The 67,064-nt window shown below is 41.7% G+C and overlaps 2 long non-coding RNA genes across 2 annotated transcripts in view, besides 1 other annotated feature; both read right to left on the reverse strand.

Moving 5' to 3' along the window:
- Window positions 1-19,559: 19,559 nt before the first annotated feature.
- Window positions 19,560-60,703, reverse strand: LINC00487 (long intergenic non-protein coding RNA 487). Its single transcript, NR_038369.1, has 6 exons — window positions 60,471-60,703; window positions 27,015-27,107; window positions 23,088-23,196; window positions 21,547-22,652; window positions 21,041-21,135; window positions 19,560-20,054 (listed from the first exon to the last, which is right to left on the reverse strand). It is a non-coding gene; the product is annotated as a long intergenic non-protein coding RNA 487 (long non-coding RNA).
- Window positions 60,704-63,214: 2,511 nt separating this feature from the next.
- Window positions 63,215-67,064, reverse strand: part of LOC105373404 (uncharacterized) — a 24,112-nt gene continuing 20,262 nt past the window's right edge. Inside the window, exon 4 of the long non-coding RNA XR_922745.3 lies at window positions 63,215-63,775. This is a non-coding gene — a long non-coding RNA (uncharacterized LOC105373404). The remainder of the gene's footprint in view (window positions 63,776-67,064) is intronic.
- Window positions 63,559-64,758: an enhancer, noted in NCBI's record as "CDK7 strongly-dependent group 2 enhancer chr2:6913298-6914497 (GRCh37/hg19 assembly coordinates)". NCBI's record gives its function as "activates an origin of replication core promoter dependent on BRD2, BRD4, P300/CBP, MED14 and CDK7 cofactors, with strong dependence on CDK7, by STARR-seq in HCT116 cells {active_cell/tissue: HCT116}" and the evidence as "EXISTENCE:reporter gene assay evidence [ECO:0000049][PMID:35650434]".

Here is a 67,064-nt window from a genome sequence, read left to right on the forward strand (position 1 = left end):
CATGTGCCATGGTGGTTTGCTGCACCTGTCAGCCCATCATCTAGGTTTTAAGCCCTGCATGCATTAGGTATTTGTCCTAATGCTCTACCATCCCTTGCCCCCCACCCCACAACAGGCTCCAGTGTGTGGTGTTCCCCTCCCTGTGTCCATGTGTTTTCATTGTTCAACTCCCACTTATGAGTACGAACATGCAGTGTTTGGTTTTCTGTTCCTGTGTTAGTTTGCTGAGAACGATGGCTTCCAGTTTCATCCATGTCCCTGCAAAGGATATAAACTCATTCTTTTTTATGGCTGCATAGTATTCCATGGTGTATATGTGTCACATTTCCTTTATCCAGTCTATCATTGATGGGCATTTGGGTCGGTTCCAAGTTTTTGCTATTGTAAATAGTGCTGCAATTGATGTTTTCATATATCTGTGAATATACTACAAACCATGAGATTTTATACTTTAAATGAGTTAATTGTATAGTATATGAATTTTATATAAATTAAAACCTTGTAAAACGTTGATAGAATTTCAGATTTTACTGTCAACCTACAAATTAGCAAGTTAAACTGGCATTTTTCCAAGAGCTTACTGTGTGGCCAAAAGGTGGTTGACTCTCCAGAGATTTTGCACTTCTTCAAAAATATAATGGCCATGTTGATCTCTTAAAGCATAGTGAGGAATAGCCATTTAGCAGGTGTGCACTGAGAAGTGGCTTGTGTCCAGTACCATTCTGGATGGAATACTTTTATAGTTAGGATATTTGTTCCCTGTAAAACTCCTGTGGAAATTTCATTCCCAGTGTGGCGATTTGGGAAGGTGAGGCCTAGTGGGAGGTGATTGAGTCATGGGAGTGAACCCTTCATGAATAGATTAATGTTTCCTCTTGGGTGGGAGTGGGCTCTCACTATTAGTTCTTACAAGAGTTGGTTGTTAAACGGAGCCTGCCACTCCCCCATCTCTCTTGCTTCCCCTCTCACCATGTGGTCTCTGCACACACTGGCTCTCCCTTCACATTGATCTGTGAGTGGAAGCAGCCTGAGGCTTTCACCAGGTGCTCAGTCTTCCAGTCTGCAGAGCTGTGAGCCAAATAAACCTTTTTTCTTTATAAATGACACTGCCTCAGGTATTCCTTGATAGCAACACTAAACAGACTAAGACAAGCATAGAAGTTGAAAATAGTGTTATCTAGCAATCGCTAAAAATTTTCTCAATGCCCCTTGTACTTTAAAAAGTATAAAATAAATTATTAGTAAATTACATTTTGTGATAACACACAGGGAAAAGAAAACATAACTGAAAATTTCTATGCATTTTAGTAATATTAATCATAATTTCCATATAATCATGAAAGAGCTTTCAGGAAGACATGAGGCTGGATAAGGCAAGTAAATTGGGTAAAGCAAACACTTGCTGTATATATGCTGTAGTAAAAAAATGTATCTAAAAACTCATGTGTGAATAAACTAATACTTAAAAACAGATGGTAAATTTAAATAGTATACTACCGTAAATCCAGAAATATCACTGGGTGGGTAGTGTGGAAAAAATGTTTTGGTCTAAGTATACAATATATTCTTACAGCAGGAATGACTGTGGGAATGTTTTAATAAAAATATTTTAAATATGTATGGGGGTATTTCTGAGCCTTTGCAATTCTAGCATGATCTGTGGAAAAAAAGTTTCAAGTTCCAATGAGAAGAATTGACTACTGGCTTTTTCACCAAAGATGCCCCTCCAGGGTTTAATATACAGCAATTTTTGAAATGCTGAATGAAATGCCTGAAATGAAATGTCAGATTCTTTATATACTTATCTCGAGCCTTCACTTTGTATTCATTAATGTTTGCCTCTCAAACAACTCTCTCACGTCTCACTCACAGAAATGTAAGAGCTATCATTGTCATATCATTTAAAAACATTAGGAAATAAGTGAAAAAAATGAAAAACCATAGAATTTAAAGATGAATGTGCATTCTAGGTAACCATGGATAAATTTCTTGTCCTTAGAGCTTAATTTACAGATTTACAAAATAAGGATAATACTCTGCTTCTACATTACAGAGCTGTTATTATGAAAATGAAATCAAATAAAAAAGTTAGGTAAGAAAGTAATGCAGTACATAATAAATCTGATCTCTTGGGAAACAACACTTGCCTTGGTTTTTTTTGTTTCTTTATTTGTTAATTCATATTAAAAAAAAAAAAGAGTAGTGGTTCCAAAGTACATAGAGGAAAGCCAGGGCTAACTTTGGAGTCTTCATGATACAAATGAATTAAGTAAATAATGTTTGCATGTGAAATGCTTTCTTTGAAGCCAGAAAGTAATATTTCATCATTGTTCATTTTAACTGTTCTTTATGGTATACAAATCACATTAAAGTTTATGTGCAAACTTCACACACTGCAGTGGAGGGGGCACGCAATTAATGCACATTTGCTCTTTGGGGCTGCAACGTAAGAATGGAGGGAAAGTACAAAATGATCAGTTCATTACATTTGGGTTGAGAAGGACAGAAAGAAAAAGAAGAACTGACTCTATTAAGTGGATGCTATAATAAACCAACCCTACATTTTCAGTTGCTCAACACAACCAACATTTCTTTCTTACTCATACTAAGCCCAGTGTGGATTGGCAAGCAGGTCACCTTTGACACAGTCATTCGTAGATCCAGGTACCTTCCATTTTCCAAAACCACCATTCTGAGAGGCTTCAGAGTCTTCTGGTGGCAGACAAAGAAAAAGAGAGAGGAGGGTCACAAGAAGGTTTTATGAACAAGAATGGAGGAACACATGTCTTCCATGCATTCCTGTGGTCACACCTAACTACAAAAGAAGCTGCCAAAGTAGCCTGGCCTTTACACCACAAAGAGGAGGCAGAGGCTTTTCATAACCTTACAGCAGTCTGCCATACTTGCTATAGCATGATTTCATAATGTGACCAAAAAGTTCAGGGATAGCACTGGTTTTGCTGGCCATAGAAGTCGCTTGACTCAGGATAAAGATGGTCGCATAGCTGAGTTTCTATTCCCCTCTCGTTGTATTTTTTCTCAAAGTCCATTTGATGACAAGACGGTTAATAACAATTCTAGATGTACGTTCCCTTACCCCAAGACACACACACACACACACACACAGGTTCAAATAAAGGCGCTGAGCATAAGTGCCATTGGACTGAACTAAACTGCCTCCCTGCCCCTGAAACATTTTCGGTGGACACAGGAATAAGATGTGATGATTGGTCTTGGTCCTGTGCTCTCCATGAGACAATTCCAAAATACATGAAGACTGAGAGTCATTCCCCAGAGAAAATTCATAATATTGTCACTGGAAATAGGATAAATTGAGACCATACAGGAAAAAGAGATGGGCACTAGACCTAAACAGCCACTGTCCTTTGCCCTACTCTTTTGATTGATAGTTGTGAAGATGAAAACAAGGAAGAAAGGAATGGATGGCAGCAATTTACGAGAGTAGGGCCCAGGCTCATGGTTACTGGAAAGGCTGCTTGGGAACGAAGGCAGTATCAGGACTCTGTTATCTCACGGAACCTTTGCAGAGCCTTGTGGTGCTGCATTATTAAAATGATTTAGTTGTTCTCTGTGCATTTCCCCCTTATTCCTGCTACCAAATTCCTAACTCTGTCTCATGTTCTGATCTATCAAGAGAGAACATCTCCTTGGTCCAACAGTAAGCACAGTCCTCCATGAGTAAAGACCACTATCCCCTGGTCCCTGGTCCATTCAGTTCACACTGATGACCACAGTGAGCTACTTTCAGCTCCTTCCTGAGCAGACGGCCCAGAGGCAGCGACTCCAGGAAAAGGCCTTGGAAGGTGGTTTCCCAGCTGGGGCTTAGCTTGTCCAGCATCCCTCTTGTCTGGGAGTTATTCTGCTGGAGAGAGTCTTTTCTATATTTAGCGAAGTTAGGGTGAATGCCTATCAAGTTTGCAAGCATTGTTTTCTTAGGAAACAATGCTCACCTTGGCCAGGGAGTTATTTATTCAAGCAAAATTATTTGATGATAGTGGAGATTTGACTGAATATGACTTTCTCAATCTGTATGGTATAAAGTAAGACTTTCTCAGCTATGAGCAAGTAAATAGTTGTGCAGGATTTTATAACTGAAAAGAATCTTCCTGCCTCATGTAAAATCAATGTCTGAAGAAGTCAAAGGACACATTCTGCAAAACACAATTCACTTAGTGCCAGAACATGTTGGAACTCAGAACTCAGAGCTCTAATGCAGATCTTTTTTGCTTCTATGTCATGGGTAATTTGTCTGGTTGACCAGTTGTTTTAGGGAAAATTCCTCTTTCAGCCATTGTTCTTTCAGTCTGGGTATCAGAAATAGGGGGAGGGTGAAGGGAGCATGATCTGAAGTGGAGAAAAGCAGCCCTTGTGTCTGCCTATCAGTAGCTCTCTCTTTCTGCTCACCCAAAGATGTTCTTCATCCACTTGAGCACTCAGGAGGTTAATGTTACATCCATTTATACCCACAGGAAGCTGGAGGCAATAAAGCCTTAAATTTAGGCAAGAAAAATAAAAACTAATGATTGGCAGAGGAAGGATTCTTATGGTCAAACAAACAAAAACCATCAAGAAACCAAAACAAAATGAAAATTTGAGGATTTTCATTTTGTAGAATCATCATGCTGAAAAAAACTTGAGCGATATTGTTGTCCAAAGATTTTGGTATAATGAGGTCACTTTCTCACAACTACTTTTAATTTCTCTCTCTCTCTCTCTCTCTCTCACACACACACACACACACACACACACAGAGAGAGAGAGAGAGAGGGAGAGTTCATTTTAAAGTCATAGTATTTCTTATTGTTTTCTGCTTTTTTACAATTTTCTGCTAAAGGTCGCTATGCATTTACATTTAGAGATGGCTTCAATTTCAATTTAGCATAACAAGATATTTGATCCTTACATTGCTCAAATTACTGGGCACAAAATGTTTAAAAAGAAATGCCATAAATTGCATATTCAGGGAGAACATTTAGCAGCATTACGTAGAAAGAACAATGTTTCTTTCCAACCTAGAAATCTAATTTTGAGTTAATTTCACAATCAGTTAGTAACTTTTCAAATCTGGACTTAAGGTATGAAATTTAACCCTTTGTCTAGGCAAGAAGGGACCCCCCACCAATTCACAAATGAAGAAGAAAGGGTATTTTTTGAAGTACGCACAGTGGTGGTTCAGTTGTGATAGCAGATAAAGAACCTTATCATAGGGTAATAAATAAGCAGAGACGCATTTTTAAGAAATTTTCAGCATATAAAATTTACAGATTATTGTATATAAATTTGAGGCTGAAACTTATTTGTACTTAATTATTTTAACAGTAGGTACCTGGTGAGGCCAAACATGAGGGGGTTTTGTTTATTATTTTTTTTTTTATTTTGAGGTTTAGCAAACTTCCAGTTAGTTGCTTCCAACTTTTTTTTTCCATTTATAGCAGCAGGAACAAAAAATATCCTTCATGAAGCCGAACTTTTCTGTAGTGGTAACAACCATTTTTGTTTGCCTCCTTTGAAGGCAAACACATCGATTTTCCTCCTCCTCACCAAATTCTGGGATTCTGACTCCGTGGGAAGGCAAAATAGTTCCACATCTCTACCATTAGCCTCTCTTTATAAAATGTCAGCAAGTTCCTGGGGATAATATTTAAAAATTGCAAAGGGGGCAGAGAACTCTGAAAGGAAGGGGCTTGAGATCCTAACCCTTTCCTCTAAAGGTAGGAATGATTACAATATTTCTGATGGACTGAAGTGGCTTCAAAGAAATTCAATAGTCAATAAAGGACACCAGAGGCAAATTTACCCTAAAGAAGGCAGCCTCCACTGGCACCCTAGGGTGACCGCTCAGGGTTGGTGACAGCTGGTTCTGGACATAGCATATGGCCAATCGCAGAGCCCACATCTGCCCCTTATTGGTATTCCACTACCCAGTGGTCCTGATGTGGGGATGTGGCTTGAGGGAGGGTGGATGTCTAAGGGTAGACTCAAAGAGCTGCCCAATGGGAGTCAGACCAACTCGAGTAGGAGGAGCTTTCTCCTTCCCAAGAAAATACCACTAAATCAATGGGCATGGGACTCCATGGCCCATCCTGCCATAGGCAGGAATCTTCAGGCTCCCTGCCCACCTGGGGTCAAGGTGGTGTCTCCCGTAGCTTCTGTCTTCCTTCAGGCAAGGACTGCCCAAGCATTCAGCTTGACTGAGTTTGGCAGCAACAAGATTGAGACCATCTAATATGGTTTGGCTGTGTCCCCACCCAAATCTCATCTTGAATTGTAGTTCCCATAATCCCCACGTGTAGTGGGAGGGACCTAGTGGGAGGTAATTTAATCATGGGGGCAGTTTTCCTCAAGGTATTCTCATTAGGTTGAGTAAGTTCTCATGAGAGCTAATGGTTCTATAAGGGGCTTCCCCCTTCATTCGGCTCTCAGTCTTCTCCTCCTGCCACCATGTGAAGGACATGTTTGCTTCCCCTTCCAGCATGATTGTAAGTTTTCTGAGGCCTCCCCAGCCCTGTGGAACTGTGAGTCAATTAAAGCTCTTTTGTTTCTAAATTACCCAGTCTCAGGCAGCTCTTCATAGGAGTGTGAGAAAGAACTAATACACCATCCCTGAGCAGGAGTTCAGAGCTCAGTGTCCCCTATTGCTTTGGTTTTTCTTTTTCTTTTGGAGGTGCTAATACCCAGGCCTGAACTTCAAGATTGAATTAGAACTTGTCTTTACACAGGAAGGAGAAAACCCAGAGAAAAGTAGAAAAGCAAGGTTCTCCATTTGCAGATTACAAAATAAGTCAGGTATCCTGGAGGCTAAGAGAAAAATTACCCCATTCTGTATCCTAAACCAATGAATTGGAGTATACGACAGCTACGTGAACCTTGTAATTCTGTAAAGTAAGGTCAGCCATTCATATCTAATCTTGTTATTGCATTTCTAAATTTCAAATTTAAGGAGTCCACTATTCCCACAATTAGAGACAGAGATTTGAACTGTGTGATCCTGCGTTATTATTTTAATTCAGATTCTGAGCCTTGGCCAAAACCATCCGAGCTGTTTCCCTTATAGGATGTGGATCCACAGACTTACTTCATCCCTAAGATACCTCATGCTATACTCACATTAGAATCACTCCACCTAAACAATGCTAATCCTGAAATGCAATGTTACCAACACACACAAAAAAAGGAAGAATAAAATTAATGGCATAAAAATTCTGATTATTAGACAGAGGACTAAACAAAAGTGTTTGTCTGAAGTTTGCATTTTAAACATAAACAGATCCTCCAAATTCCTCTCTGAGTTTCTTTCAGCATGCAACACATTCTCTTGAAGCTTTAAGTTTATTCTTCAAAAAAGTAGTCCAAAGAATAGCACATTGAATCTCAAAAGAACACTTTAAAATCCTTTCTTCATGGGCATGAGATTTTGTTCTTAAGGGGCTAAGATAATGGATGGTAAAGGTAAGTTTGTATTAAGCCCCCAAAGAGCATTGTTGAATTCAATTATTAGTTTAGTTTTTTAGAGTTTATATTCATTGTTGAGATCAGTTTAGAATAGGATATAATACATTCTAAATGTGAAAAGCCTGAGGTTTCAAAAAGTGGCACTGTAATTTTTTAATCTTTATTTTTTGTTATGTTAAATTTTATACATCTTTCCACAAATGACTTTAAGATGATTTGCCACATTGAACTGAAAAACTCATGTCATATCTATATCAAGAAGAGTATTCAATGAACCCTCTTCCTGCTTACTCCAAATTCTAAACTAACAGGATCTCTTGACATAGTTTGAAGATTAATTCAAATGAATGTGCCTACATAGAGTGATTACTATGCACCAGGGACTTTGGGGGCAGAAAACTGACTAAGACTTCATTCCTGATATCAACATGCTCATAAACTTGTGGATAAATACAAAGTACATTAAAATAGGCTCTAATGAAATATCTGAGATGTAGGTAATGCTTATTGGAAATAAAGCAGAGAGAAATTCCTTTGGGTTGGAGTGGGAGAATATGATCAAGGAATAATTAAGAAAAGCAAGAGTCAGGCCTTAATAAAATTATCCTCTAAGCTAGTTGCAGTTTTACCGTGTATGCAGACAGAAAGTGGTGAATGATTTACAAAGGGGGAAGACAGTGGACATGTGTGTGCACATGCAAACACCAAGGAGAGAGCACATGGTACAAGGAGCCCGACAGAAGGAGAAAATAATAGCAATCCTTCACTTCGGAAGTTCCAAATCCATCAGCCCACTGAATCCTCACAATAGAACCAATAATGGAGACTCTGAGAGTTTAAAAGAATTAATGTATTGCCAAACTAGTTCCCACATTGAATAAGCGATAGGACTGAACTTACACCCAGGCTCGGGATTCTGAGCTGAGGTTTTCCCCATGCTGTGCGGCAAAACGGGAAGTGGGGAGGGAGAACTAAGGAATTGTGAAGGTTTATTAAGAATATTAAAGTAGGAACAAGATGATATTTGGCTTTCCAAATAAGAAATAAATATGCCATGTTGTTTATTTTCATGAATTTCTTCAAAACTTAGAATTGCAGGAAGTCATGGTTGTGGATTGGTTGATTAATTAGCTGAAGAGATTCAATTCCTCCCTAGGCAAGATGGCGGCCAGTTGATGTGATGTCTTATGGCCGGAATATTCTCTTTAACAAGGCAGAGATATGTGGACACTTGCATAGAGGAATATTGGTGGGCTGACTTTTCCTGCTATTCCAATTCTCATTTTTACTTTTCAGACAGTATATCAAAAACTGGGGACATTTTTCAACAATGGAATTTTGGCAGTGCCACAGATGTGTTCATAGTTGCTGTTTTAATTGAATTGCTTTATAATTTATGACAAAATAGTATACCCACAGGTTTTAGTACCTAAGTTTCAGGTTGTTACATTTTAATATATGCTGAAAGTGAAATAATCTTATTTCTTCCATTATCATTTGAAAATGCTTATAAACTTCCAGATTGAAATACTACATCTCAATTCTTATTCAGAGCAGCAGCTTCTAAACCAGTCTGGACATCGGAATCACCAGCAGGCTTAACTTTCCTTCTCTCTTGCACAACATCTATAGAGGAGCATCCCCACGCCCAGGTGTAAAGCTTCCCAGGTGGTTCTCATGATCAGCAAAGCATGAGAAATACCAAATTAGAACACCCTAACCATAGAAGCAGACCTATTTACATGCATCAGAAATAATTACTTAAAGGATAATTAATGCTTTCATAATCATTAAAGGATGAGATTGGATTCTTGTTATTCAAAAGTGTATATGTTCCAGGGAAGAATGGGATGTCAAAGCCATCAACCTCTCGAGTTAAATATATGCAATGGAAGTCTAAATCCAAAGAGCTAAGCTTAGATCCTTGCTCCTGCAAGTGTCTACTGCAAACCAGCAGCACCGGCATCAACTGGGAGCTTGTTAGAAATGCAGGTCCACTCAGACCTATTGAATCAGAATCGGCATGATAACAAACTCCCCAGGCCATCTGCATGGGTAGAGAATTTTAAGAAGTCTGATGACAGCAATTCTTTACCTCGACTACACATTAGCATCACCTGAGGTATTCCTCAAAGTGCTAATTCCAGTTTCCCACCCAGAGCAATCCTATCAGACTTTACAGGTGGAGCCCCATCCCACTGGTCTTTTTCAACAAATAGCTATTTTTGTCCTGTAATTTATGTTTATGTTACAAAGGAGAAGGATTTTCCCTACATTATGTAGGCAAGCCAGCAAAGACCTTCTTCCACAAATTCGAAAACGGAGTTCATTGTGCCTCTTTAGTACCTGTGTGTGGGGACAAGCCCCGCGTGCACTGGTAGAGGATGGACTTCTGGCTCTGACACCTTGTGTATACTTGGGCCAGCTCCTTCATTTCTTCTTGTGTATAAGAACAGACTGTGGCTTTGCCCGTAATGAAAGTAAGACAAATTGCCTCCTATAAGCCTGCACGCAGCTATGAGCAGTACCTGTCACTGTGGAAGGTAATTCAGTTGGAGTCTGTCTCTTCAATTTCACCCAGGGATAAGACATTTTTTTTCATTTTTTTTACATGTGGAGTAATTAAGCTAATACTTAAGTATAATTCTGTCTCTAATTGTAGACCATTAGTGATTTTTTGTTATTTAGAGAGACAGAAAAGAACCAAGTAAATATTTCATTTACACCTAAATTTTTCCTAATATTTAGGTACATGTATGAGTACAGCCTTAAAAATTAAAATTTGCCTTAAATAGGGTTTTATGAGTTCCAGAGCCTTATAAAAGTCAAGTTCAGTTAACGTGTTCAAACCCATAGAAGAGAATGTTCAATGTATCAATTCAAATTTTCCAGGTGCAGATGGGGTGGTAAGAGGGCAGTTTCAGTGGCACCAAACACAGACATCACTGAATCAGTGTCAGATATTAATCTCTATACTTTTCTCCTTCTAAACTCTCATTCAAAGACTGCTAATTCTGAGAAGAGGATTTCCTTTTGTTTTGGAAGAGTTCTCGTAGTATTATCTGCTGAATGACCCTAGCACTCCCCTTCTCCACTTGAGATTATAAGGAAACCAAAAGATAAACAAAAAATTGTCATCTCATTTTAAAATAACATAACCTCATCATATCTATTTACACTCATCCAATGAGCTACAATGTCCAGAATATATTTACATACATCACCATATTATAATAGCTTCTGCATCATTTTTTAAAAGTTTATACATAGGGAAACCAAAATAATTTTAATATTTCACATACACACATTGATTTGGAGATTGCTTACCCTTGAATCACTGCTCTCAAATTATTGAAGATTCAAAGTTATCCTCAAGTTCTAAAAGTGACTTGGGAGAGCCTACTAAGCAGATGGTCCTGCAGAATGGTCAGGCATAGAACAACTAAAACATAACACAGCCTCCTTACTCAATAAGCAGAGAGTTCACTTGCTGAGGAAAAAAAAAAAAAACCATTAACTGTGAAACAGCAAAATGGAATGACATGTATAGTAGCACAGAGAATAAGTCAAATAATGAAAGTTTTAGGACATGAAATGGTGGACACAAGGAAAGGGAACCCTTCAGTGGGAAATGGGGTCCAAATCTTTACTTCTTTGCTTTACCCCATGGTGAATCCTGGGTCTGGCTGCACTCAGATGGGACAGGAGGGCCTTGCTTAACATCTCCAAAGACCCCTCCAGGGCTAAAATCAACCATTTGGGGTGAGCAGATTTCATATTCTATGTGGGGCCTGGGCTGCTTACTGCAGATGAAAAGGATTTGGATGCTAAAGTAACCCAGAAGAAGAGGCTTGAGAAGCATTTGGTAATTCGTAATGCAACAGAAATTTCAATCGTGGCATCTTCACTCCAACACTTCTCTGAATCATAATAGTCCTCTTCAGTTAACGTAGCTTGAAGTCGATTAACTGCAGATCCTAATTCTGAGTGCTCTTGGTTCAAAGTGCACTTGTGTGCTGCATAAATTCCCTCACCACCATTTACTGGTATCACAGTACTTATCACATGGCGTTCCAATTATCTGTGAGCACATCTGAATGCAGACCTAAACTACAAGGGTAGGGGCTATTTTTATTTTTCTATTTTTGTTGTTGCTGTTTAATTAGTCTTCGCAATTCCCTCTGAATTTAGTCCAGGGCCTCATGTCTCATAGACCCTAAATAAATGATTGCCGAGTCTGACCCACTGCTAAACAGAATCAGGGAGAAGCAAGGCGCAGAGCAATGTTCATCCAGGAACTCCCGTAAGACCCCTGCCAACTGGGCTGTCTCTCTCTCTCACTATTTTTTCCCCAACCTCAGGGGAATGAGCAGTGGAGGAGGAGTCCAAGAAATAGATACACAGGGAGAGTTGTGCGTTGTTCATTTAGACCAGTGGTTGCAAAATGACGGCCTGAAAGACAAGTCCAGCCCAGAGCAGCTTTGGGTTTGGCCACACCCCAGCAGTGTTGTGCAGGTAACCACAAGCTCCACCCAGCCCTATTGTGCTGCCTTGCCACCACACTGATGGTAGGTTACCAGCCCTGCCTCTGAAACCATTTGAGTTTATAACCCTAGATCTAGAAAGATATCAATACCAAGGGAAAAAAAATAGATTAAACATCTGTCTGCTAATGGTTTGGACTGACAATTTATTTATTTGGAGGCTTTTAAAACACGTTTAAGCAAATACAATATGGTTCTGAAACAAAAATCAGGTGGTTTCTCTGTGGCTCTTACCGCATCCAACTGCCAAGATATGAAATTTGGTTACCAGATTGTAAGAAGTGATTTTGAGTCTCCATGATTCTGAGACTTCTAAAAAATAATTGGGGAAACAGTCATTGGTCCTCTTTCACATGTTCCTTGTTTTTCACACCTTATTTTCTCTTGGATTAAAATGAATTTTTAAAATAAGCATTGGCAAAGATGGGAATACATCTTCTCCACATAAACACAATATAGACACTCCATTCAGATTCTTTCTTTGAAAATTAACCATTTATATTGTGACCTGTGCAAAGTTTTTGAACCTCTATTGAATCTTGGTTTCTGCATTTGTCAAGTAGGTGTAATGTCAAGATGCCTCATGCAGTTATCTTGAGAATTAGAGAACTAACACTTAGAGTGTTTGCTATGTTTCAAGCCCTTGTGTAAGTGTTATAAATGCATTAGCTCATTTAAGTTTCCAATAACTTTAGGGATTAGGTACTATCATTATCACTCCATTTCATAGATGCGGAGACTCAGGTGCAGGGAACTTGGGAAAATTGCCCAGCTTATGCCTACTGAGTGGTTGACTCAAGGATCAAATTGAGGCAGTGAGAGTCCAAACCCCACACTCTCAGCTTCTCTGTTCTCTCTCCACGAGGAAACGTGCCTTGTACCTATGAAGCATTCACCAGAGATCGGTGCTTCCTTCTCTCCAACTTCTCCCTGATATCGTCATCTGATAGTTCATTAGAAATTGGACGGAAGATTCTACATTTCTAAAACAATGTAAAAATATCATATGTGATGTTCCACAAAGGCAAGATATCCAAAAATATTACAGAATCATTTTTAAATTTTATTTCAAATGTTGGGCCCAGCTACAATTATTTCTGTACCCTTTTATCCAAGATCAGAATTTCATTCATCAATATCGCCAATGCAGCAAAACTGGTGTTTTAGCTACATAGGTCAAGAGAATTCATTTACTTCTTAGTAGACTGCCTCATTTATTTCATATTTTTGAATCCTGAAATACTCTGATGATATAACTACAAATAACAGAAAATTTTGTCTTACATGCCCAAACTTATTTTTATGTTTATTATTTTTATATTTTTTAGAGACAACATACTGCTCCATTGCCCATGCTGGAGTGCAGTGGTACAATCAGAGTTGACTTCAGCCTTGAACTCCTGACACAGGTGGTCTTCCTACCTCAGCCTGCTGAGTAGCTGGGACTACACTTGCTCCATGTGTCACTATTTTTGTTGTTGTTGTAGAGACGAGGTCTTGCTATGTTGGCCAGTCTGCTCTCAAACTTCTGGCATCAAGCGATCCTCCCACCTCGGCCTCCCAAAGTACTGGAATTGCAGGTGTGAGCTACCATGCCCAGTCCTTATTTTTAAAATAAAAACTTTTTCTGCAGAAAATTTAGTGGTCTGTATTATAAATGATCTTTTCACAGATTGGGACATTATTGCTAATTGTTTAACCCATTCTTGAGAGATGAAGCTAGTCATGTATGCTGAGTTATGCAACAACACAGAATGTTGCCAAGCCTGCCAAGAAGTGCACAACCATTCTTATCTTAAGTAGACATGCAGCTTTTCAGTCTTTTGTCATTTGCTTTGGGGGGGTTTGTAAAAAATATTTGGGGAAATAGTCATTGATCCTCTTTCACATGTTCTTTGGTTTTCTCTTAAAATTATGTCATAAGCTATCGATTCTTGCTTTGTTAATGTGCTCGCTTCTCTCAGACATGCATGCCCATCCAGGCCTTCTTATGACAGCGATACTGAGAAATCTAATGAGCAGCTCAGAATTCGGTGTTGATTGTAACAGTAAATAAGTATAGAGTAGGGCCTAAGGGGTTCTTTTATAGGTGAGTTGCATACACTTTCGTGCATAAATTCAGATAGCTCATATTCTCATATTCAAGTAGTTCACATTCTCATGAGTTGCACACGCTTTCATGCACAGATTCAGATTGCTTATATTTTCACAAGGTTATTTGGCTTGCTTTAAGGTTCTTCCTAGTGTTATAGACAGGTAAGACTGCCAGGTGAGTGACTGCTAGATAAAAGAAGATTTACTATATTGTCTTGACTATCAGTGTGCTCAAAAGGGAATAATCATTTTGCAGTAGCTCCATTTACTTGTTATACAGGCTAAATGCTCTATTGTAATTATCCTTCAAAACATGTGCCTACATCTGATGACTGGTCTAGACAAGTGACATTGATGGGTGTAATTCTGTCAGTCACAATCATCTTTCTGAAAATGATGGAAGACATGAACCACGGACTCCAAAAGGACTCCTGAGCTTTCAGTGGTCCTGATCCTTTGACTGAAAGCTCTTAGTTTCAGCAAGCTCTTTGCTTGGAAAGAGAGCTGGCTCAGTGTCAGAGACAAGCTAAAAATGGCTGGGCCTTAACAGGTAATTTCAGTGAGTTATAATGAAAAGCCGCCAGCGCCTGAGTGTCTGTTGACATAACTGAGATGACAAGATGACAAACACCGAACTGAGGAGCTTGTTGTCATGTTAGGAATGGATTCAATTAAAAATACTTTATCAAATTAAAAGGATTACAGAGGATCCGGTGTTCCCGAAAGCCTGCTAAGGACATTAATCACAGGAATGACTGAGACCTGGTCCCTGCATGAAGACACTCTTGGAACATGGCCACCGTGGCTCTTTAGGCGCTGAATCCCTGGGATATTTGAAAAATTAGGCCATGATTTTACTGCCAAGTCATCAAAAATTGCCCTTAGGCAATTGATGCTTAAGCAAAGAACATTCCCCTTCTTAACATTTTTAGATAATGGGTAAGAATTTGCTTTATGAAACTATTGTTAGGAAATCTGATTTATTTTTTCTTGATTGCTCTTAAAACTCCACCCTATTGCCTGGTTACCTTCTCTGTCCTCCAAGGAGGAGGCTGGCCAGCAGAGCTGGGACATTTTTCCTGGCAATGACGTTTTAATGTTCAGGCTATTTGTCATCTCCTAGAATTTCGTCCTTCACTCTGCCCACTTTTCTTTTCAGCTCCTTAAAGAGATATGACAAGAATCTTAAAAGAGGTCAAAGTTAGAACAGATTCTGAGTTAGTGATATTGTTTCCAGTAGAGGGAAGTCCTTGAAAAGGGTGAGTCAAATAGCACATATACCTCTTCATAATATAATGTCTACAACGGAGGCCTGGAAATCCTACTAGGTGGGTTGTCATGGACACGTGTAATATATTGCTTATGGGTCAAGATTTCAGAAAAAAACAAATTTGGTATCAGGTTGAAGAGCTCATATACTTCGAAAACTTTATGAAAAAGCAGGCAACTATAAAGATGTTTCTATAACCAAGAAAAACGTGAATCAGGGAGAGTAGCCAATGTGTTTCTTGGTATGAAATTAGATTATTTGGCTAAGTGTGCTAGTGTGATGATGATCTGAAAATTTGAATGTTATCATTTGATACATAATTCATTTGTTCCTTTTTCCATTTATTCAACACTCACTGAGCATCTAATGGGTCCCAAGCATGTATTAGATACTGAAGAATCACCAGCAAGTAAGCCTCTTCTCCACCCTCAAGGAGCTTAGAATCAAAATGGTGAGGTGCAGAAGGTATTCTTTCCACATAGTGGTTGGGCAGAAAAATGTTCAAGAGTTACAACATCACCAAAGAGGAAGCCACCAGTTCTGCTGGGTGAAGACCCATAGAAAGCTCTGCACGCTCAGCTGTCAGGCAAGGCCAAGTGTTCATCAACCTGCAAGGACTCTGCATATTTATCAGATGTGTGGACAAAAGTTGCAGAATGTCTGCTGGAAAAGTAGGTACTGACAGGATTGCTGTCAAGTTTACCAGATTTTAAAGGGCACAACTTGATGTATTGTGGTGGAGAACTGCAGAATGTTTCAAAGCACAGGAAGGAAAGGTTCAGGTTTCAATTGTAAAGGTCAGTGTGATGGCAGGGGAAAGCATGGATTGAGGAAGGGTAAGGAGTGGGCGTGGGGCTAGCAGTCCTCCATCAGGGTGGAGAAGGAAGATATGATTGAGACTCTGGCCAATGGAGTGAAGAAGGGGCCAGGGATTTCTAAATGAGAAGTGACATACTTAACAACTAACGACACATGGGGGAAGTGGAAAGAGGGACACCTAGGAGATCTGGGTGTAAATCTGAGTGTAAAAAAAATATTAATTGATACAAGAATGGGGGAATAAATGGGACTGAAACACTTACAGTATCCAGTGCTCACTGGTGTCAGACTTCATGCTAACCCCTTTGCATGAATTATTTTATCTATACAATAACCCTAAGGAAGAAGGCACTATTAAGGTTTGCATTTTAAGAGAAGAAAATTAAGGCTTAGAAAAGTTATGCAATTCTCCCAAATCATATAATTATTAAATGACAGAAAGAGCAATAAATAAATCCCTGCCTCACTCAGACCTGTGGTTCTACAAAGTCGTAAAGGCTGGGCATTCTGGATTGATCCTTCCTTTCTTCTGCCTCTCCTCAATGGAATTCAGTTCCATTCTCCTCAATAGAATCCAAAGTTTTAAAGGAAAAGATCTGGATCCTATCTATTTCAAATGTCCTCTGTTACCCTTTAAGTGCCTCGTACATAGTAGGTATGAAATGAAAGTTTGTGATTTGGGATATAATAAACTTTAGGCATAAAGCTGGTGACACCAGTGCTATAGAATGTCATGTCATTATGTGTGGATATCTTTCCCTTGAGTTTTTTATTCATTCCTGATTGTTCTGTCCTAGAGCAAAGCATTATGCAAACAATGACAGTAGTTACTGGGGAGCTTGAACATGCCATGAACATGCCAAGGGACTGGAAGGAGGACTTGTGGGTTCTTATGCCTCTGTCTCTCAGACTCAACCCCAGCCCTAAAACCCAGATGCTGGGTCTGGACCTAGGATATCCCACTGCCATTGGGAACTCTTCTCTGTGAGCTTCTGTCAATGTGGGGCTAAGAGGAGGGGTGGCGGAGGAGCAGGGACCTGCTCTTTTCTTTCTGCTTCATGCCCTTCTCCGCATCACCCCGGGAAGCCTTCTTCCCCAGGCAGCACGAGGGCTCATTTCAATTTTTGCTTTTCCAACACCCCAAAAATCAGCCGCAATGCACCACCTACTGGGTCGGTCAGTGTTCCCTCCCAGCAGTTGGGGGCCCACCTGCACGTGACATCTAGCCCAGGCTTCCTTCAACCTCTGCAGCCCTAAAGGTGCCAGCTGCTCCCTGCAGTGGTTAATATGCTCTGTGTTGACTCCATATCCCCTTCTGCCTTTGTTGTCCTTCAATACCTGTTCAGCCACTTCCTTCTATTACAATTCTCTCTGTTAAAATAGCTGGCATCATTCCCGTTTTCCTGAGAATACCATGACTGAGAGAGACCAGAAGGTATATTTCTCCCCTTATGGCTGATGGAAACTTTGCAGGCCTCTAGCAGAAAATTCTCATAATCTGGAGGCAACTCTCTGACCTGATGTAGTAGCTGCCCTTGCACTTGGTAAGGCGAGACTCAGGAGGCCTGAGTAAGCCCGAGCATCAACAAGGCTGTAACTATAAAGAAAGGAAGGCGCCGCCACTGGGGTCAGAAAGGGCTGCCTCTGTGGCTACACCCTCCTGGGGAATTTAACTGACCTAGTGTGCTGAACATCACACAAGAATAAAAGAACAACTGAATTTGTTAACTTGCCCTTCTTCTTCCATAGTATACTCTTTTTTTTTTTTTTTAGATAGGATCTTGCTCTGTCACCCAGGCTGAAGCGCAGTGGCTGATCTCAGCTCACTGCAAGCCATCCTCCCACCTCAGTCTCCCCAGTAGCTGGGACTATAGTCATGCCACTGTGTTCAGCTAATTTTTTATATTTTTTGCAGAGACAAGGTTTTGTCATGTTGCACAGGCTGGTCTTAAACTCCTGGGCTCAAGTGATCCTCTTGCCTTGGCCTCCCAAAGTGCATGGTAGATTATTTTATGCATTAGCTATTCAACTCCCTCCTAAGTGATCTAATAGAAATGGTGCCTTAAAATTATTTCTGAGTCAAGCACTCCTACTCTAGAGAGATTGTGTAAGAATAGATTTTATTATTGGTTTTCTTAAACATAATTATTTTCTATGATCTGTTCAATATCTCCCTCTAAAAGACAGAAACCTCCCTGGTCCACAACATCAGGGCGCATCCTCGCAGTGTTTAATGAGTATCTGCTTTGTTTCAGCTAATCAGTACCTTTTACTGTGTTTGGCACCAGCTGACAAATGGCAAGCCAGAAAAAACTACTGTTTAAATGCCAGCAGAATCCCCCAATGGGTTGTTAGCTTAAAAAAAGAAAATTACCTTTGGTCCTTCTCCATATCGTTGAGCATTTGAGTCGTTTCATCAGAATCTCTAAAGGCACCATCCTAAGTGTTATTAAAGAAGAGTAAGTGGAAGAGAGGGAAGGAGATGGAAATCACTCAGGTTTGGCTGTATTGGTGCACAAAGATGGCTAAAGGGAATCACGTGACTTGCATCACCATCACTAGCTGAGTAAGTCAGGCTACAGCCCGATTATTGCATACATGTCAAAGGGCAATCTATCTGTCCTCTTATCATGCTTATGAACCAATTCAGAGAGACGAACTAATTTGCCCAATATTACACACCTAGTTGGAAACAGGGCTAGGCCTAGAATTCAGATCTGTGACATTCAAAATAAGGACACCTTCTACTCACTTATAGTTCATCCCTCACATTAAATTTAGGGGGTTTTTTGGTATTAATTAGAACAAGAAACAGCAATTTTTTTCAGCAAAGGAACCAATAGAATATACTTTAAGCTTTGCAGCCATACTGTCTGCATTAGTCCATTTTTGCACTGCTATAAAGAAATACCTGAGACTGGATAATTTAGTTTTAAAAAAAGAAGTTAATTGGTTCACAGTTCTGCAGGAATGTACAGGAATCATGTCAGCATCTGCTTCTGAGAAGCCTCATGAAATTTACAATCATGGTGGAAGGTGAAGGGGAAGCAGGCAGGTCTTACATGGCCGAGAAGGAGCAAGAGAGAAGGGGGAGGTGCCACACACTTTTACACAATCAGATCTTGTGACAACTCACTCACTTACTATCATGAATACAGCAGCAGAGAAATGGAGCTAAACCATTCTTGAGAAACCGCCCCCATTTCACCTCCCACCAGATCCCACCTCCAGCACAGGGGGATTACATTTCAACATGAGATTTGGGTGGGGACACAGATCCACATCATATCACTGTCTATAGGTAGTCAAATGTGCCATGGTATCATGAAAGCAGCCATACCTAAATAAATGAGCATGGGTGTGTTTCAGTGAAATTTTATTTAGTTACAAAAACAGATCGTAGTCAGATTTTGCGCACAGAGTGTTATTTGCTGACCCCTGAGTTAGGTCACAATAGCAAAGAGACCTCAATAGCTCACTTAAGCCAGTCAAAGTTCATGTCTCTCATACTTAAAGAATCTCAGTATAGAGTTCAGAGCTGATCGAACAATTTGGCGGTGTCAGGAACCCTGGAAAAATTCTTCTTCTTGCTGGCAAGTCTTAATGTAAGACCCTCAACTCATTTTCCCAGCTATCTGCTCTAGCTCCATTTATCAGCTTTGAATTTCAGCCAGTAAGAATGGGAATGCAAGGAAATGGGGGACAGACCAATTTTCTTTAACAGCGAAGTCAGAAGTTGTTCACATTGCTTTTCTCCACACATGGCTGGTCACTCATCAATCACAGGGCCACCTCTAGCTAAAAGAAAAGTTGGAGATGTGCAGATTTTGGAAAGCCAAGAGCACTTCTATGTTCTATTGCCAGAGGAAGAAAGATAAAAAAAAAAGATGAAATAGATAAGCAGTGATTGTTCCCTCAGCAGATATTTTATTTACTAAGGAATATCTTAGAGAATGTGCCAAATATAGCTGCTTTTTTTAGTCAAATAAAAACCAATATGCTAGCATTGCCTTTAAAATAGCTGCTTCAATACCGCTTTACCCGCTTTAAAAGGAAGTGTTGCTTTCCAGTAGAATAAGTGTAGGCTGTAGAGCAAAATCAATCTGGTTTTGTTCCACTATTCATTAAATATTAGGGAACCCTCAGTTTTCTTAACTGTAAAATGGGCCATAAGTAAATCAGGATTAAAAGAGAAGATTTATGTAGAAGTCCTGGTTCACAGAAGGACATCAGTTAATCAAAAAATGTCAGTTCCCCTCCATCTTTATTATAAAACAGGGAATTAAGTGGCATGTCAGTATATGACAAGCTAAACATGATCTAACTCTCACGTTGTGCCATATTTTATGCTGTATGACTCAGTTTTTAATGGGCTAATTCATCAGTACATAGCCAGCTGTACCACCCTCAAAGGTAACATAATACAGAAAAAAGAACTGCCTTGGACTTCTGGGAGCATGGGTTTATTTTCTGACTTTCTGACTCACCTGCCTGAGGAATTGAAAACTAGAATTACGTACTTGGCATTCTGCAGGTCATTTTGAGGTTTCAGATTCCAATGTCTCACCAAGAAGCATTTCAATTCCATTTTTAATAAACTGAAAAGTGAGACTTTCTTAATATCTTTTTATAAGTGTCTGCACATATAATGACTCTCATCACAGCCCTTGGAATTTTTATTTGTAAAATGAATCAAGGGCACTTTCCTATCATGACTTCTTGTTGTACATGCCTGAATCAGGTGCACAAATTGAGAAGCTTCACTTGGTCAAAATTTTAATGTCGTATCAGCAAGCGTCAATCTTAGAGAAGCAATTAAAGAAATTCATCCCAAACTCACTTGATGGCCCTGCCTGGACAGAGATCTTGGGTCTCCACTCCAGCTAATCAACATTCCACTGAGACAGCATTTTCATTTCTCCAGAACATGAATCTCTGAAAGAAAAAAGCCATTGATATAACTCATACCCTGGCCCAACCCTTATCCCCCTTCTTGCAGCTGAGACAGCTAGTTATTGATTTTCAGGCTTCCTACAGTCAGCAGCTAGAGCTAGTTTGTCAGGAAAGGTGAAAGAGGTAGGCAGGGCATACGATTTATTTTGGAATTGATGCCCTGTGAGCAAAGTCTAAGTGGGAGTCAGACAGGTTAATGTGAGCAGAAAAGCATTCTGGAAGGAGGTGGCAATGTTAACGGAAATGAGAAGGCACAGGACTGATGGCATGTGCAGAGAGCTGCAGCATGCTCTTGCAGGGCAGAGTCCCAGGGAGGTGGCAAGAGGAGCAGGAGAGGAACACAGTGTCAGACAAGCAACCTATCCCAGAGCTTCATTTTTTAGGCAATCAGACCAACAGAGGGAAACGAATGTGGTCAGGTCCGGCTTCCAAATGCAGCATTGTGCAGCTGCGTGAAGGTCAGTCTGAGTGGGCAGAGGCTGGGCTTAGGTCAGGAGGTCAGTGCACAGTTGTTTTGAGAGATGATGGAGATCTCAGCTGGGTCCCAGGCATCACTGTGGAGAGGATAGGGCAGATTCAATCATTATTCCAGAGGTCACAGCAGTGGGGCCTACCTGATTACACAGTGGTGAGGAAACAGATAAATAAACAGGAGGGGCCAGAGGAAGAGGGAAGAGGGAATTCATCTGAGAGAGATGTGCCTGGAGAGCAGAATGGCACAAGGATGGGCTCTAGGGAAGGCCACAGGTGAAGGGATGAATCATCCCAGAAGAAAAGAAACCCCTTCTTCTCACAGGGAACAGAGAGCATTGCCAGGTGAGGGGACTTTTCAGGTTCAACACAACAATCCCCTTGTCTGTCTAGCCTTTATACACTCATCCTGTGGGGTGCTGTGTCCCAGTTTCTATAAAGCAAGCCTGCCCTTCATGCTTTGCCCCCTTCCTACAAGCCCACCTTCCCTTTCACTTCTCTACCTTGTTATGATGCGGCAGGAGGCCCGCACCAGGAGCCAACCAGATGTAACCGCCCAATCTTGGACTTCCCAGCCTATAGAGCCATGAGCCAAAATAAATGTATTTTCTTTATAAATTACTCAGGCTCAGGTACTCTGTAATAACAACAGAAAAGAAACTGAGATAGATGCCCACCGAGAAAGCAGTCTATGATTTGAGATAGTATCATAAGTGCTATGTTCTGAATATGACCCCCAAATTCATATGTTGAAACTTAATCTTCAAAATGAGAGTATTAGGAAGTCAGGCATTTAGGAGGTGATTAAGTCATGTATGTGGAGCCCTCAATGGGAATTAGTGAGTTCATAAAAAGGCTGAAGGGAACTAGCATTGGTCCTTTTCATTTTTTCCTCCATGTGAGGTTCCAGCATTTCTACTCTCTGGAGGGAAGAGCAACAAGATGCCATCTTGAAAGAAGAGAGATCAGGTCCTCAGCAGACACTGAACTTGCCAACACCTTGATCTTGAACTTCCTGGCCTCCAGAACTGGAAGAAAATAAATTCATGTTTGTTATAAATTACTCATTTTTTAATAACAGCACAAATGGACTAACATTACAAAATAATAAGGGCCCTAAGAAAGCATAGTCACCTCCTTGACAGTGGACAACAAGAGAGTACATCCTGAATCGTCCTCAAGTTTGTGTCCCAGATATGTAGCCAATTTTCTCTTACCTATTTTCCCATATAAATAGGGAAACAAACCCTATCACCTAAATATCCAACAAACCCTATTACCAAAAATATTTCAACAAACCCCATTACCAAAAATATTCCAACAAACTCCATTACCTAAAATATTCTGAGTTTTCCTATGTCTTGCAACATTCCAGTCATGATATTGGCTTTCTTAATTACAATTCCCCTTGTCTCCCAGCTATGGTAGATTCACTAACTTTCCTAGAGTGAGAAACACCTCACCTGGTTTCTCACTCTCAAATTGTTCTCCATTGGAGTCCTCACATGTCTCTTCAATGTGACCTGGATACTTGATCCTCTGCCAGGAAACAGCTCTTACTCTAGACTGCTCCTGCATCAGAAAAAATAGTGTTCAAATAAGATTTACAGATCTCTAAGACACCAGTTATTTTACCTCCAAACATCTGTAACACCCAGGGTCACTGTGTTGGCTTAATAGGAAGCCATCTACCTACTAAAATTTGGAGAAGCAAGAGATCCCCACAATTATAATTTACATCCATCTTCTTCTTTAATGTCTAGAATTTTTTTGGCAGCTAGTTATTCTGAGTTAAGAACTTTGTGCAGCGGAAAGAACAATATAATCAGAGTCTGGGGAACTTGGGTCCAGAGCTTAAATTCACCACATTATTAACCATATGACTTGGAAATAGTATTTAACTTTGTTGAACTTCAGATTCCCAGTGTGTAAACTGGAAGTTTGACCCTTGCTTCCACAGACTACTTATGGGTTAGAGGGACTAGTAAAACTAGCGCTACATGTCATCTGTTACACAAGGCAGGCTTTCACACACCATCTCCAGAACCTTCCCTAAAGCTGATGGTGGTTACCTTAAGCACATACTGTTATACTTGAATACAATTTTCATAGGTGGATATATATGTTACAGAACAGTTGGAATATTATATTATAACTATTTTTTTAAACTTCACTGTCTGCTTTTGAAGGTGACAACATAATTTATATTAGTGGGAGTATGTCTCATTTATGAAAATACTTTCATGGCCTTTAGGTTATGTAAAGATCTTAAGTAACCAAACCCAAACCAAGTGTACAAGGAACTTAAAGGAAATGAGAGAGAGAGAGAGAGAGAGAGAGAAAGAGGGAGAGAGAGACAACACTGAGGAATTACTTTACAGAGCAAGTTTTCCCTGGGGTGGGGAGGACACATCACTGTAGAGATTTTATTTTGGTCTTAAATGTTTTTTTTTTTTTTTCTTTCTTCCCCTGGTAGATGCAAAAATGGGGTATGAGGGACCTGGGACTAGGGAATGAGTAAAACCAGGAGAAGAGGGCTCTGTTCCAAGGAGAAAGAAATCCAATCAATGGGGTATAGGGTCAAAGCAGAAGTAGCCATTGGGGAACTCCCAGAAAAAAGGCATGGTCAACAGTTAACAAGGTTTTTTGGATTTTGTTTTTAATGGTCAACAGATATTAAGTTCGGGTGTGGGAGGGGGGTTGTTTCTAATTCTTTTACTAAAGAGCTTTGTTAACTATTACAGTTCCTCAGTTTTGTCAAGCAGAATGAGGGAGTGACTTGTGTCCATGCTAGAGATGGGGTAGTGGGAAAACACATCTTTCCTTCCTGCCAGACACCCTTGAGGACCCTGGAAAAGACCACAGCAATTAGAGACAAGCAAGAGTGAGGCATCAGTGAAGCCTGGAGCTTACGTCTGGAGGGAAACCCAACAAAATGTATCTGTGGAAGGTGTAACCCGCAGGTTCCCAAAACCTCAGTATTCTCAGCAAATCAAGGGAAGAGAGCCCAATAAAAGCAGAGAATTTCTGCAGCTGCATGCACAGTTCAGATGTTCTACTGAACATGAGTCTATCATGAGATGCTGATGTCCAGCAAACCCAGAGGCACTTTTCAAATCCTCACAGGTGGAAGTCCTGTTGCATAGACAAGGTAATAAGATGCAGGATGTAGTGAAAAACAAAAGTTGGCTTTAGCCTGTGTGTACTGAGTAAGTAGATTAAATTAAGGACTCAATTTCATCAATTATAAGCACTTGTGAAGTTGCTGTGAGAGACAGAGATGATATTTGTAAGGTGGTTGGACATATTTAGTAAACAGTGCCATTGCCAGGTGTCTGCAGAAATGCATGCCCCATACCAACTGCAGCTAATGGCAACTCAACGAGGCAAAAATGGAGAGTTTACTTTCAGATACCCTATGTTTGAAACACAGCCTTCTTCAGGACAGTGGTTGCCACGCCTACATTGAGTTGAGAGCCTTAGACTCCATAAGCATTCAATATTAAATAGCAAAGCTCTTTCCACACTACCTAGCAATTTATTTCTGGGTTAATATAAGGTGATAGTTTCAACCTATAAATCCCATTAAGTTTGAATCCCAGTTACCTCAAGATAATGCATAAGAAACGAGGTTGTCATGGCAATTTAGATCCGAGATTCACACCCAATCCTAGACACTAGATCTGGGGCTCAGGAGACAGTATGTTTTCCATGCTTTATTTCTAATACTGGAATTATCTTCTTCCAGCATCCAAAACCCTACTGATGTAGTGTCTGTGAGGCAGAGATTGTCTTTTCAGATTGGCCAAATAGTGTTCTCGGATGGTAATCAGAAATACAATATAAAACTTTTTATATTGAGAAATTCATATTGGAAAATTCTATGTATCTAAAACCTTTTAGTAATGACTGTCTTTTAATCTAATATATAGTTTGAGGTAAATATAGGGATAATTTTCAAGCACATTTTCCTGGACAAATGTGTGATACCAAACTCTGAGCTGTTCTAAATAAAACCCTTTCATTAGCTAGTTCAAGGCTATATTTTCAACATTCAGCAAATAAAATATACCTCTCACATTTGAGAACTCTGTCACCAAATTTAACTTAGACACATTTTTCAGATTCCTCTTTCTGACATGATTACTTATACCATTGAAAGGTACACATATGTCCTAAACTATTTGAATTGTGACTTCTGTACAAATAAGAAGACCACTTTATCATGAGACCTTTCAGAAAGGTTAGAGGTTCTAAATTGTTTACCCTGTTGGCCAAGAATGTGAGAGCACAAGAATTATATGCTTTTACATGCCATTCTAGTGATTTCCAGTACCCTTTTTTGACAGTTTTGCTTTTTTCATGCATTTATTGTTTTCAAAGAGCAAAGGTCTTTAAATTCAGGGACAGAGCTCTCAGCTTTTAGATTGGCAGACCTCAGGGTTTGTCTACTCACATGGGGGCAGAAGCACCATAATTGCTGGTTGGTCCTGACATTTTCTTGATCTTTCTGTTTTCAAACACCACTTACCACTTTATCTAAGAAAATGCTTCTTCATAAGGAATATATTATTAATATTTCCAAGGGTATAAAATGACTTTCAGTCCTATTGACATGTTCTCATATATATTGTCTGCACTTAAAACAAAAATCATTAGGCTCTGGGAGCATTTTTATAAAGACCAAGCTGAGAAAGAGAAACATTAAAAATGTGTTTGCATGATGACTAACATCATTTAGAAAGTGTTCTTGAAAAGAACAATTAACTATATTCAAAATAACAGTATTTGAAGGTACTTCTATTCTCTCTGTTGTACAGATGAAAAGAGTGGAATTTAGGAGTGTTCTGAGGATTTCCAAATTCACAAAGGCAATATATCACAAGCCATAATTAAACATTCTTTGGTTGTGTTCATTTATTTATTAAATGAAACTAATACATGCCAGATAGTTCAGCCTCTTTGCAAAGAGACAAGATTCATTGTCCCACTCTTTAAGTTCATAATTTCTTAGGCAGACAAATGTGTTACCCAGTAAGTTGCCATACTATGCAATAAATGCTACAAAAGAGCAAAATTCATATTCTGGAAGAGGCTAGAGAAAGCTTCCAGGGGAACTTATTATCTCATCCGGGGTGGGGGGTGTTGGGGCTTTTGGTGTCTCTGTATTATCCTTACCTGGGGTTTCTTCCTTCTGAAGACTTTTTAAATTTCTATTCACACATAGTAAATATAGGATGGTTTTGTTTTTTCTTAAACCCATCAACTCTTCTGGAACCCAACAGACTTTACCCATCTACTCTCTATAAATTAAATGTCTCTTATTTTTCAACAAATATATAAAACCCGATTTGTTCAAAGGCATGCAGGTCTTTCCCAGTGCCCCCTACCTGTAGGCCAGCCAGCCTTTGCTCAGGATTTCTGGGGAGCAGGGTTCTCAGAGCTTCCTTCCAACTTGGGACATGGTTGCCAGGCTCCTCTGCCTGTGGAGAAACATCAGTCCTTTCAGAGTGAACTTTATTTCTGGAGATGGACAAAGTGTCGGGGCAAAGAAAGTTGAATGAAAGAAGTGACTGAGCGCAAAACTGCCATGTGTGGCCTAAAATGAGGTGGCCCTCCACAGTAGTGAGCTCAGTGTACTCCTAGGTTTTTGGAAAATATGTCTTTTGGAATTCTGCAAGATAAACATCAATGGTGTTAGGCAGATTGCCGAAATGAGAACCTCACCTCTTTGAAGACTAATTAATTTCTAGAGGTCAAGAAAATGCCACCACCTCCTCACTTGGCCTGCACACTTGATATCAGCAACTTGATTTCCCCACTAAAAACCAACATTTTATAAATTAATTTACCAAAAATATCAGCAACATACTCCCAGAGAGAGAAGAGAGGATGAAGAGAGAAAGAGACAGACACAGAGACAGAGAGAATCACTCCAAATATTCAGATTTCCTACCTGGACACATCTCAGTAGGGTATGTATGTCTTTGCTGTTGCTGAATGTAGGAAGAAGAAATCTAACCCTTTCTTGGTGTGTCTATTTATTTTTCTCTCTCCCTACACTCAAGTTAGAGTAGTCTTCCTAAAATACAGGGAGGCACTGACATCTTCAAAACTCTACAGTTGTCTCATCTGCTTCCCAAGAAAGTACTAAGTCTTCAATGTGGCCACTGGGTCCTCACCATCAAGCCCCACACTGGCCAGCCTGCCACCCATTTTAAACAAAAACCTACCACCCTTTAGTAAGCATAACATATTATTTCAGACCTTTGCCTATGCAGGATGTTTTTGCTTAGAATGTCCTCTCATAAATTTTCTTGCACCTAATACCTCTTATATTTTAATGCCCAGTCACATGCCCCCCTTACCCTGTCCATGACTTTCCCTTTGTCTGAATTACTAGCTCAATACGTCTGCAGCACAGTTTTCTTCTCACTATTTAACATGTTTTTTCCAAGCAACCTTGCACTTTACTTAAATGTTTTCATGCCTGATTTTCCCTACAGCATCAGAGCACGTCTTATCTCTGAGCTCTAGCTCAAACAGTGCTTAGCAGTAATGAAAGTTAATTGAATTAAATTAGATGTGTCATGTTGTATTGTTTGAACTCAGATTCAGAACTGTCTATAGTTGGCACTTAATAGAATTTTTGTTGTTGAAGAACAAAATAAAGTATTTAAAAAGCCAACACATGCGTAAAATGAGAGTAAAGGAAATGATGAGCATCTCATTATTGAAAGGAAATAGCTGGTGGTGGTTGAATTTATTTTCTTCCAAGTTTTGTGCATATTATTTTTCATTATAGTAATAATTTCCCAAGTACTTTTCTCCTATTATACATATTAGTTTAATGAAATGATTCTGGTCATGTTAAATTCTTTTTAAACATTAATATTTTTATTAAATTATTTTTATGGCATCTTACCTCATCCCGAAAGCTTGTGAGACATTTAGCTACAAAAGTGGCAATTTCTACAAACCTGATCTCTTTCCTTATTTGTCAACCTCTTGAAAGGACTAAATTTTACATGCTTTTTAAGTCAGTGTTTGAAACACACATACTATAATGAACCATTTTTCCTAATGGCGTTATAAATTGGGCACTTATGTTGGGTTTCGTCTTTCTAAACTGCAAGAATAAACTTTAGAGGCTTAATCACTTTATGATTTTTCAGCCATGGTCATACACCAAGGATTCAGTCCACTGACCAAGTCTCAATGAAAACATGGATCTTTACTGAAGATTTCCTTTAGGAGTATAGCAACAGGTTTATAGAGGACATTGCACAGTATGACTTCAAGAAAACAACTTCTCTAGAATGTTCTCTGTTCACTCAAAATTTATACTCACAGAGCTGCTCAAACTCCATTTTGTTTTTCCAGTACTGATCTCCAGCTTACATTGTTGTCTCCTTTACTTAATCCATCTTGTCTCCTCATCTTCCTCTTCCAAAGAAGGGAACTCCTGACACTGACTACTTTCTTGAGAGGGGCAGCCAACCAAAATGCTAGTGAACCCTCCATTATAGTACATAAACAACGCTTTTATTAATATCTTTGTGCCTAAAGTTTTTCTAGATTTTAGATTTTTTCAATACAATGAATTCTCAGAAGTAAGCCTGCTTGGACAAAAAGAATGAATATCTTCAGAGCTTTAAATAGCTACTGTGAAGGGCTAGATTGTGTCCTCTCCAAAGTTCATATACTAAAGCCCTAACTCCTAGCACCTCAAAATGTGACTGTATTTGATGATAGGGACTTTAAAAATGCAATTAAAGTAAAATGAGGTCATGAGAGTGGGACTCTAATCAATATGGCTGGTGTCATTGTAAGAAGAGGAAGTTAGGACGCACACACACAGAAGATCACAGGAGGGCACAGAGGGAACATAGACACCTACCAGCCAAGGAGAGAGGCCTCAGAAGAAATCAATGCTGCTAACACCTTGATCTTTTACTTTTAACCTCCAGAACTAAAACATAAAATAAACTTATTTTGTTTAAGCCACCTAGTCCATGGTATTTTGTTAGGGTAACCCAAGCCAACTAACACAGTCTCTTCTATGTTTTCAAAAGCTTTAGACCAATTTATGCCTCCACCAGCAGAGTAGGAGAATTGTGCTCAGCTTGGTTCTAAGGAAAAAAACCTGTACTATCCTCATCTCAAGGCAGGTGACCGCAGGTGCAGTCACTGTCACCAGAGCAGCTGGACAAGGCACAGCACAGCCACATGGGAGCTCAGAGGGGCAGGATAAGCTTCTTGCAGTGAGATTCCTGCAGGCACCAGGCAGAAGGCATTGCGGGTAACTAAATACAGCTGCAGAGGCCACTGAAAGAAAGGTTGAAGCCACGGTCCACTGTCGGCCTCACCTTAAAGGCTGCAGCAAGTGCTAGCGCCCAGCAAATCCCCACTGGCAGTCCAAGCTGATTTGTGCCTGATGTAGCCTTTACCTGTCTTCCCTCAAACTGTTTATATAATTCATCACTGCTGCTCACTTCCCTTACAATGCTTTCCGCTGGGCTTCCGGAAACTCCTCTGGCGGTGACCTCCACAAGGTCACCCTGCAAAGAGGAGAGGAAAATGCACTTTAGCTGGGTGACAGCTGCTGGGAGGAACAGGCTTCTGGAGGTGCCATGTGGGCCCTCAAGGCCCCCTTTTGTGTTATTTTTAATGGTTACATGCTTAACTCTCCTTGAAATGCTGCCACGGGGCTGACCCAGCTGTAAGTGAGTTCTTGCTAATGAAATGGCACGAGTCCGTAACCTTCCCCCTCTAAAGGTTTCCCGGTGTCTCGCTGCCTCTGGTCTTCTTCCCAAAGACTTCCTCCTCCATAGAGTGTGCTTTCTACACACAGGCTTTGTCCTGGTACTCCTGTTCCTGAATTCCATCACTAACAACTTTGCAAAATTTGCCATCACTATTGATATGGTTTGACTCTGTGCCCCCTTCCAAATCTCATCTTGAATTGTAATACCCATGTGTCAAGGGAGGGATCTGGTGGGAGGTGATTGGATCATGGGAGCAGCTTCCCCCATGCTATTCTCCTGATAGTGAGGGAGTTCTCATGAGATCTCATAATTTAAAAGTGGCAGTTTCCCCTGTGCTCTCTCTGTCTCTCTCCCCTGACGGCTTATGAAGAAGGTGTTTGCTTCTCCTTTGCCTTCCGCAATGATTGTACATTTCCTAAGGCCTCCCAACCCATGCTGAATTGAGAGTCACGTAAACCCCTCTTCTTTGTAAATTACCCAGTCTCGGGTAGTTCTTTATAGCAGTGTGAAAATGAACTAATACAACTATAGTTTTTAAAATTTGGTATCACTATTGTTTTTAAAATGTAATATTATTGTTAAAAATATTTTGAGTGTACATACTCCATACATGCATACATATCTTTGTATCAATTAGACATTTACTGCTACTATATACGTATATTTTTATTAAAGCACAACCAAAAAAAAAAACCCTCAGAAATTAAAGGGAAAAGAAATTAAAAGGCTGAAATTCAAATCCTGTAACCATGAGCAAAAGACCACCACAAACAACTTTCCATTTTCATTTCACACCATGCCTTTCTGAGTGCCCCGGTGCAACTCACCCCAGATCCTTGCCATTTTCCACAATACAAAGCTTCTTTTCTACCTCTTAACCTTTATAGATTTTGTCCCTCTGCCTAGATGGTCTACCTAACCTTTTCACCTAAGAAACCTCCCACCATTTAAAATCCAGGCTAATTATGAAAAATGAAAATCACATACACAGACAACAGGAAACCATGCTGTACTATTCAAGAGCTCAAGCAAATAACAACAATAAATCATTTGTTAAAAGTATTTGAAGGTATGCTTCAATTGCAAGATAAATACGCAAATTAAAGACTCAAGAATGGAAAAGTAAAATGATAAGAATTCCCCTGAGCATTTAAAATAGTTCAACATAAATCTTAGAGTTCATGCATCTGGTTATAAAAGCAACTACAATTGTCCCAAACTTATTCTTGATAAAAATATATAGAAATAAAAATTAATAGTATTAACCTGAGTTCAAAACACCAGACTGTATTAATAGAAATTGTAACAGGAAGTAAAAAGGGAGTGCTATGTTCTGAATGTGTTTGTCCTCTAAAATTTCTGTGTTGAAACCCTATCCCTCAAGGTAATGGTATTAGGAGGCGGGGACTTTGGGAGGTGATGAGGTCATGAGGGTGGAATCCTCAGGAATGCAGTTAGCACCCTTATTATAGAGGCCCCAGAAAGCTAGCTCATCTCTTCCACCCTGTGAGCACATAGCAAGAAGGAGACATCTATGACCCAATCAATGGCTCCTCACCAGACACCACATCTGCTGGCACCTTGATCAGACACTTCTAGCTTCCAGAACTATGAGAAATTAATTCCTCCTATTTACAAGCCACCCAGGCCATGATATTTTGCGGTGATACCTGAATGAACTAAGGCACCCAACTCCTGCCTTATTGTTAGAAAACTCAAGAAAAAATATAATTGTGAAATACTAACAACAGGAATATAGTTTTAAAATTTGTTTGAGATACTTAAATATAACTACTAGTAGCATTTCAGATAGTATTTAAATCTTCTCAATCACAGAATAAGAAACAGCAATCAAAACATAACCCATAAAGCAAAAGACAAAATAGAAAAAAAAAACAAGGCATAAATATCAGCATGAGATAAGATGACATGAAAAACAACAAATAATTCTGTTATGTAATATTATGAAGTTTTTAAAATGTTTTGGCAAATTTTAATAATATTTGGAAAATATTTATTGGAAATACTAAATGTAATAAGCATAATATTAATATTTCTAAAATAAAACTGGATAGAAAGATATATAAACACAGACACATATAGATATGCAAATATCGGTGTGTGTAGATATATGTGTGTGCCTAGGTATATCATCTATCTATAAGATACTATATATAATCTGTATGTATATATGCAAACACACATGCTTATTTAAAACATTATTATCATATTGGTATAAATGAAATCTCATTAACAATGATTAGGCAAAGTTGATGTTGTTGCCTGTTAGGCACTCGTAGGATATCTGTCTCCTACAAAGTTTTCTAGAAGGACTTTCAACTTAATGGAGTCTTATAAAGGTGTATAAAACAAAACAAACAAAAATCCTAGTCTGTTGTCAGTAACTACCAATGCAAAAATCAAAATTTCAAAATGAATAGATTTTGTATGACATACTTTAAAAAGTAAAAACAAAACATAGCAAAAAAATTAATAGTTTTTTCCTTGAACAAATAAGAACTTCGATGTTTATATTTTCCTCAGTTCTTCTAAACAAATATCGTAAGTTTCCTTGTTTTCAAATGCGTGTTTCATCGATTTTCCTATTCATACCATCCATTTTCCCTTCAAGTTGCTTTTTCAAAGCTTGTTGTGTTCCTTCCCTCCGGACCATAGAGCAAGCACTGGAAAGGGTGAGCAGGGAGTGTTTGTGCAATTCTCATCTGTGACAGAGACGGGACTGACAGGTTTAGGAGTCAAACATAGTGGTCACCGCGCTCTGGCCAGTGGCACCGTCCACATCTTTTTCCTGAATTAGACTTTAGAGAAAACAGCAGTAGTCATAATCTAACGTTTAGAGGCTGCGGCCTTTTCTTCACAGTGGTACCCCACATATGTCTACGTGTTATTTCTTTCAACCCCAGTGATCTTAAATTGTTGTCTGGGGCTCCCAGGACTCCTTGAAGGAGGCGCACCCTCTCCACAGCGGACATTAGCGATGCTCTTCACTGATCTTTCATGAGAAAGGAGGTATCTCTCCAGCTTCCAGCATGGCCATCGCTGGCCATGTGACGGAAGGGTTGGCTCCCTGTGGAGCCGGATGAAGGTCCTCTCTGATTTTTCAGAGATGTGCCCTGCATTTCCTCTGTAATTTAGAAACTTCCTTGTGACCTGTCACCCGTGAGCATTTCATTGGGAGCTGAAGCCAGCATGTGGATGCAGAGAATGTACTCAGAGAAGTCACAAGCCACGGTTTCTCAATGTGGCTCTGCACACACTTTTCCATGGTCTGGGCAAATAGCTTAACCCCTGCTAGGTCTTTCTTTTCCTCATCTGAACAGAGGGAATAGTAATCTATGCTTTGTCTCTATCTTAAGACTGTTCTGAGGGCCCAGTGAGCGAATAAATACAGACGCACTTGCATGACTAAGATGCACGGATGGGACCAGAGGGAACTATGATGTATACAACCCCGCTCAGCCCCCTAAAAATTCAAGCAATTTTCTTCAGTCTCCCCAATACAGACCACTTGTAAATAGAGTCAACCCTTGGTATCAGTGGGGGATTGCTTCCAGGACAAACCCCCATATCAACATTCACAGATGTTCAAGACCCTGACATAAAGTGGTATAGCATTTGCACATCCTCTCATATCCTTCAATCATCTCTAGATTAGTTATAATACCTAATACAATGTAAATGCTATGTAAACAGTTGCTAAACTGCTGTGTTTAGGGAATAATGACAAGGAAAAGAATATACACTTTCCATACAAATGTAATTTTCCCCTAATATTTTCAATCCACAGTTGGTTGAATCTACAAATGTGAAACCCATGGATACAGAGGGCAGACTCCATACTGGAATGAACCTGTGATTACTATGTAATGCATTGATTATTTGGGAAATGTGTTTTGTTATTGTTAAAGTCTCTATATAGTCACCCAGATTAGTAGTTTCCACTCTGACCAATTACTAAACTAAAGATCCTAGACACTCTTTCATTTGACTGTTCTATTCCGCTCCTGTTACAGTTCTAGGCACAGCTTGGCCCTCAATTCATGTTTTTTGATTATGAGAAAGATTTCTTTTTTGCAATTCTAACTGTATCCAAATAATAAATGGCACCAAACCACAGACACCAGCAAAACCCTGATTAATGAAATTACACATCACTTTCTATCCCAGCATTTGGAGGCTAACGGCGATATGCATAATGACATGTCACATGCTTCAGATACCATCAGGATGTCCTGGAATGATTACTTATTGCCTGTGGGAGGAAATCATCAGTAGGAAGGGCATGTTGGAGGGATGGCTTCCACAGTCGCTGGGAAATAGCCCTGTGTGGAGTGATTTGAAAGTTGCATTTTTTTCTCGTGCTGGTCAGCTTTCTATTTGTATACATATATATATAATTTATTAAATTTATCACAAAGGAACACAAGCCAGTCAAACTTCTTGGCTTTGATAGTGTGGATGAAGTTGTTAAACTTATTCGCTAAATGTGCAATACACTCTGTGGGAGAGAAGTGTATGAAAGATGTGTGTTGGTGAAATGAAATGCATAGAGCTGTGGTTTGTGTCCAGCTTTGGCATACATGGGTTTGGTGGCCTTGGGCAAGATTGCACCTCAGTCTCCTCACCTGTGTAATGGGAAACGACCTCATGGGGTTATTATTTTTAACGTAAATTATTTACTTTTTGAAATTTTTTATTTTTATATTTTTTAACTTTTATTTTAAGTTCAGGGTTACAAGTGTAGGTTTGTTATATAGGTAAACTCATGTCATGGGGGTTTGGTGTAAAGATTATCTCATCACCCAGGTACTAAGCATAGTACCTGATAGTTATTTTTTCTGCTCCTCTCCCTCCTCTCATCCTCCTTCCTCAAGTAGGTCCCAGTGTCTGTTGTTCTTCTCTTTGTGTTCATTGGTTCTCATCATTTAGCTCCCACTTAGAAATAAGAACATGTGGTATTTGGTTTTCTGTTCCTGCATTAGTATGCTAAGGATAATGGTCTCCAGCTCCATCCACGTTCCTGCAAAGGACTTGATCTTATTCTTTTTTATGGCTGTGTAGTATTTCATGGTATATGTATGTATCACATTTTTGTTATCAAGCTACCATTGATGGGCACCTGGGTTGATTCCATATCTTTGCTATTGTGAATAGTGCTGCAGTGAACATACATGTGCGTGTGTCTTTATGGTAGAATGATTTATATTCCTTTGGGTGTATAACCAGTAATGGGATTGCTGAGTTGAATGGTACTTCTGTTTTTATTTCTTTAAGGAACTGCCACACTACATTTTACAATGGTTGAACTAATTTATACTCCCATTGGCAGTGTATAATCGTTCTCTTTTCTCTGCAACCTTGTCAGCATCTGCTGGTTTTTTGGTTTTTTGTTTTTAATAAGAGCCATTCTTATTGGTGTGAGATAAGCGCCTGGCCTATAGTCTGACAAGTTGATGCTAAAATCCTACATTTGCTTCTGAATTCTCAGAGCCCTCTTCCCTCAAACCAAGAAACCATCTTTCCATTTCACAGCACTGTGCGAAGAGCAAGTGAAATGATGCCTGCATTCGAGTTTACTTCCATCATTACAAAACGAGGTGCATCCAGGTATGACACTTGTTCAAAAAAATCAATTTACTTTAGTTCAGCAAAATATTTAGAGTATCTTTCATCCAAGCAGTACGATAGGTTCTGGAAATTCCCAAATAAGCAAAAATCAGCCAGGCTCCATGAGGAGTTCACAGTGAACTGCAGGACACAAAAGAAGAAAGAAATAATTCAATAATACAATGACAAATGTTAAGTAACCAATTAAGCCAGGCACTATGAAAACTCAGACAAGGGGCTGTTGTCCTATCTTGGTTCACAGAAGGCTTCTTGGAAGAGAGAACATGAAATCTGAGTCTCTAAGGAGGAAATCGAATTTGTAAATATTAACAAAAGGGGCTGGCTGTTGTGGCTTACATCTGTGGTCCCAATAACTCAGGAGGCTGAAGTGGGAGGATCGCTTGAGGCCAAGAGTTTAAGGCTGGAGTGAGCCATGATTGTGTCACTGCACTCCAGCTTGGAAGACAGAATGAAACCCCTACTCAAACAGAAAACAAAACACAGGGGAAGGCTACGAATTCTAGATAAAGGGAGCAAGAGCTAGGCACTGGGGCATAAAATTGTGTGTGCATGTGTGTGTGTGTGGTGGGGGAGGGGGAATACAATTTAGTGTTAACTGAAGTGTGAAAATCAAGATGGGTTACAGCAGGTGATGGGACCAAGTCAGAGACTTAACCCTCAGAGCAATGACTGGCCACTGCATAATTTTAAATCACATTTGCATCTTAGAAGGATTATACAGGATGCAGTTTGGGGGATTAATTTAAGGGGCCAGAAGAAAGATAGGGAAACACGTTAACTGGTTCTCAAAATGGTCTGAGCAAGTGATGTGGTCTGATGTACAACAGTGGTAGACATGAAAATGGGAAGGTTTTTTAAAGGAAGGAGCATTAGCTGGTGATGGCTGGGAGAGAAGAATGGGCAGAGGGCATAATCTAGAAGAATTCACAGATGGTCAGGTGGGTGATGCCACCCTGAATACTGAGCTATGCCATGGAACCAGAGAGAAGGAATAGGCTGGTGGCAGCGCAGGTGCACCCTGTGATCCAGGGCAGCACTTGAACTTGGGAGATGGCCAAGATGATTTGAAGATACTTTGATATTGAAATGTTCTGTGGAACTTCTAGTCTGCAGTTAGAGCAGACTCATCTTCATTTACCAGTAGTTAAGTTTTGTTTCTCCAAGTAGCACATTATCAATCATGCAGTAAGTGTGCAACTAATGCAGGTAATTTGGTTGCCTCTTGAACACCAGGGATGCATTTTGCAAAACTTACATAGATCATGAAATCAAGGAACCATGTCAGATTATTTTGCAAAATAGAGATTATTGATATCTGTTTCAAAGTAAGCTTCACATCCATTACTACTAGCCCTCTGTATTAGCTTTCGGATTCTAAATAACTTATCGCACCCAAAGTTCCAACCGCCAATACAAGAAAAAAGAGCTTTAGGAAATTCTTAGGAAAGTAGGCTGGCATGGTGACTCACACCTTTAATCCCAACACTTTGGGAGGCCAAGGAGGATGGATCACCTGAGGTTGGGAGTTTGAGACCAGCCTGACCAATATGGTGAAACACCATCTCTACTAAACATACAAAAATTAGCCAGGCTGTGATGGCGCGTTCCTGCAATCCCAGCTACTCAGGAGGCTGAAGCAGGAGAATCACTTGAACCTGGCAGGGGGAGGTTGCAGTGACCCAAGATCACGCCACTGCACTCCAGCCTGGGCGACAGAGGGAGACCCTGTCTCAAAAAAAAGAAAGAAAGAAAAAGAAAGAAAGAAAAGAGAAAAGAAAATTCTTAAGAAAGTACAGACTCATGACTAGACTTTTTTAAATCTAAGCTGAATTTAGGGGAAACCCCACTACACAGTTTCCAGGGAGAAAGGATTGAGGTAAGTATTCAGGAGAGCTTTGGACAAATTTTGAGAAAGTGTTTATTCACTTTAACTTCCAAGCACTGTGGAGTGCTGTGGAGGTGAAGGGCTAACAAATGAAGACACAAGTGTGAGGAGAGTACACATCCCACCCCAAGAGCCTGCAGTGAAGTGCAGGAACGTGTGTAATCAAAGGCATACCAGGAGCCAGGGGCTGTGTGTGTTTGACTGTGGTTTTCTGCCTCTTATTTATACAGTCCCTTCTTTTCTCTAGTTTCTAGAGTTTTTCAAACTTTCACACAATCTACAATTAAAGACCATTTTTTCTTATTTCCCAGAATTAATATGTTCTTTTTAAATACCACACTTTTGTCATTTCACAAAGTTTGGGGTGGGAGACAGTTTGGCCATTAAACTCTTTCTGCCGTCTTGATCCCTCATCCCTATGAATTTGACGGCCCATGGGTTCTAATGTGCTGATATGCCTGTTCCTCCTGGAGACACAAAATTAGCACAATGAAGGAAATTCGTGGTGGTAATTTCCAGTGTGTAAAGGTATTTGGGGCAAGTGAGCTGTGCCTCACTTGCCCCAAATTCCACTCCTTACTAACTTTGCAATAAGAAGGCTTTTCAGAAGATGCCATGTGAGCCATATGGCAGCTTGGAGAGATAATAGAAATCTAATATAAAATATGTATGATATTATATATATAAAGTATATATAAAAATATAATCCTAACCCCCCACAACTGACTGAACGGATCCCCTATTTGCCAAGGGGACCCCAGAGAAACCTTGAAAGTGAATTCACATCCATGACTAGACAGGAAGCTGGACACACCTCATTATACCCCCTCCATTTTGCAGTTTGAACCCCAAACTGATCAGTGTTAATTTCAAAATAGAGACCAAAAGACTGAAAGAACAAACTCTTTGAGACTGTAAGATACCAAATTATAAACAAGCCATGCCAGGCAAGGGTTAAGTCAGGCACACAGACGTAAGGCATAAAGTCTGTTCCAATTGCCACAGGTTTTTTTCTTTTTCTCTAACAGCTAAACAAGCACTGGCCTCGAGATAAGCCATGTTGAAGCAGCTGCACCTCCCCGGCCATGAGACACTGAGACCCCTGTTCCACCTGCTGTAACTACGGCTTTGGTTGGACAGGAGACTGATTTAAATCACTTTCTCCTGATAAGAAGACCACCAACCATGGGCTAGTTCTGGCTGGTTTACAGAGGCTGCCCACTTAAATGCCTTTGCGTCCTCAAATGACCTTTCAACATATGAGGTCTAATTAAAATACATTTAAATATTAAGTCTACTCCCCAAGGTAAACGTGGCTTGTACGTAACATGCATGTTTATTTGGTGTGAATGCATTAGGACTACCTTCATGAATATCCATGGCCCTTCCTTTAACCTGTTGAATATGTATGTTAGCCAATCAGTTCAGCTTCCAGCTCCTGTCCCAACCTCTTCTCCTCTGAAGTGCCTGTCTCTGATCTTTCCTAGAAGCTACACTTCCCAGCATGCGGGATGCAACCTTGCAGGCTATAACCCTTTACAAGAAATAAACTCTACTCTCTAAATTTATAGACTGTGTGATTTTTTAAGGAGACAAAAATAGCACATTACTGAAAAGAAGACTTATCTGCAAGCTGCAATATCTGTGCTTTTAATTTGGTTCCACTACATTCTTAGCTCTGAAGATTTTGGAAGTCAGTTGAAGTTGTATCAAAATGGTTAAAAAAATTTTTAAATGTCAACTTATGTGTTTTTGTGTTCTTAGAAATTTGTCATATCCCACAAATTCAACTCTGCAAAGATTTTCTTTAGAGTTAGGTTAGGGGTGATTAAGGAAGCTGATATTAATGTTTGTCCTGATTATAATGGTAAGCTATGACATTTATATTTCTTCAAAATTAATTAATTTCATCCTACAACCACAGAAGGAGATGGGACAGCTTCCTCACTATAAGAGCTTTCCTGACAACTTCATAGCTATGAGCTCTGGGAACAGAGCTCGGTAGCCTTTGAAACTGTGGTTCTACAACCACATGGGATTGCTTCGCACATATGCAAAGCCTGCAGGCTCCCACGGAAAAGTAAACCACAGTTCAAAACTCATCTTTAAAGCTAGAAAATAAATGCCAACCTGCTATTTTCAAGACCTGATGATAAAGCAGCATAGGCAAAAAAAAAAGAAATAAATAAATAAATAAATAAAAGAAAGAGAAAGAGAAAGCTTTCTAGACTCTAAAGTGTAAACCTGTAGGAAAGCTAATCTGAATTTCAAAGGCAGCACTAACCATTAATTAATTATAAGGCTCCAGGGCCCCCAGAACAGTAGCATAGGAAAAAAGAAAATGAATTCAGGCTAAGTGCTCACACTACAGAATAACCTATAGGAATTTTTGTCCAACCAAGAAAGTCACAAGTCACTAAAACTCCCCCCAGGGAGAATTATGGCCATGAGGAAGGAGCTGGGGAGACCCAGCCATGCTCCATCTGTCCGTCCTCAGCCCCTGGAGTCCTGCTCATTCTTACTCCACACACTGAGGTTCACAGGCACACTCCTATCTGGACTTAGGTTTTCTACCATTTCGTCAAATTGCAGGCTTTAATAGTTCTCTGGTTTTGCTTTCATTCTCCTTAAGCCTCAGACATAACTCACTTCTACCCTCCTCCAAAGTGGGACCACATGCCATTCCCTGTCTGGCTTTCCTTGGTCATGTTTGGTGAATACACTTCAAGGAATTCCATGTGAAATTCAAAACCAAAGGAAGGAAATAAGAAAAGGGAAGAAGGAAGGGAGGGAGGGAAGGAAAGGAGGGAGGAAAGTAAGGAGGAAGGAAGGGAGAGAGGGAGGGAAAAATGTCAGAATGGGAAGTGGAGAAGAGAACGTCTGCGTCTTAGTGGGAAATGGCACAGAGAAGAGGAAATCTATTTTCTCAGCCAAAATTGCCGTGTGCGTTCCCTTCGAATGCACACGAAGGGAAGGAAAACAGAAGGTTTGACCTCCCATTTGCCTGGGTACCAAGCTAGTGCTGTGTCTGTATGTAGCTCCCCAGACAGCTATCTCATCCTTCATCCTCAGAGCCTTGCCTATTCTGCAGATAAGGAAAATGAGGTTTAGAGAGATTAAGGCTGTTGCCTAAGGTCACAAAGCTAGATGTGACTGCACCAAGGTTTGAATGCCAGGATATTTCTGGTGTCAAATTCAAACGCATTTCTAGAATTTGGAGCCAATTTAGCAGGCACAGTGTAAGCTGTTGATGGTTTGCAATGCTTAGAAATGCCTCCATCTAGCACATAGACCTGCACAAGAAAGCCTTCTGCACACCAGCAATTATGATTTCAGATCCATGCTGCTTCAACTGCAGTAGCTAATTAGATCAAGACAGGAATCATGACACAAACCATAGTTCAAACTAGCTAATTAGATGAAGATCAATATAAAATCTTCTTTAGACAAAGGTACAATTGGACATTTCTGGCAGGGATATCTGCATGTTGAGTCAATAAGATAAGGACAAAAAACACATGTTAAAGAGTGTGTGTGTGCCAGAATCCTTTCTCCGCTCTCTTTAATGAAGTGAGCAATACTATTTCCTGGGGAAATAGAAGTGAATTAAATAAACAGGGACAGCTTAGCGCTGGCTGCAAAGGATTGTGGCTCAGGGTTGGAAGATGCACGGACTTGGTTACATATCCTTTGGAGCCTCAGTTTTCTCATATTTCAATGGGTCTGAAAACTACCAAGATGATTCATAAATCTTTTCTCGAGACTTGGAAGCTTATGTCTGTTTTCACACACCGTGTATTTTTTTATTGTCACAGCAACTCTTGGATGTGAGTGCAATCATTGTTATATTCACTCACAGAACAAGAAAACTGAGGCTTTTAGGTGAACTTGCTCAACGCTTTCCAGCTAAAATGGGGAGACATAGCACAGATTGTTCTAACTCTCAATGCCCCTACATTTGCTGGTAGAGGTACGTCCTTAGGTCTACGGCACATTGACGAGTCTAGTGACAATACGGAATCCCACGTCCACTGTGACATTAACTCATCACTCAACCTTTTGTGAGTCTGGAGCCCTCATCTGCAAATCCAAAGTATTCGATTAGTAGTTTTTAAATTTTGAGTGTCTCAGATTGCTCTGAAATTCTAATGAAAGCCATGAAATATGCCCTGGGTGAAGGAAGCTCATTCACAAAACATTCTGTATGGTTTTCAGGCATTCACTGCTTTTTTGGTGCTCACCATGAGCTCCGTATGGTGCTACCCACCAGAGGCCCCCTAGACTAAGTCGAAGGCTGTTCTCATACTTCACATCTCAGGATCCTGTGCAGAATATTTCTCCTAAAGAGAAAGCTCTTATTATATTTCATTTGACATTTTACCCTGAGGAAAACAGACTATTAAATAAAAATTAAAAATGCAAAAATAATGCACTTAAAACATGTACAAAAATGTATCATTGGGCTGAACATAATGGTTTGCTCCCGTAATGCCAGCATTTTGGGAGGATGAGGTATGAGAATAGCTGAAGGCCAGGAGTTTGAGACCAGCCTGAGCAACATAGTGAAACCCTGTCTCTGCCAAAAAAAACAAAAAAAAAGAGAGAGAGAAAAGTAATTAGCTGAGCATGGTGGTGTGCACTGGTAGTCCCAGCTACTCAGGGGGGTTAGGCAGGAGGATCACTTGAGCCCAGGAGTTCAAGGCTACAGTGAGCCATGATAGTGCCACTGTACTCCAGGCTGGGCTACAGAACAAGTTACTGTCAAAAAAAAAAACCTGTACAATTGATATTACTATATGCATAATTGAATAAAAGTCACACAATTCTTCAGGGTTTTTCTCTCAATCTGTAATTTCCAACCTAATCATAGAAACTAGTAGAATAAGACCTTGTGAAAGAACTTATAAAATCAGAAAACAGAGAAGGGAAATTGCAGATGGCTTTGTTTATCTTCCTTTCAATCCTCCTAAATAGTTTCCTTGATGAAAATGGACCCCAGACCAGAAAAGAAAACCTTCAACATGAGCGTAGCTGGAAAGTTTGTGTGAGCTCAGCTGTGGACCTTATTCTCTGAAGCCAACATGAACAGCAATGACAACCATCCTCATGAAAGGAGGACTTAGAAAGGAGAATTCATTTGTACTTCAGCTGTTCCATACACTTCCCAGTTAATGTTCCTCTCCTTGGGAGCAGGGGGAGGCTTATGTCAGGGGTTAGGAACATGAGATGTTAGTAAATTCCGGAGTAAAACCAAGCCAGAGCCTAGCTGACCAATGCTATGGTTTGAATGCTTGTATCCCCTCCAAAGTTCCTATTGAAACTTAAACCCCAATGCAGTAGTATTAAGAGGTGGGGCCTTTAGGAGATGATTAGGTCACGAGGGCTCCTCTCTTGTCAATGGGATGAGGGCCTTTATATTAATAACAGAGGCTTTACATAGCATTCAGCCCTCCTCGGCCCTCTGCCTTCCACCACGTGAAGACACAGCATTCGAGGCACCATCTTGGAAACAGAGAGACTGGGCTCTCACCTGACAAACAAACCAGCCAGCACCATGATCTTGGACTTCCCAGCTTCCAGGCCTGTGTGAAAGTAAGTTTCTGTTCCCTATAAATTATCCAGTCTCAGATATTTTGTTATAGCACCATAAATGGATTAAGGCACTCAAGTGGAGCTTCAAACACTGGAAAGGTCAAATGCTGACAGAGACAGATCCAAGGGCCTGTCCAAGGGCAGGAGCTACAGAAATCAGAGTCCTAAATCAGACAGGGATGACACAGGAGGCATAGCAAGGCAAAGACAAGAACAAGAGTCCCAGTGTGCTCTCTGCAGGTGGCCCCAGAAAGAGACCTGAAGCCTGTTCTGGAGAGAGTGGGGTGCCTTGTGAGAACAAGCGTGGGCTCTCTCAAAAATATTGAGCCATAGAGGTATACAATGTGAAGTGGGGGTGTCATGATCAGATTGCTTCATAAGATCATCCTAGCATCATGTGTTGGATCTCATGTCATCTTTCTCAGCAACCTGATATGGAATATCTTGCAGATTTTTTGCAAGATTATGTTTTTAAACAAGATAGGTGAAAACCAGATGGTTTGCCTCCAAGCCCCTACTAACTAGACATCCCTGCATTTCCCCTTAACCCACAAAGATCCATGAGGCCCTGAGTGTTCTTACAAGGCAAATTCCACATCTGCTACTACAGATGAATTCTTATACAAAAAAAATTATACAGTGATTAGGCACATACAGCAGAATAAGACTATGAAACTAATATTTACTTGATTTATCTTTTAGCTTCTGATATATCTACCCTTCTAAAACTCACCCTTAAATGCAAGTCCTACAATATCTTTACCCATTTTTCTACTAATTTTTTTCTGACTAAATATAAACTTATCCTCCAGAGAGTTAATTCTAGCAGATCTTGACCTACAACCTAATAGGGAAGGAAAGTCTTAGACTGCGAAGAATGTTAAGATGAAAATAAATTATACCCAAAAAGATATCATCATACAGCATATTTCCCAAGGCATTCGTATGCTTCACACAAAGGTATGACTGAATGAGAGAGACTGCCCTCTCTTTGGCAGCTCTGGGGCACAGCTGCGGAGGAGAGGCGGAGTCCAGGGCCACCTGGGGGTCTCTTCTGCTACTGTCTCAAAACCATGAGTTTCCAGCCTCAAGCAGTGGGTCCAGCTTTCCATAATAAGAATGTTTCAACACAAATTTTAGTTTCTCTCAAATTCTCACATAAAAATCTAAACCTGTCTCTTTTGAGACAGACTGTCACCCACGGCCCCCTTTCCTTTCTATCATTTTTTTTTTTACTCTGAGCTTAGGGTACACCTGAGATGACAAAGTCTGGGGCCACATCTGGGACTGGGAGAGGGTGTGTCTGCAAGGCAGCACTCTGGCGGCCCTGGGATCTCCCTCACCGCTTACCTCTTGGGCACGTCCTTTGCAGGACATTCAAATTTCCTCTGCGTCTAACATGACTGCAAGAGCCTTCCGGAGCTGTGTTGTGATGGTGGGGGAGGAGAGGCCGGGGAGAGCAGGAATCCATCACAGGCCTGGCATGTGCTCCAGGGGCACAAGGCTGCTAGAGGCAGAGCTGGGATTAGGATGCAGTCACACCTCACACCGAAGCCCAGACCTTTCCCTTAGCCTCTGTGTCTCCCTGGGCAACAGCACCTGTACCGTCATTAGTCTTTGCTTTCTCAACCCAGAGCTGTTTGACTCACTGGGTTCACACCTCTATTCTGCTTGCAATTCATGTAACGGTAAGTGGTGCTTTAACGAACACTAAATCATAATCACTAAATATATTAGGTTTTCTTCTTATTTATGGAGTTGAGATGTTTTCAACATTTATACCAGAGAGTGTTGCTGCATGTTTATGAATGATCACTCACGTAGCTTAACCTAAATAGGAAAGAAAGCCAATTTGGATAATATAGAAATTTTTTTTTTAGGATATAACTGTTAGTGACAGCTAACAAACACATAGTACAAGTTTTACGCTCACAAGTCTAATTGTTTCACTGACAAATATTCTCATGTTTTCATAAAAGCTCATTGTGTTACTATGTGCTAGATAGACAACTGGTAAATGAATGTATTTTAGCAATCTTAATTTAATTCATATTAATTTATTTTAGAATCTAAGCTCCTCACCCTGTGACATTAACATGCCGATTTCACAGATAGAAAAGCTGAGGCTCACTGAGTTTATGCAACTTACCAATATCACACAACTAGGGCATGAGAGCACCAGGATTCAAGCTTTTCCAGCCAGACTGGTTCTATCAAGAGATGTTTAAAAGCAGTCTGAGAGAACCATTTTTCCTTAGTCTCTTCTGTACCCATCCTCTAAACCTAATTATTAATTTGCAGTATCGTTAAGTCACAAATAAACTGTTTTATACTGAAGTCACCAATTAAGTTTGATTGTTTTATTGGTGACAGAGAGCTAAAGCCTTTCCTGTACCCCATCTGTCATAAAGCCCTTGCTTAAAACTGCTTGGTGGAGATGTCGCACTCCAATACAGAGATAAAAGGAAGATTGAAAATGCATGATGTGAATGTGTCCTAGAGGCTAATCTCAGGCAGGGGGAGGGAGAGAAGCTCCGCTCGTCTGTGTTCTCAGCCATACATTATCCCGCTCATCTATTTATCGTCAGGGGCTATCATTAGGAAGATTAAAAACCAGTGTCTACAAATAGCCCTGAAATTTTTGTCTTTCGTTAGTGACTTATTATTATTACTCAACACCTCCTTTTTTCCAGCAAAGACAATGATTTCTTAGTCTGCATCAGGATACAATCCATAGAGAATTCATCAGGGCTAAGAAAATATTAAACACTATTTCCAACAGCCGCCTCCTATTGTCAGGGGCCATCTTTGATAATAATGGCCTTAATTTATAGAAATATAAATAATACAACAGTGACACCAGAAATCTATGATCATATAAATCTGTCTCAGATCAGTACAAATGAACATAGTTAAATGAAACTGAACTATAAATACTTCCATCCACCAGCTTCTGATGGAAAAAGTTTACCAAAAAAAAGGCAAGAACCACAATTGCAATAAAAATGGAAGCATCTTTAGTCAACAGAGGGCTTTCACCTTGAAATATGAGCCATTTTTGCATTTAATACTGCTGAAATCTTAAAATATATTGAATTTATTTTTTAAGAAAGAAAACAGATGTCAGGCATTGTATAGTCTCAGACAATCCCCATGCATGCTGGTGTATGCACCCTTTTTAACCTAAGGAGCAGTAGCACCTTAGATTATATTTTGCCTTGCTCATGGGAATAAATGGATACATGATCTTATAAATAACATAGCACTATAGTGTCATTGACTTGGCTGGGTAATGTTATTTTTTCCATCTTAAAAATTACATACATTTGCTTTTAGAAATCAATGAAATCCGTTTTTAAGAACGTTCTCTTGCTTTAAGAAAAGTCATCTGCATTCAGCAGCTGAACAAGGACAACGTAGTAATTTTTTTCTCTTTTTTAGATTTCATTTTATTGATTACACTAGGAAAAAGCCTAAATTGCTTTATTCAGTAGAAGGGGGAACACATATATAGAATTTTAATGCAAGGAGATAAGCTGCATTGATCTTTCCAGATATTCATATCAAACATAACTTATTAGAAACACCTTCAATCTAAACAAACAGGCTCAAGAAAAAAGAAAATATGCAGAAAGATTATTGTTATTATAGGAGCATGACATTTTCTTTTCATTATGGAATATGTACTCATAAAATGAGCTGGAAGAGGAAGGCCCTTCCACAAAATTTTAAATGTTGCCTTTCATATTCGAAATGTTGAAATTTTTTATTTGACATCCATGATCATAGAAGTACAGGATTTTTTTTATTGTTTTAATTTTATCAAGATGAAAGTTAAGTTTCCAGGAGCTAGAGGTGCTATTTATCCAGATATATCACAACAGGTCATTTCATAATTAATCAGGTCATTATGGAGAATTATTTAGAGCTCTTCCATCCAAACCCATGTTTAATTTGTGATCGGAATACAATTTTATTAATACTGTGTACAGTTGCAGAAGTTTTGCTGGGGAGCTTCAAATCTGTTTAAAGAATTGCAAATATATGAGGACCCCAAGTCATCATAAGCACTTCCTAGGTTGCTGCCAATTAAAGTCATGTGGGTTCGGTACCTTCCTAGAGTTGCTCATCCAAGATTTAAGTCAGGGCCATTGCTAGAAAGGGAGTCCCTTCTAGGCCCACTCAGCCCTGGCCACCCAGGTATCCCCGCCCTGAACACTGCGGCTCAGAGCAACCGAGGGCATTCATCGATCCCTGCCCTTGCAGCTGGCAGGCAGAACCAAAGAACTGGCGCCCTTTGTCACCTTGTTTGCAGTGTGCTCCGATCACTGCAGGGGAATGTGAGTCCCACAGGCTCCTTTGCCTCTGTTGATTGCCACATGCATTTCCAATGCAGGGATTCTCCCCGAAGTGCCCTTTCCCCACATTCACTGCTCCTTAGCTCTCGCTCTGCTTCTGACTTTCACTGGGCACCTTCTCAGTTGCCCGGGGGAAGAGTGCTTCCTGCCGCACTCTGTCACCTTCCCATTGTTATAACAGATGCACAAAAAATGACTCCTCCTATGGCTGATGTGATATCCCAGAGAGAGCAACGCTCTGGAATTAAACCGCTGGGCCCCTAACCCCAGCCTCCAGACATCCTGACTATTGAACCTTAGTGATGGACCTCACTTCTCTGTCCCTGGGTTTCCTCATCTCTGAGATGCACCCAAGGCCTCTTGTGTGCCCTCAGGTCCCCACCCGCGGCCACTCTGCTTCCAGGCCAAGCCATGCCCTGGCTTCCAGCTGGATTAAATGGATGAGAGTAACAGAGGAGAGTGGCGTCTGAGGATTCGACTTTCTGGCTTCTTCCCTGTGAAGGTTCTTGGGCTCAATGTGTCCCTTCAAAGAAACTGTTCTCTCAAGGCCCCCTGCATCAAAGGACGTTCTCTTCTGAAAAACTGAGACAATCTGTCCTCTCCTCAGCCTTTCTGGGTGGTGGCAGCCCAGCTGCTTCTAGAACCTGGAACCTTCACCCCCTGAGCAGATCAGAGCTTAGCCCGTTGGTAAAGACTCACTCCTGATTGGAACCAGCCTTCCTTTCCTATTGGGACTCTGACTGTGAAGGACTGCCACACACTGTTTTTATGGTTTGTTCGTTTTTGTTTTGTGTGGATGTGAGTGTGTGAGTGAAATATACTAAGATAATGTATGCCAAGTCTGAGCATTCAAGACTAATATGAACTCGATATGGGTTTCAAAATGGCACAGGTCACTGGAGAGCCTGGCCCTCGAGTCCAGAGCTGGGAAGCTGTTGAAAGGCCCTGTTCTGCCTCAATCTGCTCACCTCCCCGTAGACTTCCAGAACGGATGTGGTCAATAGAGTCATGCCTCTCCCACAGGTGCCCATGTCCTAATCCCCAGAAATTGTGAAGAGGTTGGTACACGGCAAAGCAAAATTCCGGTTGCAGATGGAATCAAGGATGCAGATCAGCTGATGTTAAAATAGGGAGATCGTTTTGGACTATCCAGGTGAGGCCATTGCAATCCCAAGGGCCCTTAAATGTGGAAGAGGGAGGCAGAGGGTGAGAGCAGAGGGAAATGTGACTACCCAAGAAAGGCACAGAGAGCTGCAGCTTGATGGCCTTGGAGACAAACAAAGGGGCCCAGGAGCCGAGGAATACGGGCGGCTTCTAGCAGCTAGAAAAGGTGGGAAAGTGGATTTCTCCCCAGAGCCTCCAGAATGGGACACGGCTGTAGCAACTCTTTGATTTTAGCCCGGTGTGACCAGTGCCCTATTTCTATGCTATAGAACTACTGAGATAATGCATCTGTGTTGCTTAAACTGCTAGGCTTCTAGTAATTCATTACAGCAGCAATAGTAAACTAATACAGTATAGATATGGAGGAAACTACCCATTCACACTTCATTCTCTGAAAAACTTTATTTCATCTGAACCTCTGACCATCTATGCTGAATTTGAGGCTCATACAAACTTGAGTTTGAGCCCCATAATTAGTAAGAAATTAGAATAAATATTAAAAAATAATAACACTTTTCCAACAAGTTCCTCTCCTCTTTCAAAGACTTTCAGAATATGGACCTCACTTGAAAATTAAGAAATGCTGGAAGCAGCAAACTCTAATTCTCATATCTGCCTTTGGTAGATTTTCCCATCCAACAATAAAAGTACCGCCATGAGAGCCCTGGGAGGGCAGTTCCTCAGGCTAACGGGCCTCAAGCTTCCATTCAGGCTCTGCCCTCCACTCACCAATCCATGCACACTGTTCAGGAACTCACCTCTGTCCCAACTCTACGTTCCAGGTTCTGTACAGCCTCTCCTGCTCATGCTGCACAGCGTTCCGGGAAAGCTGGATGCATCGAGCATGTTTAATTTCGCTGATACATCCATCTCTTTGGTCCCTTCATCACGATTTCTTTTGTAAGCCCCTCTGATCTGTCAACAGATTTATGTGGTATTGAGGGTCCCCTATCTGAAAGTTCTAGATGTGGCACTCCCACAGTGCAAAGGAAAGGCTGTACAGAAAACTCAACTTCTCTTCTTGGTGATGAAGTGACAGCTCTGTGTGTGTGAGCTGAGAGTAGGGGGGAGGGATTTGTGTGTGTGGTGTGTATGTGGTGTGTGTTTGTGGTATGTGTGGGTGTGGGTGTGTGGGATGTGTGTCTGTGGGGTGTGAAGGGGTATGTTTGTGTGCATGTGTGTGGTGTGTGTGGTATATATGGAGGTATGGTGCATGTGTGTTTGTGTGTGTGTGGTGTGTGTGTGCATGTGGGCGTGTGCTCTGTGTGTGGTGTGTGATATGTGTGGAGGTGCATGGTGTGTATGTGTGTATCTGTGTGTATTATGTGTTTGTGGAGGTGCATAGTGTTGGTGTGCTTGTGTGTGTGTTGTGTGTGGTGTGTGTGGAGTTGCATGGTGTGTGTTCACATGTATGTGTGGGTGTGATGGCTGTGCGGTTTATGAAGTGTGGGGGTGTATGGTGTATGTGTGCATGTATGTGTGGTGTGTGCAGTGTGTGGTGGTGTATAGCGTGAGTACACATGTATGTGCGGGTGTGATGTGTGTGGTGTGTGATATGTGAGGAGGTGCATGGTGTGTGTGTAGTGTGAGTGTGCTTAGGTATGCATGTGTGTGTACATGCATGTGTGTGATTGTGTGGTATGCACACATGTGTGACGGGTATGTGCATGTGTGTGGTGTGCATGTGTGTGGTTTGCATGTGTGTGGTGTGTGAAGGGTGAGGAGGTGTATAGTGTGAGTGTACATGTATGTGTGTGTGGATGTGATGTGTGTGTGGTGTGTGATATGTGAGGAGGTGGTGTGCATGCATGTGTGATGTGTATGCACATCTGTGTGGTGTGCATGTATGTGTGTGTGCATGCGTGGTGTGTGTGCGTGTGCATGCACATACTCTATGGCTGCATTGTCTCCTAACGATCACCCAGCTCTGGAACTCTCTTGCCTTTATTCACTCACTCATTCATTCCTCCAGGTATTTGAAAGCCAGTTGTGCCAGGCATGCTTCCCAGACACAAGAGTGAACAAGACAGTGCCCAAAAAGGACAGATAGAGAGCAGGGTCCAAGACCAAGCTGAGTAACCCCATCCTTCAGCAATGGGGCAATGGAGGAGAGGAGAGTAAGCTGGTGAGGGGAGAGAAGCTGCTAGAGAAAGAAAGAAAAGGACAAAAGGGAAAGCCCGGACATTATAAGACAGTAGGTCCTGGGGAGCAAAAACATGACATAATCAAAGTTACATAGCTAGATGTTGAAAGATCCAGGGCCCTTGCATTCAGACTTAGAGGTTTGTTCACTATACCATTGACGATATTCAGATTTGGGGTCTTTCTTACCTGAAGCTCCTTTCAGGATCTCCTTTTAAAAGGATTTGATTCTGCAGACTGAATAGCCCTGTTAGATTATTTCAATGTCTGTGAAGCGGTCTTGCTTATCTATTAAAAAAAATCTAATCATTCTAATCTTGCTGTTATAGTAGAGGCCAGGTGTTCACAGACATAATGTTCATGTTTGACTCACCCTGGACCCCTGCTGGGGCACTGTATCTAAACTGTGGGGCAACCCATAAAGGCCATGGCCAATCTGGTTGTAGATTTGCAAGATGTTCTTATCCTAGTGATACCCAAGAGCTGTTTGAGGGACAGGTAACGTGAACCTTCACACTTTTCTTAAAGGTGGACATATTTGTCCACCACATCAATAGTTTCCAATCTCCTTCCCTTGCACAATATTTCCTAATATTCCCCCAATTTCAGGATCCTCCTTACCCCAATCATGATTGCAACAGAAGAGACTCAGCAACTTGTTCCCCATGTAGAAAGATTAGTTATCTGAAGTCCTCTCTATATTCTGCTTGTCAGCATTTGTGTTCTTGGAGCTTAGCATCCATCCATAAGCACGGTAGGCTCTTAGCTTTTCTAGATATCTAAATGTAGGTGCTAGACACTTAGATATCTAGCACCTACACTTAGATGTCTAGAAAAGCTAAGAGTCTACTGTGCCACACATAGCAGGTGTGGCAAAAATCCCTTCTTTGGCTCTCAGTAGCATTGTAGGTACGGCACCTACATAAACAAGTGAAGGAAGGAAAAACATGTCTCAAGACTACAATGGTTGCAAATAATCACCAGGTTGCCTAACCTCATAGATATTGAAGGACAGAGGACTTTAAAGTCTCATGAACAATGCTTAAGCAACAAGAAGAAGGAAGACAAGACTGATGGTTAATATTGAGTATCAACTTAATTGGACTGAAGGATGCAAAGTATTGTTCCTGGGTGTGTCTGTGAGGGTGCTGCCAAAGGAGATTAACATTTGAGTCCATGGACTGGGGGACCACCATGGGACCTTCAGTCCCGGTGGGCACAATCTAATTAGCGGCCAGCACAACTAGGATAAAAGCAGGCAGAGGAACGAGGAAGGACTAGACTAGCTAAGTTTTCTGGCCTGATCTTTCTCCCATGCTGGATGTTTCCTGCCCTCAAACATCTGACTCCAAGTTCTTCAGTTTTTGGACTCTGGGACTTCCACCAGTGGTTTGCCAGGGGCTCTCGGGCTGTTGGCAACAGACTCTCCCAGCTGAAGTGACAACTGTCCCAGCTGAAGAAGATGCCTTTCCCCAGGAGCATGGCCACAAGGAGACAGTGTCCAAGGCTGCACTGTCAGTCTCCTTACTTTTGAGATTTTGGGACTCGGACTGGCTTCCTGGCTCCTCAGATTGCAGACATCCTATTGTGGGACTTCACTTTGTGATCAGGTGAGTCAACACTCATTAAAAAACTCCCCTTTATATACACATGCATCCCATTAGCTCTGTCCCTCTAGAGAACCCTGACTAATACAGACGACAAAGAAAAAAGATTTTTAATTCTCCAACGCTCACTAAATATTTTCCTTTTTATAGCTTCCTAGTATATGCCATGGACTAATTTGGAATCTTGCTGAGGTCCAGATAGGTGTGTCATTGACTGCAAGGCTCTTGCGAAGCAATGGTTTAAGTTACAGTGTATTCATGAGAGAAGAGGGAGACTCCACAGACAGGAGTCAGAGGAGACCTGCGAAGGGCCCGATGACATGCCTCCCTCGATTCCCAAACCCAAAAGCTGTAGGTGACTTCATTAAAGAAGCCAGCTGCAAATGCTCTTATAGATGCTCTTGGGTGAGAGGACACGCTGTCCCTAAGTGTGCATTTGTAGTTGCTCTTGTCGTGTTGTTTCTAATTGAGGTAGAACTTGTATACAACACATGGACAGATACGAGGCAGAGTTTCATCATTTTGACAAACACACAACCTTGCAAGAATCCTGAACACTTTCATGAATGATTGTAAGTGTAACAAATATGAGGGGATAAATAGATTTAAACAGAAATGCAATTCAGATGGCACTTTTCAAAAGCATATAATTTACATCATCCAAGGTGAAAATGCTCAATTTTAAATTTGGCATAGCAATACTCAGCAGTAGACACTCAGTGCTTTTGGAAAAAAAAAAAAAAAAACTAAACTAACAAAAGGGAAGTAAATTCTTCAGTTTACTCTGCTCCTGAGCTGAGGTTTGACTCCAATGTGGTGGCGGCTACAATAATGGAGTGGTGAGGTGCACCTCTCACCCTCCTCCAGTTTATAGTTCACTTACAGGTGGGGCAGTGGCTGAGCCAAGGCGGGACTTAGTATTCTAGGGGCACCCTGACATAATACCAATTGAAAAAGCTTGGATCTTACAACAGCTTTTTACTGTGTGCATTTATAAAATCCTTAAGTGAATGACTTAATATACTGTGTTTTTTTTGTACTACACTCTCTTTGCTGTCTTTAAAAATCCTACATTAGGCTAGGCGCGGTGGCCCATGCCTGTAATCCCAGCACTTTGGGAGGCCGAGGCGGGCGGATCATGAGGTCAGGAGATCAAGGCCATCCTGGCTAACACAGTGAAACCCCGTCTCTACTAAAAAATACAAAAAATTAGCCGGGTGTGGTTGCGGGCACCTGTAGTCCCAGCTACTCGGGAGGCTGAGGCAGGAGAATGGCGTGAACCCGGGAGGCGGAGCTTGCAGTGAGCCGGGATCGCGCCACTGCACTCCAGCTTGGGCGACAGAGCAAGACTCCGTCTCAAATAAAATAAAATAAAATAAAATCTTACATTAAAAAAGAACATATATTTCTAAGTAGATGGATTTGAATTGGGTGGTGAGTGCTGGTGATATTTGCAGACAATATTCTGATATCCACCATGAGAAAAAAGGAAGAGAAGGGAAGAAAGCGTATGGGAAAATTTGCTATTGATTTCTTCTAGAGGTTTCTAGAAATGTCCACAATGTACTTAGAGTTGATGATTTTAAATAGTGTCATAAACATGATATGCACAACAATTAGTGATACTGTAACATGGTGTATTATCCTGAATTATTTCAGTAGCAAGTGCCCAGCACAACCCAAACTAGCTGAAGCCAAAAAGAGAATTTATTCACTCACACTAAGTGGGAAGTTAAAAGTTGGTGCTGACTTCTAGAGTCGAGGGACACAAATGACCCAGTCAACATTTTCTCTGTATCTCTCAGCATCCACTCTTTCAATGGGCTGATACCATTTTCTGATAATATGGACAGCTTTCTTTCTTGCAGCAGGGAAGGGTGATGCATGACCACAAAAAGATCCGGTTTTCATCATCTCGGCCTGGTGAATCTAGAAAAAGAGATGGTCTTCCTCCCAGAGTCCACAGTCCTCCCAGAGCATAGTCCCCTGGGGCCTATGCTTGCCGCTGTGTTAACCACTCCAGCCAGGAAGACAGAAAACAAGGAACGGCCAATCTTGGACCACACTATGGAGTGGAAGAGGCGTCGCTCCATAGGAAAAAAGTGCTGCATCCAGAAGAGGATGGGAAGGGATGCCAGGCAGTGGAAAATACCAGATGTGCACTTTAGACAGCCAGGAAATCTATCACCCTGTCAACAGTGCTTGTCCAATTAAAGGACAAATCCGTTTTCTCACTTGCTACCAAATGTGAATAGTGACAACTGTCCCAGCTGAAGAAGATGCCTTTCCCCAGGAACATGGCCACAAGGAGACAGTGCCCAACTGAGGCTGCACCTTGAGTTGATCTGGTTCGGTAGAGCCAATAGAGACAGAAGAAGATATGGCCTAAAAAGGATCAACACAGTTGAAATGGTTTAGATATTTTCCTTTGGAATCGATAAATACCATTGGAGACATTCCACCCGAGGCCTCATAAACCGTTTTGTTCATTATTTCACATTGCTATCCAAATGTTAAACCATCGTTACAGTCACTACTGCACAAAATGCACTATAAAATAAGAGTTCTAGAATGCTCATATTCTGATATATCATCTGTCCACTTATACACACATACACATACGCATATACATATGAGTAAGAGAAAGAAATTCTAGATCCACAAATACGTCTGTTTGTTCTTACTTGCCCTGGGATCTCAGACAAGAGCAAAGTAATCAAACAGCCCTGGTCTGGCATTGACATGTAAATGAGCCCATGGTGAAACTGAGTTTGCTCTGTCCCTGATCTCCATGTCAATACCTGACTATCCTGTAATTTATGTACATAGAGGAGTCAGAGAATAGGCACAATTCTTATCACCCTTGAACACATGTTAAAAATTTACTCCCTGAAATGAGTGTGCTCAAATACAACTTGGTAATATAGGCTAACGTGCTTTCCAAGTTTATTCACATGCAAGTTTATTCACTATATTTTGAAACTATTTATTTTCTTTTAAAGGAAATCACTGCCTGAAAGATATCTCTGGAGTCAGGAGCCTCTGCTTTCTGCATTGAGAAGTCCAGGCTGCATATCGGCAAGAAGAATCAACCAAGCCAACAGGCACACCTGGCGGCGTCACCCTCCAACGTAGATGTTTCGACACCAAGCACTTCAACAGCCCCAGTAGCTTCCTCCTCAGCTTACTGATACTTGAAGATTTTTGTTTAGGGTTCATTTCTAGACCAGGTAAAATGACAAATTCAGTTCCACCAATGGTGTCTGGCTGTGCCTACCACAAAGCCTCTCACTTCAGAAAGGCCTCCGCCCAGGCTTGGATCCCAACTCTCTTCCAGGGTCTGGGGCAGTGGAGCAGCCCCCACCAGCTCTGTTAAAAGCCTTCGGGCAAATGGAGCTGCCCTTTCCTTTCCTGTTTAGTATCAAGGTCACCGAATGGGAGCATCCGGCAGACCTAGGCAGCCTCAGACTTTCTGAGACTCGATTACAAAGCCTACTTTTTATGGGAGTCGGTTTCAAACATCTGTTAAGATTGGGCAGGATAAGAGAAAACCCATCTTTATGAAATTTTTTTTTTTGAGATGGAGTCTCTCTCTGTCACCCAGGCTGGAGTGCAGTGGTGCGATCTCGGCTCACTGCAACCTCCACCTCCCAGGTTTTAGCGATTCTCCTGCCTCAGCCTCCCGAGTAGTTGGGATTACAGGCACGTGCCACCATGCTCAGCTAATTTTTTGTATGTTTAGTAGAGATGGGGTTTCACCGTGTTAGCCAGGATGGTCTCAATCTGCTGACCTCGTGATCCACCCACCTCGGCCTCCCAAAGTGCTGGGATTACAGGCATGAGCCACCACGCCTGGCCCAAAATCATTTATTAAATTTTTTTTAAGGTAAACATGTCATAAATGAGGCAAACATTTAAAAATGTGTAAAATGCATTCATTGTAGAAGACGGACCTGTCTCTCTCAATTGAAATTAAGCAAACAGTGATCTTCGCTGGCTACCGAATTGTTTGGAAATCCTTCATGATGTTATCCCTCATATCTAATGCCCTTATTCTTTAGATAATTAAAACATTGCAGTAGGAAGAGGATCAAGATGCAGTGATGCAAACACAACTTTGCAACGGGAATTCAGAAGACTGGATTTTTGTCTGATCTGGGGACAACGGGTGGTCCCAGGAGAAACCCTGACCTTTCTTTGTCTCAATTTACATTTCTGAAAGATTAGGGAATTTTGAACATTTTAAATGTTTATATCTTATATAACACTAACTGATCATTGCTTTCATTTAGACAAAACCAAAATGGCAGCCAGGTTATTGCCAGTGACACATTTGAAGTTGTAGGACCTTAAGGTTCCAGAGTTCCTGCCTCTTTTCGCTAACCTCATCTCATTTCACTTTCAACTGCAGGCTTGTGAAAATTAAGCAAAACCAAACCAAAACACAAGCTCTATGTGCTATGGATAGAAACTGCTGGAAGAGTTATAAATTTTTTTTTCTTTTTATATTATACTTTAAGTTCTGGGATACATGTGCAGAACATGCAGGTTTGTTACATGAGTATACACGTGTCATGGTGGTTTGCTGCACCCGTCAACCCCTCATCTACATTAGTTATTTCTCCTAATGCTATTCCTCCCCTAGCCCCGCCACCCGCCAACAGGCCCCAGTGTGTGATATTCCCTCCCTGTGTCCACGTGTTCTCATTGTTCAACTGCCACTTATGAGTGAGACTATGCGGTGTTTGAAGAGGTATAAAATGTAAAGACAGCTCTACGGTGTGGCCCAGAAGCTGTGCTTCTCACAGGTTCCCAGGCGGTGCTGGGGACGCTGGCCCAGGGTCTCCACTCGGAATCACTGCCATCAGGTGTCTCATTCTAACGCTAATTCAAAATTATTAAGGGCCACTGTGGGCCTTCTAACATATTCCCTTTTTTGAAAGAGTTCTCTGAAACTGAAACCTAACTAAGACTCTGAACTAAAGTTAGGAACTCATTTTTACTGATTAAAAAAAAAAAAAAAAAAGAAAGAAAAAAAAACTATAGCCCTCGCTAATATTGCTTCTAAATAGCAGGGCAGACAGGCAGTCTGGGCGCACCCAGTCATGATGGTGTCACTCGCCCTTCCCCAAATCCCCATCAGGATGAATCAAGGCAACATGACCCTCTGGGAACATTCCCCAGGCCCTTCCCCCAGTATGGCTTCTGGGAGCAACTGTGGGGCCAGGGGGTTTCCCAAAAGCCAGCTTTCCCATGACAAAAGTGCACAGAACATGCCCCACCCTTCAGTTCCTACGTCCTTGGAAGCACCAAGCAAGTCATACAAAGTCGTGGAATCACAGAGGATGGATTCACATAGGACGTTTCTAGTAAAACAGTGCAAGCTTCTCCTTGGCCAAAACCAGAGGGCTTCCTTCTGATGCCCCAAGTGGTGCTTGGGTCCCTGGCCAGGGAAACAGTTCACTCTCCCAGTACCTGCCCTTGTGCATTTGTCATAGGATTAGAAATGAGTAGCCAGCATGCTCATGGCCGTGTATTACAGCATAAATATTCAGAAACTTGCTTTAGACATCACTTACAGATTCTTTCCTGAAACTTCACATAGAACGTACAGAAACACAAGTATTGTGTGAAGCAGTTGTGGGGCCAGGGAGGTGCCCGGGCTTTGAGGGCACGTAGCCTTTGCCATGCAATAGCTTCTGGAATTACACGCATGGCCTGCTCCCCAGCTTCCCCACCAGCAGGGACTGGGGCGTGGACCGGGGATGGAGACTGGGGGTGGGGGTCCACCTGTGGACCTCCGATAGGAGGGAGCTGCTTGGCCCTTCTCTGGCCCATCTCTGGCAGGCAGTTGCTGGACAAACTGCAGAGGTCTCCACCTGCAGCATCCAAGGCACACAGGCTCTTCATAAAAATCCCTTTCTCCTGTCCCCTTCCAATTGGTGGCAGCTGCCACTCAGCATCTTTGGTTTTAAACAGTGAAATGGCTTCCCAGATGTCAGGGGGGAAAATCAGTGCAAGGCCTAGACTCGGAATTCCAAGTCGCCCCATCCAGATAGCTGCACCGAGAAGAGAGAAGACACAGGACCGTTTTGTCGTTTTCATTTCCGTTTTCTTTTACTAGGAAATTGAAATCGGGTTTCTGGTCTCCGCACTACGGGCTCAGAGGGTTCTTTGGTGTTGGGGAGGCATCGAGCCTTTGGTGCTGCACACACCCTAAACCCTGGCTCCACCCGTAGATGCCAAGAGCCCCCTCCAGCTGCGATCGCCAAAAATGTTTCCAGACTTTCCACCTACCTCCAGGGGCAAAATCACCTAGGATGAGAACCACATAATTCAGGGGCGTCCAGTCTTTTGGCTTCCCTGGGCCACATTGGAAGAAGAATTATTGTCTTGGGCCACACATAAAATACACCACACTAGCAATAGCTGATGAGCTAAAGAAAATCATAGCTGAGAAATCTCAATGTTTTTAAAAGGTTTACAAATTTGGGTTGGGCTGCATTCAAAGCCACCCCAGGCCACATGGGCTGCAGGTTGGACAAGTTTGAAATAAGTTATGCTATGGCAAACAATAAGCTGATATTATACAAATATTTTACTTACAAAAAAATAACTACCATAAAAAGATGTACGTGGAGGCGTGTGTGTGTGTGTGTTGGGTTGTGTGGGAAGGGGTGTGAGCATATGTGTGTGTTGAATGTGGGTGTGTGTGTGTTGGGTTGTGTGGGAAAGGGTGTGAGCAAGTGTGTGTGTTGAATGTGGGTGTGTGTGTGTTGGGTTGTGTGGGAAGGGGTGTGAGCATGCGTGTGTGTTGAATGTGGGGGTGTGTGTGTTGGATTGTGTGGGAAGGGGTGTGAGCAAGTGTGTGTGTTGAATGTGGGTATGTGTGTGTTGTGTGGGATATAAGTCTGTGTAATGTGTGTTACATATGATGCATGTGTTTATGTGTGTAGTGTGGGTGTTGGTGTGTGTGTATGTATGTATCTGTGTGTTTACATCTGTGGTGTATGTGTATGCATGTTTGTGTAGTGTGTGTTAGTGTCTGTGTATGTGTGTGGTATCTGTGTATTTTTGTGTGTAGTGTATGTGTGTGCATGTTTGTGTAGTGTGTGTTAGTGTCTGTGTATGTGTGTGGTATTGTGTGTTTATGTGTGTGGTGTATGTGTGTGCATGTTTGTGTGTGGCATGTGTTGGTGTGTGGCATTTGTGTGTTTATATGTGTGTTGTGTGTATGCATGTCTGTGTGTATATGTGTGGTGTCTGTGTGTTTCTGTGTGTGGAATATGTGTATGCATGTTTGTGTGTTGCATGGTGTGTGTATGTATGTGTGTGATATCTCTGTGTTTGTGTGTGTGGTGTCTGTGTATTCATTTTGTGTGTGTGGTGTGCACGTGTGTGGCATGCGTGTGTTTAAGTGTGTGATATATACATACACACGTGTGTGTTTATGTGTGTGGTGTATGTGTATTCATTCTGTGTGTGTGGTGTGCATGTGTGTGGCATATGTGTGTGTACGTGTGTGGTATATACATACACACATTTATGGATGGGGGTGTGTGTGTGTTGTGTGGGATATAAGTCTGATGAGGTAAAGAAGCTCCAGGAGATTCTCTTTGGTTGAATCTCATGCCATGAGACTTGGCTTCTGGCCACGATGGAGTGAGAAGCCTGGACTGACCTTTCTGCCTGGAGCAAGGGAACACCGTGTAGAACCGGCACGGCGCATCTTCCAGACGGCAGTGCCCAGGCTGCTTGGCAGGCACCCCTGCAGGAGGGGTCAGGGAGGTGGGCACCCAGCGGTCCCTCAGCACCCGTCCCGTGTGGCACAGTCCAGCCGCCTCCCAGGGCCGAGGAGGGGAGACGCAGGCTCCTGGGCTGCTCCCACCCAGGCCCCTGGAACAGCGCATCTTCTGTGACCGTGGTGAAGGAAAATCTCAGCCTCTGCTTCCCACCTCCTCAGCCCCTGCCTCAACAGGAAGCCCACAGCGCAAGAGACGCCATTCTAGGGCCAGGAAGGAAGAGCCTCAGACCCTGGAATTGCCATGTACAAACTAGACGTGTATTTATGGTGTGTCTGAATGTACAACAATTTCCTGTTTCGGAGAAAATAGTTCCTTCCTGGAAGGGCTGTTCTGTATTTGCACACTTTTCCCATGTGATTTTGGGGAAAAGTACCTGACTTTCTGTGAATAGACGCACTTTTTCTTACCGAAAATAATGATAGTTTCAATCTGGCTATAATCGTTCATATTCATGATTTTTTTCGGATGTAGAAATCAGCAGTTTTGCATTGTAAGACCTCACCCATCCACCACTCACCGTCCCCACACCCCTGGGAACAGGAGGAACCTCACAGAAGAAGAAGGTGGATTTTACTACCTACTTGCCACACCTCAATCTCTCTGTCTGTAAGCAGAGAGAATACGGTAATAATAATATTAATAATGATAATAATAATACCTTTCTCACAAGTTCGCAGGGAGGGATGAGTTCATGCACATAAAATGCTCAGCCCAGCACAGCTGAGCACACGATTCTCAGCACTATTACTTGCATTCTTGTCACTGAAAGGAAGAGGGAACGGAGTGTGACAGCGCAGGTTAGACCCCCGGCGCAGCCATCCACCTGCCACTTTGTCACAGGGACTCCACGACTAACTGCCGCCCTATTTTCCCATAAGCAGGCAATGGTGATGATAAAATCATTCTCAAAGCTTAGGGAGGCCAGGACCCAACCCAGGGCCGATCAACGCAAAGCCCTTGCTGCTTCCTATCCCATAAAACCCAATTATTTATGAATGTGAACCTAAAGCCGCATCCTAATTTAGAAGGCATGGAGATAACATGGCCAAGCAGCCGCCTCTCCAGGCAGCGAGATGACTAGGTAGGTCCCAGAGCCCTGAGCATGTCCCCTAGAAAACAACTCAAGACAAGTGCATTTGCATGCCTTCTTCTGTCTCTCTGAAATCACTCAGTTATAGTCACTCAGTGTGTGCTCACAAACACTGAGTCTCCCCTACACGTGATGCATTTCAGTACCAGGGCAATTCGAGTGAGAAACATGGCCATAGCCCCCAGCCTCTTGGACTATCAGAACTCTTAGGAAGTACAAGGATTGAAATATGTGGTCTAACAGCAGAGCGGTATTTTTCTCATTGTACCACCTTGTTGTAAAAAATTGCTGGAGCCTGAAGGAAACCACCTATGGGAAGGGTGTGAGTCAATGGTTCCCCACTTCTGCAGAGTTCCTTCTGAGCAGCTCAGAGCCCACCCCGTGTGGACACATCTCTTACCAAGATGACCTTCCCCTAGCGGGAAACGGAGGAATGAGCAGGCGGCACTCACAGTGCCAATTACAGCAAGGGGATTTGCATAGGAGACCTAACTGCCTGTTTCAATTAGGAGCAGCAACTCCCTCCTTCTTCCTTCCCAAGGAGCCAGGAACACCAGGCATGTGGGTTTGGATTTGTCTGGGAGGAGGCATGACTGTGCGCACCAGAGTGAAAGCCTCCCCACTCACACTGCTCACCTGGAGAGAGGCTCAGGGATCCTGGCAGGCGCAATGTTTGAGAAATGCCCAGGCGAAGAAGATGAATGCTTCCTTTCACCGGGCCCTCCCTGGCTTTAACTCTTCTTAGTCCTGTCTCTGGGAGACCCTGGCAGCCCCTCGCAGCTGTGACCTCTCTAAACTGTCAGCCTCAGATTAACTGATACTTCATCAATTTTGCCTGAACTGCATTTGCAACCCGGTCTCAAGAGGACAGCCAAGTGCATCAACGCTGGGCATTAACCCCCCAGAACCAGATTGCCTTCAAAACGAGGGGGACTTTTCCAATATTCTCACAGCGGCCCGGGCAACAAGCCTAGGGGGACTTTGGCCAGAGGGGAGAGAAGGGGCCTCTGATTATTCCTTGTAAATTTTTCATGAGGACATCTGCCCATACTCTGCGCCTCCTCCAGAGCTGCCCTCTCTCTCTCTCTCCCTTCCTCTGTCTCTGTGTTCAGGCCTCTGACAAGGCATGAAAAACGAGAATGATTGGGCCTCAGTCCCCATTAGCCAGGAAGTGACTGATGGGAGGATGGGCGTGTGTGGTGACTTCAGGCTTGGGAGGGGCCGGGGCTGCCGGGTTTTGAAACAAAAGACCAGTCAGGAATGGATGAGTCCTAGGTGGATCTGCAGATGGAGGCTGTGCTGTGAGTAGGTGGCTAAGGTGCACAGATGGTCATGGCTGATAGGCCAGCCTGGCCCGGGCTCCTGGTTCTGCAGACCCCAGCTCTGGGCTGGAAAATCGGTCCCCGCCTCCCCCATCTTCCCCAAGATTGTCCCCGTCCTTCCTCGGGCAGACCTTCACCGTGGAGCAGAAAGCTGCCTACAATATCGCCCAAATCAAAGCCAAGAAGAATTAGAGTGTAGGGACAGGGGAACAGGGAAGTGCTTTTTTAATTTAAATAATAAAAAATAAAAAATAGTCATTCTTTTGGAAATACTAGCAGCTTACAAGCTTTAAAATCCTCTTTCCCAACAGTTTAAATCAAAAGCCAGCAGCCCTTTCTCATGGATGCATCAAATCATGCAGATGTCCTTTTTGTGCCCCCTTTAAGGTGACATGTGCTTCAATTTATTTTTAATCTTCTAAGTGATGTCATCAGGACGCCGCCCGGGTGACACGGGAGGTGGCTGCTCCTGGGGCTGTGGGTCTGGGCAGTGCAAGCTCCACGCGCACTGACCCCATGGGCTCAACCCAGAGTCCACAGTCAGAAACCGGCCCCGGGCGGCAGGAGACGCTGCAGAGGGAGATTCCATAGAAGAGGTAAATTCATTAAGAAACTCATCACCGAGCACACCTTAGAAATCCCACCTTTTGTGCTCAACGTGGCCGGGTCCCCGGGGACGCCGTTGGCAGCTCTCCATGGAGCAACAGTGCCACCCAGTGGTCAGTCCTCGCGATGCCGCCGCCCGCTCCCCTGTGCGGTCCTCAGCGGCCTGGGAGAAGACAGAGAAAATGAGTTGGTACAAACGCTTGCCCCGAATATCACATCTTTAAATAGTTACCCACATGAAAGAAGGCCTGCAACTGATTCAAAACCACCTCGATGAAAAAAATCTGAGCACACCCATCAAAGGCACTGCGCACAGAACTCAGGAATGTTTTCTGCTGTTTGGAGTTTTCTTCTCCCCTCCTCCCTCCTCAATAACGATACTGGTGATTACATCTTCCAGGGGAAAATAAAATTAAATGCATCGACTTAATTGTTTAATTAGTGTGAGCATAGGTAGTACTATCCAATTCAAAGATCTAAGCAACTGAAATTCCATTTGGAGGGAGTTCCCCCACTACGGGAAAAGGAAGCAGGAGTGTCACAGGATTGGGGATCACACAGATGGAGGGAGAAATCTGGCCCTACATCTCCCGCGTGTGGCTGATGACGATGGGTGAATCCCCTGTGGGCATTCCTGCCTCCTCATCTGTGAAGCGGATCACCTGTGAAGTCAAATTTGCAGAGAAAGTGATTCTAATTGATGAACTCGAAAGAAATGGGAGTATTGTTACCACCCAGCTTCCTTTTGAACCCCTGCCTCTATTCCTAATGCCATTTCCACTGTACCTTTCCGCCTAAATGTCCCCTTTCTCTCTTTACAGACCTGTAAGCGCAACGCAGACCCCGCCCTCCTGCGCCAACAAGCCTCTTCTCCAAACGCTCCATGAAAGCTGATGATTCTCACTTCTAGGTTTTCTGATTGATCACGTTGTCAAGATGGATCTCTGTATTTTCCTGTATTCTTCTCCCCATAGCTCTTTCCTCATATTGTGGATGCTTTAGAAACCCTTATTAGTGAATTGGCTTGTTTTCAAATTAGAAAAACCTGAATGTTAAGGCAGAAAGGACCTGAATCTTAAGGCAAAATACTTGGATCCACGATCTGACTTCATCTCTCCGTATCTGGCCTTATCTCTCCAAATCAACAGGAGCAATCCCTTGATTTAGGTAGAGGGCTGTTATTTTGTTTTGTTTTCATCCATGAAATGAAAGTTTGGGCTGGGGAAAAGTTTGCAGTATTTTTGTTGTAGTTCCTGCAAGTTTTCAGCTAATTACTTAGTGATGCCTCTTAAAAATCTCACATAGTGTGTTATTTCAAAAAGTTATTCCGTGAGTCCTGTAAATTACTAGGTTAAATCGTGTAAAATTGCTGTTTTATTGGCCAAAAATTAACAACTATGAAAAAATGTCATAAGATATAACCTAAAATAGCTCTTCCAGAGAATTAAATCACTCAGTTATAGTCACTCATTGGTGCCCACAAACACTAATTGAGTGTCCGCTATACGTGGTGCATTTCAGCACCAGGGCAATTTGAGTGGAAAACATGGCCCCCAGCCTCCTGGATTATCAGAACTCTTAGGATGTACAAAGGACTGAAATCCGTGGTCTAACAGCAGAGTGGTGTTTTTATCATTGTACCACCTTGTTGTAAAAAAAAATGTGCTGGAGCCTAAAGGAAACCATGCATGGGAAGAGTGTGAGTCAATGATTGGCTATGAATCAATTATCCAGTAGGCTGCCTCTTATTGATCCCTTACCTGTTGCCAGGTACATGCTAAGCACGCATATGCGTTATCTCACTAGCTCCTCATATTATCTTGTAAAGTGGTATCTTTGGAACTTTCTTCCTCATTTAAGGATGAGAAACAATGAAACTTAAAGAGATTTCAGAAATTTTCCAAAAGCCATCTAGCTGTTAAGTGGCAGACCTGGGATTTGAACCCATTCTTCAGAGTTCTAGCACATGGCTTTAGCTGATTCATTCTGCTGTCATCTTTCATACACACACATCACCACCTATGTAATTGGCCCATGTGCAGTTCCAGCCGTTCACTCAAACACACGCATACATACACTAATGTCACCAGGAAGACAGTGTGCAATTGCACATGAGTGTCCTGGAAACACCAGGACAGGCCGACACACATGAACTGAGTCAGAGAATTATGCCATGATTAGGAGAGAACATTAAGACAGAGCACAGATAAGATAAAATGAGATAAGAGTGCCGACTGGTCATGGTGGCTCACGCCTGCAATCCCAGCACTTTGGGAGGCTGAGGCGGGTGGATCATGAGGTCAGGAGATCAAGACCATCCTGGCCAACATGGTGAAACCCCATCTCTACTAAAAATACAAAAATTAGCTGGTGTGGCGGTGCGTGCCTGTAATCCCAGCTGCTCGGGAGGCTGAGGCAGGAGACTTGCTTGAACCCAGGAGGCGGAGGTTGCAGTGAGCCAAGATCACACCACTGCACTCCAACCTGGTGACAGAGGGAGACTCCATCTCAAAAAAAAAGAGTGCCTACCCTCCCTCCTGGATTAAGCTTGGCACCCTCCCTCCTGGATTAAGCTTGGCTGGCACCACTCCCCTATGGGGCAGAACAAGGTTGGTAACTTGGTAACTCAGCTTCTCCAAGCCTCAACCTGACCTTCTGTACAGTGTGGACAATGATCACCGCCCTGCAGGATGAGCGCAGGCTCAATCAGTGCCAATGCAGAATGCCCCCCACACTCTGACAGGACACACTTCTTCACAGGAGACTAACAAACAGTGACCAACACAGCAGCGGTGGGCTCCGGGCAAACTTCCATTTGATGACCTCAGAAGGGAAGCATCTTAAAGGGGTAAAGGTGAGAGGATTATTAATGGTTTTAAAAATATATATCTCTGTGAATGAATGGTTCATCTTTAAATACAATGAAATCATTTCAATTTTAAAATGTATGGAGAATAAGAAGGCAAAAAATGTTAGCAAAGTCTTTACAGATGCTGGGGTTCAGAATCTGCGGTGGCGTCAATACTATTTTCTCCTCCAAATACACCCAGGAATGGTTTCTTGAAATCCTATCTGGCAGACTGCCAGCACACCACGATCATTTTACAAGTGTTTGTATATTTTTTAAAATAGGTTTATGGTGATGAGAACATCTGATGTCCTTAAGGGTTCTTCCGTTTTCACTTGCTTTTTGTCCTTACAATAGCTGTCTGATATGATCAGGTTGTGTTGCAATAGGTCTCATTTATTGTCTAAAACAGTGGTTTCCCTTGTTTTCTGATTATTTATTTAGTAGGACAATCTGAGAACATAAAGAATCTACTCCTATTATGTATTAATTAATTATGTATTAATAATTATGTAATTATATACACGTACTACTGAAAAAGATGAATACATTACAACATGGGTTCCCAACCTCTGACCTGTTAGAAACCAGGCCGCACGGCAGC

The sequence above is a fragment of the Homo sapiens genome, chromosome 2 (assembly GCF_000001405.40).
Source record: "Homo sapiens chromosome 2, GRCh38.p14 Primary Assembly".
Lineage (NCBI taxonomy): Eukaryota > Metazoa > Chordata > Mammalia > Primates > Hominidae > Homo > Homo sapiens.